The 72,089-nt window shown below is 38.9% G+C and overlaps 6 protein-coding genes across 6 annotated transcripts; 5 read left to right on the forward strand and 1 right to left on the reverse strand.

Annotated features, from left to right (window-relative positions):
• The first annotated feature begins 13,117 nt into the window (after nucleotides 1-13,117).
• Nucleotides 13,118-13,825, forward strand: LOC147510634 (uncharacterized). The gene has a single exon (XM_086598204.1). It carries the CDS (start codon nucleotides 13,118-13,120, stop codon nucleotides 13,823-13,825), a length of 708 nt encoding a protein of 235 aa, XP_086454330.1.
• Nucleotides 13,826-28,922: 15,097 nt separating this feature from the next.
• On the forward strand, nucleotides 28,923-30,159 carry LYSOPL2 (lysophospholipase 2). The gene has a single exon (XM_086602551.1). The coding sequence runs from the start codon at nucleotides 29,064-29,066 to the stop codon at nucleotides 30,006-30,008; it is 945 nt and encodes a 314-aa protein (XP_086458677.1). The 5' UTR covers nucleotides 28,923-29,063; the 3' UTR covers nucleotides 30,009-30,159.
• Nucleotides 30,160-30,184: 25 nt separating this feature from the next.
• LOC147510636 (FAD/NAD(P)-binding oxidoreductase family protein) lies at nucleotides 30,185-43,545 on the forward strand. Its single transcript, XM_086602550.1, has 4 exons — nucleotides 30,185-31,606; nucleotides 41,250-41,554; nucleotides 42,507-42,717; nucleotides 42,951-43,545. Exons 1-4 carry the CDS (start codon nucleotides 31,373-31,375, stop codon nucleotides 43,455-43,457), a joined length of 1,257 nt encoding a protein of 418 aa, XP_086458676.1. The 5' UTR covers nucleotides 30,185-31,372; the 3' UTR covers nucleotides 43,458-43,545.
• Nucleotides 43,546-44,465: 920 nt separating this feature from the next.
• GONST4 (golgi nucleotide sugar transporter 4) lies at nucleotides 44,466-45,998 on the forward strand. Its single transcript, XM_086602552.1, has one exon. The coding sequence runs from the start codon at nucleotides 44,749-44,751 to the stop codon at nucleotides 45,802-45,804; it is 1,056 nt and encodes a 351-aa protein (XP_086458678.1). The 5' UTR covers nucleotides 44,466-44,748; the 3' UTR covers nucleotides 45,805-45,998.
• A 10,307-nt stretch (nucleotides 45,999-56,305) lies between these two features.
• LOC147510638 (uncharacterized) lies at nucleotides 56,306-56,830 on the reverse strand. Its single transcript, XM_086598205.1, has one exon. The coding sequence runs from the start codon at nucleotides 56,828-56,830 to the stop codon at nucleotides 56,306-56,308; it is 525 nt and encodes a 174-aa protein (XP_086454331.1).
• A 7,282-nt stretch (nucleotides 56,831-64,112) lies between these two features.
• LOC147510639 (uncharacterized) lies at nucleotides 64,113-64,574 on the forward strand. The gene has a single exon (XM_086598206.1). The coding sequence runs from the start codon at nucleotides 64,113-64,115 to the stop codon at nucleotides 64,572-64,574; it is 462 nt and encodes a 153-aa protein (XP_086454332.1).
• The last annotated feature ends 7,515 nt before the right edge of the window (nucleotides 64,575-72,089 follow it).

The following is a 72,089-nucleotide window of genomic DNA, read 5'->3' on the forward strand; positions in this document are numbered from 1 at the left end:
ACTCAGGTACTTTATAACTTGATATAAGAGTCTTTTGTCTGAACTTCTTTGCTATTATTCCTTAGATGACTCTTCTCCCTGAAACCAATTAACTGCAACTGACGCTGCTACGGTGGAGTTTATCAAGAAGATCCCCAAAGAATAAAGAATGCCTTGGGTGATATTTTCTGATCCCACCCGTCTTTTTAAATACTTCAACATGTCTACTGAAGAATTGCTGCAACTTATTCCTAGCTTTTCCCCTTTTGAGATAAATACTGTGAATTCTGGGCGCACAATACTTTCCCCTCCTGTAGATCAGGATGTTGGACTTCTTCCTCCTCCAGTTCAGGATGATTCTTTCTTAGTTACTAGAAGAGGAGGAAACTGCAAGGAGAAGAGTTTTGTGGCCGCCTCTGGTGATACTGCGTCATCGGGCCCAATTCAGGAGCCTGCTGTCAGTGATGATTGTGTGATCACTGGTGGGAGAGGCCCTGAACTGCCTCATGAACTGCTGGCTGCTAGTAATTTTAAAAGGGAAGTGCGTGTGTCCAATCGTCATAAGCAGAAGAGAACTGATTCTACTTCTGATGTTGCCCCATCTGGTAAGAAAATGAGATTTCGTCCTCTTATTATGAATGAAGAAACACCTTTTAAGGTTCCTGCTACTATTCCCCCACCTATTAAGTCTTGTAAGAACATAGTTGTACTCCTTCTATTTCCGGATCCTCCTACAGGTTCTGGTCAAACTGGTGATACTGTCCCTATAACTGTTCACCCTTCCCTCACTAATAATCGCAAGAGGAAAGGTATTGCTGAAACAACTGCTGTGACTATCGCTCTCCCCCCTCCTCGATCTGGTGATAGGAGGAGGGAGAGTGATGACATCCCTTTCTCGCCTCGATCTCCAGATTCCCCTAAAAGGGAGATGATAATGAAGATGAGGCGTTGGGGATGAACTGATGAACAGCCTGTTACCAACAAACATTCTGTTAAAGATGTTGATATCGCGCTTGGAGTTTTGGAAGCTGCGCGACTTCCTGTTGACAAGGATGAAGCCATTATAGTTGGGACCTTGGACCTATCCTATTGCTGATCTGCTATTCACCTTGCCAAGGTAAGACTTTCTTCTCTATTTAATGTTCAGTTTCTCTCATTATGTTACTTACACATCCTATATTCTTTTCCAGTTAGTGAATAACTTTTTAACCATGAAAGAACCTATCTTTGCGGCCATCGCCGATACATCCACTGATGTCATGGCTACCAGTGAGTTGATTTGGGCAAAAGAAGTTGCTGAGAAGAAAGCTGCGAAGCTGCAGATCCAGATTGACCAGCTCTTGGCGAAAGAGAAGAAATCTGATACTGGCTTCAAGAATATGAGAGATACTATCTCCAACCTTTAGAGCTCTCTGGAGAAAGCCCAAAAAGGAGCTGCTGATACTGGCACTTGGAAAGTGAAGTTCTTGGAACTGCGCGCCCACTTCACTACCCTGCAAGCAAAACATGACCAGGTCCAAGGGGAGCTTCATTGTAGGAACACCAAGATGAAGACCCTTGGTCAAGCCATTGCCCATGCAAATGAGGTCATGTCAGGCTATGAGAGAGCTTTGAAAGAGAAACGTCTTCATTCTAATAAGAAGGTTGATGACCTCCTGGCTGAGACCTCCAAGTTTTATTTTGAGGTGGTGCAGGAGGTGAAGAAGAGATCAGCCAAGAATGCCATTCGTTTTGCTTTGAGGGTACTAGATGTTTCTCAGGAGTCCTTCAATGCGGCCAAACAAGTTAAGTTTGAGGAGGCAATTGAGGCTACTGGGTACGTTTCTTAGCTAGATGATCAAGGGTGGGTAACCCTATTCCCTGATATGGACACCAGGATCTCCGTTATTCAAACTGAACTTATGCCTGATGCCTCCTCATCTTCTAAAGAAGACACCGATGATGACCTGCCTCCAGTTCAACTTCCTTTTCTGCCAGTTCTAGCTTCAGGTGAATGTTCTGTTCAGCTAACCGTTCCAACTAATCCAACCACACAGTCTGATGGTGCAGCAACAAGCACTAATGGTGAACCAAAGTTTAATTCTATCCCCTACTTCATAAGCCTTTCAGTTGATAATTCACATAAACAATTATTTTTAAACAATTATTCAATAGGTCTGTAATATCGAGCTATGTGGCTCATATACAATTTACTTTACTGAGCTCTGTAGCTATTCTATTTTATGCATGCTATTTACTTACTGAGTTCTGCAACTCTTTTATTTTATGTATGCCTTCGAAGTATTTTATGTTATATTACATATATTACGATACATGCTCTACCCCTGTTGCCCCCAAAGTTTATTTGGAGCAATAATAGGTGACCCTAGTAGGCTAAACAGATTAAGATGAGGCATAACCAGAATCTGATCAGGATGTCATGGGAGCCATTTCAACTTAACTGTAACTGAGAGTTCGATCGCATAAAGGCATATACCTTTGTGAAAGCAACTTGGTTCCATGAGCGCAACATTATGTTTAATAACGATAGGCCTAATTTATTTTTAAAAAATAAAAAGGGTATTGCCTGAACAGTAATGGAGGAGCCTTCCTCAGCACCATCATGCCGATAAAGTTCCAGGCCAATGATGGTATGCTAGGATTTGGATCCCACACAGATCTTCCTAGCAACCCCAAGTCAAACCGCATATGATGTTTTGAGAACACCGAACCGTCATACCATTTCAACTTAATCAGAATCGAGCGATGCGATAAAGGCATATACCTTTTGCGAAAGCAACTTGGTTCCATGAGCTCACATTATGTTTAATAACGATAGGCCCAACAAGAACACTATCTTTTGCCCCCCAAGTCAACCCTTTTCGTGATTAAGATGAGGCTGTCATGGGACCATTCATTTCAACTTAAAGGCATAGAGTTCGGACTAAAGGCATATACCTTTGCGAAAGCAAATCGTTCCATGAGCGATAGGCCTATATATTCCCTAAAGGAACCCATCGAGGATATTTGCAGTTTAAAAGAATTGGCATACAATTCCAGCTTATGGGGCTGAGAAAGGAACTGACAGTTCGACTTTCCCTTACTCAGTATCATTGGTTCCAAAGCAAATTGGCATACAATATTCTTGAACAGATAGTGAGCAAATAATTTCATAAAGGCTTAGTCCATTGAGGATAATAAAGAACGTGCAAGGAATATATTCGATTGCAAGGTGAAGAACTTTATTGATGATAAAATATGCATAACAAAGCATGAAATAATAATTTACTGATAGTACTTGCGAAGGTGCTGCCCGTTCCATGGTTTGACAATAACGTCACCTTCAACAGTGCATAGGTAGTAAAAACCAGTTCGACCAACCTTGTCGATGATGTATGGTATTTCCCAGTTAGGTCCAAGTTTTCCATTGGGCTCTAGGATCTCATGGAGAACCAGATCGCCAATTTTGAAAGATCAAATCCGGACTCTCTTGTCGTATGATCTCTTCAAAGTCTGTTGGTTAGCAGCTAAGCGAAGTGCGGCACCTTCTCGCTTTTCATCTAGGAGATCCATTTCTCTACATAACAACTCCTTGTTGTCCAGAGTGTGCACAACATCTGACTTCTGAGTGGGAGCTACCAGTTCTGGAGGTATGATAGCTTCAGTTCCGTAGGTGAGTGAAAATGGAGACTCACCAGTTAATCGCCTGGGTGTAGTTCTGTACGCCCATAGGACCTTAGGTAATTCTTCGACCCATAAACTTTTCGCATCATCTAATTTACGCTTCATGTTATCCAAGATGACCCTGTTAGAGGCTTTAGCCTGACCATTGCCTTGTGGATACCTTAGAGTTGAGAACAGATGGGTGATGTGAAACTCCTCACAGAGTTTAGCAACCAGTCCTCCAGTGAACTGTTACCTATTATCTGAAATGATAACTTTAGGTATGCCAAACTTGTAGACAATATTGTTCCAAATGAACTTTCTGATGTCCTATTCTCAAATTAAGACAATGGAAACTACTTCTATCCACTTGGTGAAGTAATCTGTTGCGCCAACAAAAATCTGACATTGCCAGGAGTGGGTGATAGGGGTCCTACAATGTCAGTTCTCCACTGTGCGAATAGCCATGCAAAAACTTGTGCATCCTTTTGCATATAAGGCCAAAAGTATCCTTGCCTTAGGATCTTGAGAGCTAGAGATCTGCCCCCAGCATGGTTGCCACAAATTCCTTCATGAACTTCTCGCATAACCTGTTCAGCGAGATCTAGGGAGAGACATCTGAGATGAGGTCCCAGAAAGGACTTCTTGTACAGATCGTCTTCTACGAGGGTGAATCTTTGTATCTTTGCAAGCAGACGCCTTGCTATAGTCTTATCTTTAGGGAGTATCCCTTCTTTGAGGTAGGACGTATATGGATCCATCCAAGTTGGAGTAATGGATGGAACAACACAAACTGTTGTAACTGGGACCTGAATGCTAGATTTCTCCTGGAACTCAATAGGGATTGAACGAGACTCGCTGTTGCCCAACATTGAGGCAACATATGCCAAAGCATCTGCGTGTCTATTGGCTGACCGAGACAGCTGATAGAACTGAATGTTCTCAAACTTGCTTTGAAGGCCCCTTACCAGTTCTAGGTATTTTGCCATTCGTTCATCCCGGGCTACGTATCCACCATCAACTTGAAAATCAACCAGCTGTGAGTCACTAAAAACTATTAGGTGTGTCAGGCCCAGATCGGAAGCCATTATGAGGCCAGCAAGAGTGCCTTCATATTCTACCTCGTTATTGGAAGCATTATATTCCAACCTAACCGGATGGATTTCACCAATCGCATATTGTCAGGAGTGACTAACACAGCTCCAATTCCTGCGCCTTTATCATTCAAAGATCCATCCACAAACAACCGCCACCCAGAGCTTTGCTCCTAGGGATCTAGACGGTTTTCTGGAGATTCAGGCTGTATGCAATCATCCTAACCGGGGTAGTTGAGTCGCACCACTCGTAGGTCATTCATTAGAAATCTCCCAAGAATTCTGCTAATGCCTGACCCTTCTCTGAGATTCTAGGGACGTAAATAATATCATATTTTGACAGTTGCATGGACCATTTTGCTAGCCTCCCTGACCTGTTCGGTCTTTCTAGAACTGACCGCAATTGGTACTCTGTGATTACTTTGATAGTGTGGGACTGGAAGTATATATGGTCGCAACTTCTCTGCTGCAAAAACAAATGCTAGAGCGACTCTTTTGAGTTTTGGGTACCTTGTTTCTGCTAGAAGAAGCGTGCTGCTCAAGAAATAGATAGGCTTTTCAACCTTCTTTTCATCCACGCCGTAGATAGTACGTAACTGATACCGTGAGTCGTCATCGAACGAGATAAAGACCCAAGACTTCTCCCTCAACTGGGTTGGAAAGGATTGGTGGTGCCCCCAGGTATATTTTGAGTTGATTAAATGCTTTTTAGCATTCTTCCGTCCATGCAAATGAGGTATTCTTTCGCAGTAACTAAAAAAGAGGTTTGCACTTATCTGAACTCTTGGAGATGAACCTGTTTAGAGCTGTTAACCTGCCCGTAACTTTTTGAACCTTTTTCATATTTTTAGGTGAGGGCATATCTAGGAGTGCCCGTATTTGATCTGGGTTTGCCTCGATTCCTCTTTTAGTAACTAGATACCCCAAAAACTTCCCTGATGAGACAGCGAAAGCACACTTTGCAGGGTTGAGCTTCATGCGATACTCCCTGTGAATGTCGAATGCACGCTTCAGGTGGAAAAGATGATCTCCTCGTCTTAGGCTTTTGATCAAAAGATCGTCTACATACACCTCCACAATGTCACCTATCAATCCTTTGAACATCTTGTTTACCAATCGCTGGTATGTAGCCCCTGTATTTTTTAGTCTGAACGACATTACCTGATAGTAGTATAGGCCATCCTCGGTTGTGAAACTAGCATGCTTGTGGTCCTCTTCATGCAAGGTGATCTGGTTGTAACCATATGACCCATCTGTGAAAGAGAACAATTCATGTACAGCCATTGCATCCACCAATTTATCAATTCATGGCAGAGGGTAGCTGTCCTTTAGGACATGCACGGTTCAGATCCATGAAGTCAATACAAATTCTCCATGACCTATTCTTCTTTCTTACTGGGACAAGATTAGAAATCCAAGTGAGAATATTGATTTCTCTGACAAATTTAGCTGCCTTCAGCTTTTCAACTTTGACTTTTACAGCTTTGGATATGTCAGCACCTATTTTCCATGGTTTCTGCTTGACTACTACTGCATCACTACGGACTTAAGTCGGTGGCATGCCACATGGGGATCAATTCCTGGCATTTCTTCAAACGACCAAGCAAACACGTCCTTGTGCTATCGGAGGAACTATATCAGAGTCATGCGCTCTTCAGAACTCAACATGGTGCCGATGAAAGTGGTTTTTGGTGAGCTGCCTCCTCAATATCCACTTCCTCCAACGGCTCCAGTGAGGGGGGGATCCTCCCTCTCTCTTGGGACCAGGTCTGGGAGAAGGGGATCCAACTATAATTGCTATTTGGCGGGTTGCCCCACCTCCATTGGTTCAAAAGGGAGTGGGGACTGCTTCGTTGCCAAAGCATAGCACGTCTTGGCAGCCACCTGATCTCCTCTGATTGTCTCAATTTTCCCATAATGTGGGAATTTTAGACACTAGTGATAGGTGCTGGGAACGGCTCGAAGTCTGTGTAGCCAGGTCTTGCCTAAAATCATGTGATATGGTGTGTTAGCTTTACCACAACAAAGTTTATGATAAGAGTTACCAGACTATTGGCTATAGGTAACTAGATCTCCCCAATTGTGAGAGCTTTGTCCCCACTGAATCCATACAGGTTAGAGCTAGTGGCAACCATTTTCGCATATGGGATTTGCAACTTTTTGAATGCATCATAGTAGAGTACATCTGCTGAATTGCCTGGGTCCTCCAATATACAATGCAAATCATAATCTCCAAAAGGGAGTGTGAGAACCAGGCCATCCTCATGTAGACTTTGGATGTTAAGGCAGTCAGCTTTAGTGAAAAAAATGAGCGGATCTTTCTAGGGTACCGCGTTGACTTGAGCTCCTATAGTCAGCTCGTTGTTTATGATCCTATAGTCAGCTCTTGTCAGTGACCTGTCCACTTCATTTACTTGCTTTACTAGAAATCATATTTATCTGGAGTCAGCCGTTGAGCGGTCCAGTACCTGGGGGGTCTTGAACTGACGTGCTGATCTCCTCAGGTTGTACTGCATTTGCCTGTTTATGTGCCACAAATTGCTTTAAATACCCCCTTTCAATCAGATCCTGTAGTTCATTTTTCAGGGTTCTGTAGGCTCTGGTGCTGTGACCCTTACTCTTATGGAACTTGCAGTAAATTCTTTGGTCTCTGGTACCCAGGGAACCTAGCTTAAGCGGAGCTCGCCATTTGAGGTAACTCTGATTTTTAATCGAGTCCGGAACCTCATCTGGCATTTTGTTCAGAGGGGCGAAGTTTCTGTCCATTGAGGGAAGAGCTTCTTCAGCTCCTTCCACACGTGGCTTCTTCTGTTGCTTTCCATCTGCACTACTAGCTACATTTTGGTATTGCCCTTTGGGCATTCGTCCCTTTGATGGGGATTCGGCCCTTTGGCGACCCCAATTACAATCTCTCTTTGATTTTTTAGGGGAATAATTTCCATTCCTTTCTTGAGGAACTCCAAGAACTATCCGACTAGTTTTCTTCGCTTCTTTATGTCTGTTCAGGACATCTTCTTCCCACCCTTCATGACTTTCAACCCTGTTAAGGAGTTCCTCTAAATCACGGGGTGGTTTCCTAGAAAGAGATCCGAATAAGGTGTTGTTTTCATCCAACCCTTGTTTAAAAGCTATTATAGCAGTCTGTTCATCACAAGACTCTATTTGGATTGAAATTTCCATGAACCGTTGCATGTAGGATCTCAATGCCTCTCCACCCTTTTTCTTGATGTTGAACAGTGCATCGATCTATTTAGGTTGATGCTTGTTGCATGAGTACTGTCTATGAAGGTCCTAAATAGTTCTTTCGAGGACTGATCCGACGCCGTAACCTGTGGGTACCACCGAGCATAGATCCGCAAGGGGAGGCTTTGAATTCCTGACACATGACATGGTCATATCTCTTATATTGTCCCATAGTGGCATAATACCTGAATACGTGATCCACCGGATTTGACTTGCCACTAAAGACATTGAACTTCAGTTGTTTGTAACCACGAGGATATGGTTTCCTCATCACCCGTGATGCGAAAGGAGATCTACATGCCCCTATTATGGCAGATTGAACAAGGGAGTCTTGCATTTTTCTCCCCTTACCTGTCATCCGATGTATCTGACGGATTAGGTCATTCTTCTCAGTTCCCATGCAGCTTCTTTGGTAGAATGTTTCTTGGTCTGAGCTCTTTTTCTATGTCAAGGGTCGACATCACGATCCTGGTTGGTTGACTCTAGTTCGGATGCTGTATTCGAGTCCTCATCTGAGTTGCTGTATTCTGACTCAGATGTCTCGCATCGAGCTAGACCCCCATGCCTTGGGTTCTTTGCACAACCACATTCTAGAAGGTCGTTATCATCGAGATCGATGAGTGGCTCCTTTCCTGTGTCAGATTGATACAAATGCCTTAACAGCTGTACTTCTCGTTCAAGATTGCTCCTTTATTGTTCCAGAGCCTGTACTTCCTGGCTTGCCTGAACAGACTCTGGGTTAGTGATGACAGCATTCTCACCATCTTGACACTCTTCTTGAGCGTTATTCATAGGGCCTGCATCGGGAATTGTTAGTGTGTCAGTGCTGGTCATGGGTCTTTGGAGGGGGTTGTTCGCGTCGTGGTGACTAGTGTTGTCCCCCTTCAGTGTCTCATGCTCTTCTTCTTCTCTCCGCACAATGACACAAGTGTAGTAAAGACCACCCTTTGTTTTCTTTGCTCCTACCATCACAATATAGTAAGAGTTTTTAGGCTAAATCAATCGTCTGAAATGAATATTTACCTGTTTTGGTCCCCACAGACGGCGCCACTAGATGTAGGGGATTTTTCAAGCTTTTCTTGATCTTCCTCTATACTTTGTGATCTTGGAACCTTTAAATGAATGGAGAAAGGATGAAATGATTGTGAGTTCAGGGTTGAACCATCTGATGCCTGCCTACGTATCTCTTTGTTTATTATGGAGAATCAAACCCTATTTTGCGTAGTTCCTAAAAGTGAATCCCTATGGTTTATATAAGAAAGGTAATGAGAGTCTTAGGGTTTTGGGCTATACTCACCGCTTATGAGTTCCCTTCCATCTTTGGACTCTACCTTCCTATTAGGATTCCTCTTCTTATAGAAGTCTGAATCTAGACCATATCTTATGGGAGGAAAGTTTCCTTATTGATCATAATGTCCCATCGTGCATGGGAAGATTATATCTAAAAGATAACTCCTAAGATATGTCATCACGATTCCTTTCTTATCATTAAAGATCGTCATCTTGGTTTCATACGTTCGTGAGAACTCTATATCGCCTTCACGACGGTAAAATGCTATGTTTGAAAGCGGTCATCATGTGCCCGCACATGTCCACTAAACACTCGTGCTCAGCACGAGATCACTTATTCACAGAATTGATCCGATGGTCCTCGTCTCATTCTGGACATCTATAGTCTTATGTTATTTCCCATACACGTGTCATCTGTTCAATGACGGGAAATCCCCCTACACATACTGTTGATCATCCTGTCGAATATTAATTGATTTTGACTATGGTTTGGTTTATCTACTATCGATTATCCTGTTGAATATCATCCTGTCGAATTGTAAAAAAAATTGTTAACTGCTGAGAAATTGACTTGTTGAACTGTTGAAATGTTTGGATTACCATATGGGTTGTTGAATGATGTCGGTTGGTTGTTGTTTGAGCTTGGTATGTTGAGTTTTGTTTTGTTGAACTGTTAAAGCTTTGTAAAGGTTATTAATGGAGTCGAACTTGATTTTGGGTTAGTGATGGGAATTGAGTTTTGAGTATATCATAGTGTTGGGTTTTGTTGGTGATCAAAACCAAACTATTTCAGTGGTGTTTGGTGGTTTGTATGGGTTTTGTTGAAGCTCCAAAGGGTGTTAATGGTGTTGAAATCGATTTGTGAGGAGTGAGGGAATTAGGTTTTTGTTTATGTCAAAAGTTGGGGTTTTTAGTGAGGATTAAAACCGATGGGTTTAGAGTGGACAAAGGTTGGTGGTTGATGGTGGCTGATTGGTGGAGGTTTTGTGCTATTGGAAGAGATGACTAAGAGCATGATTCAGTGCTCCCGGTCTGGTTTTAAGTTTATTAGATCTGTTGGATAGTTGAGCTTGGGCTAAAATAATATCTTTTGTTTCTTTGGGCCGAATTTCATTTTAGTGGGTTGGTCTTTATGTTTCCAAGTAGGTCGAGTTGAGTAAATAGGTCTGTTTTAAACTTTTGGGCTTTGGCCTTTGGCCTTTGCTTTGGTTTTGTTTTGGTTAGTTGGCTTAGGACCATGGGTTGAACTATTTTAAGTATGGGTTTATGTTAGGACCTGTTTGGATGACTACCAGTTTAGGACTGTTGACTGTTGGGCTTGACCCGTTTACCGTTGACCTTTGACTTGTTGACCAAGTTTGACTTTTGACTATTGGCTAGTATTAGGTCTATTATGATATGTCTAGGGCTATTAGTGTGTTTGTCTTTAGGCTAAGACTATATTTTTACATAAGTGTGTACATGTATTAACTACTATGTGAAATTACATTCTTACTATAATTCTTTTATGATATACAACGCTATGACACTTAGACATTGTGATAATTAATAACGCGTGAACAATGAAATACGAACAAGATACTTCTCCTTACGCTGAAATAATATACGCAATACAATTCAATAATGTTTTCAACGGGTCGACCACAACCTTTAGAACTCTCCACGCCTTCCTATTTGGAAATGAGATATTATGACTGGTGATGTCATGTAATAGGTAGGCATTTATTGAATGTGTCATAAATAGCCCGTTAATGTTATAAAGGGGTATTCATTGACTGTGCCATGAATGACCCGGGTATTCATTGAATGTGCCATGAATGACCCGTTAGTGATATGATGGGTATTCCTTGAATGTGGCAGGAATGACCCAAGGTATTCATTAAATGTGTCATGAATGACCTGAGATTTTATTCCCAAAGAGGCTGTGAATTATAAGTACGGAAAGCCCAGAGATGGCTGTGATATAGTGGTACTCGGTGGGAGAGAGGCACACAGAAATGTGTGATTTGGCAAATGTGTGGAGTGTAAATCGTGAAGTAGGTACTAAAGGGTGGGTGTATAAAAATTTATCGGTGTAGTTAATAAGAGAAATTGATTTGGTTGTACGGGTGTGTGCTTGGACTTGTGTTTGGATACATATAGAGTAGCTAAATATGTATATTAAGAATTTCTAACTTTCATTTACAGGAGGGTCGTAGGACTTACTAATATTTTGTGCAGGGACGCTGTCCTACCCTTATACAGAAGCGGTTATCGGTAAGATTTAATTCAATTACTCAGTTATTATAATGAGTTATTAGAATGGAAATCTTGCTTGGGAAGAAACTATACTAGTTGAAAAGACGGAACTACATGTCTTCCAAGCTGAGAATGGCTAAGCTATGGGTACATATAAAGTGTTTGTTTTGATAATTAAAGTTTGGAAATGTCTTTATGTTGTTAGTCTACTCATACCAGAAAATTTCATTTTTGCTGACCCATGTTTGCTTTCGTTTTGGCAACGTGGGTGTGTTCTTGGGAACATAGGTGGAAGCCAGTGGAACCACGACGTTTGATTTGGATTCGTTTTTGGAGCAGTCTGTTAGTTTATTTTATTAGGTCCGATCCTTTTTGGAAGTATGTAATAATGTAGTTTTTATATTCATTATGACATGAGAATATGATGTTGAGGACTTGTTATTCTTAGAGTTTTGGTTTGATGATTTTTGGACGGAAGATAGCCTTTTAATAACGTGATGGTGGATATATATTTGGGATTATTTTTATTAAGTTGATTCTTTTATGATATGGGTTTTCGGTGTTTGTATGTGTTGTATCCACCCCGTCATAGCCTGAGTTTTTTTTTAGACAATTGAACATAGTGATGTTTGAGATATTTATATTTCAAATATTCACTTTGTAATTGTTTAGAAATTCGGGTTGTGACATATCGTGTATCCACTTCCTTCCCAAGATTGCATTGTGATATGAATGATGCCTGATGACTACGAACTTCGTCATCACATTTTGAGGCCCAGCTCGAATTGGCAATTTAATCTCCCCCACTGGCTTCGTGGAGCTTCCGTTAAATCCATATAGATTTAACTGTGAGGCTTTTAGATGTGTTTCGTCGAGACCAATGCTCGTAAAAGCTCTCCATAATGGAATGTTAACCGAGCTACCGCAATCCACCAAGACCTTATAAACGTCATATCCATATATTCGCATTGTGATTAACAAGGCATTATCATGTGGCAACATAACCTTTGACAAGTCGTCAAGTACAAGCAACCTTTATTAACAATGGGGGCCATCCTTGTGGAAAACGGTTGCAACATTACTTAATCTATTTCATGATCCTGTGTTCTCTCTTTTTCCCTAGAATAGGAAAAAAAAACTCTTAGTCAAGTTTTCTTATCCCTTACAATCGCATGTTTTTTTCCACTTTAGGTAAAATCCTCCATTGTTCACAGTGAGAGTTCTTTAGTGGAAAAAAAAATTAAACTTTGTTAGCAATATGAGTTCTCATGTTTAGAACCTCCAGAACTTCCCAACTCTTCAAACCACAAACACAAATGCTTAGTCACAAAACCTCAATCATAGGGTGGATAGAGTTTGCTCTCAAGGAGTAATGGCGATAATCCAAGAGGGCAACCACGTAACTGGAACGCACTATTTCAGGGAGATAAAGGAAGTACTTTAGAAACTGGTCTTAAACAGTTCAGTCTAAATATAGTCGAGGGTATTACACAAGTACCATAGGAGTTAATTTGTAAAGGTCGGAATATATGGAAAGACTATGTTGTGGGGTTTTTTTGGAACAAAAACTACCATATCCAGTGGTAAGAGAATTCCTAAGGAAAAAATGGAAAACAAAGGGGGATTATGAGATGGTTGCGGATACAAATCTCTTCTACTTCAAATTTACCAATGAAGAAGATAAGAGAAGGGTTCTAGAAATGGCTCAGATATACATGGCAGGAAAGTGTTTCATAGTTACCCAATGGAATCAAGATGTTGAAAAGAGAAAAAATATACTCAAAGCTATTCCAATTTGGGTAAACTTATACAATGTGCCAAAGGATTTATGGACTGGGGAAGGATTAGGGTTTCTGGCAAGCAGAATAGGGGAACCTCAGAGGATGGATGAAGCCACTGCTACAAGGAAAAGATTTGCTTTTGCTAGAGTTAGTGTGTTAGTAGAGATTAACTCAAAGTTACTTGACACCTTTGATATAGATATGGGTGGTGATGATATTAGAATGATATCGGTGGAATATGGCTGGATACCAAAGATGTGTGACTACTGTAGGAAGTTTGGGCACAAGACTGCAGGGTGTTTGAGGAAAGGCAACACTATAGAAACTGATAGACAGAAAGAGGTGATGGAGGATAACTCAGTCACTATTCCTGAGAGTCGCACTCTAAGGAATGAAGCAGGGGAAGAAATTACAAGCCTTGCTGAAGCCGCAGTAAGGCAGACCCCTGAGGATCGACCATCAGAAAGAGAGGAGTTGATAAACATCATCACCAATGAGGAAATGGTAACAAGGATCCCAGACAGAGTCATAGATACGGAACATTGTGCTGAGACGTAGCCAGAAATAGAGGAAGTGGTCAGTACAGAGGTCATTACATAGGTTAGTACAGTGGTCAGTACATAGGTCATTACAGAGGTCAGTATAGTGGTCAGTACAGTGGTAGCTGAAAATGGCGAAGCTGATAGAGGGACTGAGCACAGTGGTGATAGGAATAGTGAACACAGGGATGGGGATTGTGAGAGGGGTTAAGGGGTTCGGACAAGGTCAGCTAGAGAAAATGAACAAGCTACGGAGATACAAGAACCTGCAAGTGGTGCAGAAATGGAATAGGAGCAATCTAGGGTGGTGAACAATGAGAACAGGGTGAGTAATTCAGTGGTGGAAGTGGGAGAGTATGATAATGCTTTAGTGCCTTATGAGGAAATTACACAAGGCGTTGAGCAAGCTATAGGGTTCAATCCTTTGATGTACTACGATGAGGAACACGAAGAATACAATAACACCAGTGAAAGCACAAGACTTGGGGAGTTGACTGAAGAAGTTGTGTCTGATGAAGAAACTGTCTATTTCAAAGACAAAAATCTCCTTCCTTTGTCCAAAGAGCCTCAAACTCCCTTTAAAGGTGGAGTTGTGACTTGAAGTCAAGGTAAACAGAACCAAGCAGCTAGTGGAAAAAAAACAAGGTAGCAAAAACAAGGGGAGACCCAAGGGAGCAAAGAATAAAAAACATCATCACTAATGATAGGCCCTGTATGTATTTGGAATGTGAGAGGAGCTAATGACCTTTTGAAAGCAAAGGAAATAAATAAGGTGAGAATTGATAAGAAATTATGCTTGTATGGGATACTCAAAACAAAAGTGAAGAAGGAGAAGTATGATGGCATACGTAGTGTTTGTTGTCCTACATGGGAGCATGAAAATAACTATGAGAAAGCTTTGTCAGGCAAAATTTGGATATGTTGGGATCCTTTTGTTGTGAAGTTACAGAAACTTGATATGACCGAGCAATTCATTCATTGTAAAGTTGAATACCTTCCCAAGGCAAAAGAATTTTTTCTTACAATGGTGTATACGAGCAATTCTTTTCAAGAAAGGTTAGCATTGTGAAAAGATGTGATAAGGCTGCATGGTTCAATAAATAAATTGTGGTGTGTTGCGGGAGATTTTAACAACATCAGGACTGCGAATGAAAGAATAGGTGGTGATCCTATGCATCCCAGAGAAGCCCAGGACTTTATACTCTGTCTCCAGAATGTTGGGCTAACGGATATCAATTCTAGCAGATTCTTTTATAAATGGTGGAATAAATCTATTGGTGCTGCAAGCATTATGTCAAGAATAGATAGATGCCTTGTTAACAGTTTGTGGCTAAAAACATATCCAAACTCAGGGGCTGAATTCTTACCTCAGGGAGTTTCCGATCATTCCCCCATGCTCCTCACATGGAATGATTTTAGTCGGTCCCCAATTCCAGCCCCTATAGATTTTGTAACTTTTGGGTTTATCAACCGGAGTTCAAAATCATCCTAGAAGAAGTTTGGAATACAAAGATATATGTAAATCCTATGTATGTTCTTATCCAAAAACTCAAGATGCTTAAGGAGAGGATCAGACCTTGGGCCAGGAAAAACTTTTCCAACTTACATGAGAGAGTTATAGCAGCAAGGCAGCAGTTAAGAGACGCACAGATTCACCTCCAAAATAATTCTTCTGATGTGGGTTTGGGATTATGTGAAAAGCAGGCTATGAAGAAATATATTTATCTAGCAAGAGCTGAAGCAATAGATTTGGCCCAAAAGTCTGAGGCTCAATAGATGTCAGAAGGGGATAGGTGTTAGAGTTTTTTCTTCAACTCCTTGAAGGAAAAGGCAGCCAGGAGAGGAATATGGGCGATAGCGAATGATAGTGGTGGTACAGCTCATGGACAGGCAGAAGTAACACAGAGCATAGTGAAATATTTCACTCAGATGTTGGGTGTTTCAGCTCCACCAGTTAGTGATAGAGAATTTTTCATGGAGCTAAATGTCAGAAACACTGTTGATCCAGAAATGAGTGTGGCATTGGAAGCTGAGGTGACTGACACAAAAATCAGGGAAGCCTTATTTGAGATGGAAAACAATAATGTGCCAGGACCTGATGGTTATAATCCTTTCTTTTTCAAATTTTGCTGGGATATAGTAGGGGTGGATGTTGTGAACGCCATCAAAAATGTGTTTAGTACAAACAAAATGCCTCGAGGTACAAACGCAACATTTCTCTGTCTAATCCCAAAAGTGATTTCACCATCCAAAGTAGAAGATTTCAGACCTATTGCTTTGTGCAACATGATATACAAATGTGTTTCCAAAGTTATTACCAATAGGTTGAAGATGGTGTTGCCTGAACTAGTACATGATAATCAGCCAGCGTTCATCCCAAAGAGATCTATACAGGATAATATCTTTTTGTCCCATGAAGTTCTGAGAGGATATGATAGAAGACACGACACCCCCAGGTGCTCAGTGAAACTGGATATCAGGAAGGCCTATGATATGGTGAGTTAGCAGTCCATCTTTTACATGCTGGATAGATTCCAGTTCCCACCCAAGCTGAAAATGTGGATTTAGCTATGCATTAGCTCACCTTCTTATTCTGTCCTCATAAATGGCTCTCTTGAAGGTTTTTTCTCCGGAGGTAGAGGTTTAAGGTAGGGGGACCCCATGTCTCCATATTTGTTTGTGCTCATAATGGAAGTTCTTGGTTGTCTAATTAGAGAGAGTGGAAAATAAGCTCATCCAATTCCATTCTAAATGCAAGAGGAATCAACTCGCGCACCTGGCATTTGCAGACGATGTTTTATTTTTCTGTAAAGGAGAAGTGAATTCTATATATGCTCTCAGAGAATGTTTGGTGGAATTCAGCGTAGCTACTGGGCTACAAATAAATTCGCATAAGACCACTATTATGATTGATGCCATGGGACAACAAGATGGTTTGGCTTTGGCTCAGATTCTAGGTATTGAACTCGTAATTCCTCCAGTACGATACCTAGGACTTCCTCTCTTCTCTGCTAGGCTTGGAGTCAGAGAATGTCAACCTCTGATAGATAAGGTTACAAGCAGAATCAAGGACTAGAAAGCTAAACTACTCTCTCATGTAGGTAGACTGCAATTAATCTTATCAGTGCTGAGCTCACTACATATTTATTGGGCTAGAACATTCATCCTACCAAAAATTGTTCTAGAACATGTGGAAAAGATATGTGCGACTTTTCTATGGAATGGAACTGATATAAATAGATGTGTGCATCAAGTGAGTCTAAGAACCATCTGCAAGACAAAGGAAGAAGGTGGATTAGGGATCATGAACATGGATGTATAGAATAAAGGAGCTTATTATGGATTGGTATTCAAAATAGCTACTAAGGAAAGTAGTATTTGGGTTGATTGGGTATGGAAGAATCAACTGGATCACAAATACCTATGGACTATGACAATCCCGCAAGATTGTTCATGGTCATGGAGGAACATTCTACAGAGCAGAAAAGAAGCACGAGATCTAATTATGTACTCTATCTCTAATGGTATAGACACGCTTGTATGGCACGATCTCTGGTGTAATAGTAGCCTTCTCTTGTTCAATGCGCATGCAGTAGCTGAAATCCAGCTTCCAATCAATGCCACAGTGGATGAACTCTTATGAGAAGGTGATTGGAATGAAGTGGTACAAAATATCCAATGTAACAGGCTACAAGAGGACATCTTGAATACAAGAATCAATAAACATTTAGATCAGGATCGAGTGGTGTGGAAGCCTCACCAGAGTGGGAAGTTCACATCGAGCAGTGTATATGAAGCTTTGAGGACAAAAGGAGAAAAAGTAAGATGGCAAAGACTTGTTTGGGGCAGGTTGGTTATACCAAGACATTCTTTTATGACCTGGCAGCTGTTCTCTAATAGTTTATCAACACAAGATAGGTTGGTACACAAAAAAATCCTCTCTTCCTCTTCCTGTTACTTATGCAACCAAAGTAGAGAATTCTCTAATCATCTTTATTTTGGATTGCGCATATTCGCGAAAGGTTTTCAATGGCATAAAAAGTGCTCTGGGAATTATGACTGATGGTAGAAGTTCAAATAGGGAATGGTCCTCGTTGTTGAGATTATGCAGAGGATCCAGTTTAGTGGCAGAAATTTATAAGGTCTACATTTGTGCGGCAGTGGATGGGATATGGAAAGAAAGAAATGGGCGACGATTCAATAGCAATGTTAGACTAGCTGTAGTGGTCTTGAGGAAAATCATCAGAAAAACCAAGGCATATATTCAGACTCAAGCATCTGAAATCATAGATTCTCTAGAAGCTAGGAAGCTCTGTCAGTCACTGGGTATTTAGCTCAAGTTCAGAGCAATGAAGATGCGTCAGTGCAATTGGATCCCACCAGAGGAAGGAAAGGTAAAACTAAATGCCGGTGGAGCTTTGATGGAGGAGGGATCTGGTCATGGAGGTGCCATCAGAAATTGACATGGCGAGGTGTTGGCAGCTTATACGGGAAGTGGTGACATTCAATCTGTAATCTATCAGGAGTTGAAAGCTATTGCGATCAGGCTTGAGCTATGCTATGAGCTAGGATATCATAAGGTGGAAGTGGAATCTGATTCCCTTACAGCAGTGAAAATCATCACTAAGATTGCAAAACCTCCATGGACATGTTCAAATTGAGTCTCTGATCTCAAAACTAGCTGCGAAATTCAGCTTTTGTTCTTTCTCGCATGTTTTTAGGGAAGCTAATAAGCCGCAGACTTACTTGCAGGACTAAAGCCTTATTTCTGTAATGATTTGTTAGTGTTTATACCTCCTCCAGATAGAGAATTGCATAGACTCATAGAGGAGGATGCTCTAGGAACCACCTATGTAAGATTTTGTTAATTAATACAGGTGAGGGTCAGCCTAACCCTAGCTTATCTTAAAAAAAAATTGTCAGGTACAAACAATATGGCTCCTGGTATACTGGCCGATACCAGACTCTTATTAACGGGAATGGGCTAGACATTGACCTCGAGAACTTTTTTTACTGCCGATATCTTTCTTATTTTGTCTCGAATAATTGTCTTCTGAGGTATCTCCCCTTTATAGATCATATTAATTACACCAAGGGGTTTTTCATGTATGGTAGCAATCTCTGCTGGTTTGATATCAGCCTTAAACTCTCGCAACTTGCCCTCTTTCATCAATCTATCAATTTCTTTCAACAATTACAGACATCTGTTTGTCTCGTGATTCTCAACTTTATGAAAGTGGCAATAAGGTTTGCCCTTTATTTCCTTAAGAGTGTATTGTGGCCATATGACAAAATCTTCTTTCGCCACCCTCTTTAAAATATCTTCAGGTGTGGTATTAATGGCAATAAATTTTTTAAGATCTAGCTCCTCTTTTAGTGTTCTTTCATACCTCCTTCTTTGCTGCGGTTAATTATCCCGACTTGTATAATTCTCCTGAGGTCTTTTGTTGTCTAATCTCGATGAGTCCTGACTCTCATGTCGATCTCTATTATCCCTATCTTTCTATCCTGACTCCGATACTTACAATACAGTTTGCACCGTGGCTGCTTGTATCCTTTCTTCCACCCGAATATCTCTGTCAGCTTTGTCATACAGTTCCTGCAAACTTTTAACTTCCTTGCGCAAAAGATATTTGTGCATATCTGATCTTGGAATCAAACCCGTTTGGAAATCCATGATAGTCGTCATCTCCGACTCGTCAAGCCTCTCCACTAATTGAGTTCCGGCCTTAAATCGGGCCAAAAAATCTTTTAATAATTCCTTCTTTCCTTGTTTCAATTAGAATAAAACCGATACCTGCTTCGGTTTTACCCTTTGATGCCCATAATTCGTGAGGAATTTCTCCTCAATCTCACGAAAGCAAGAAATGGTCCTTTCAGGTATCGTACATAACCATTTCAGTGCTTTGCCTTTTAAGCTTGAAGAAAAAGATCGACATAGCACCGAATCCCAATACTCAATTCCATGATAAATCGAGAACTGGTGTCAGTAACTGAAAAGATGGTCCATTGGGTATGTAGTCCCATCATATTGAGTGAATTTAGGATTTTTGAATTTTGGGGGTAATGCCACTCTCTCTATCTCCTTTTTTAGAGGGTTTCGACCTACGTCATCAGCTAATTTACGAACCGAGGCTGATACTTTCTCCAGCAGCTGATCCCCGAATTGTCTCTGCATAATTTCTTGTACCATTTCTTTAGTGATTAGCTGGGGTGCTTGTTTTTTTTCTTCCTCTTGTACCACCTTTGGTGTTGTTTTTGCCACTGACTGTACCTCTTTGAGATGGATTTTTCTCACTTCCTCGAGATGGCTCTTCCTCGCTACTGGAGTACCCGAACTCGACTCAACCCCATCTTTCTCATATAAATCTTCCACTGCACGCCTCTCGTTCTCTTCCCTCACTTCTTTGTTTTCTGCTATCAGAGCCTTGTTTTGTTTTTCCAGCTCTTTAAACTTTTTTAACAAGATTCGCAAAGATATCTCTTCTTCCTGTATCTCTTCTACTTCCTCCAACAATCTACTCAGTGAACGTCTTGTTCTTCGTTCCTCATTTTTAGATGCCACTTGAGAAGTACTCTCTTCATTTGCTGTTACTGCCTTACTTGTTGTAGCACGCTTTGGAGGCATTGTGAAAAGAAGATGAACACTCCATTGATCTCACAAAACTTCCTTGAACACGAATGATTACTCTTTACCACTAATATCTGAAACGGATTCGATCTCAAAGAAAAAACTTTTCTTGTCTTTGATTCACGGACGGCGCCAATGTAATGTTCAAGAGAGTTTCTTTAAAGAACAATGATGCTTATGATGTGTTTGAAGGATTTGAGATGAAGTAATTCAAGTTTATTGTTTAACAATGGCGGTTTATAGATCGCTTAGAATTGCTCACTATCGCTCTGGTTTTTACAAGTTTTGTGGAAGAAAAATAGAACGAATCTTCTTTCTCCTGATTCTCACTTTATATAGTCCTCCAGCTTAAATCTTGTCCAATTGTGTCTTGATGCGTGTCCATTCCTCTTCTTCTTCTTCTTCTCCCCTCATTCTTTCTCCTTCTCTCCTGCCTTTCTCTGTAACAACTAAACTTAAAAGTAAGATATCAATAATCATGTCGATATCTCAAGTTAGTCATAAAATTATAGGTGTAAATGTTATATTTCGTCTAACCTTATAGGTGTAGGTAATTTGGAGGAGATGGAATGGATGATTTGGATTGACCGAGTTCGTATGGACGAATTGCCTACGTATCAAGTTCTCTCTCTGTGGGAAACTTGAATCAGGTCAGACGTAGTTCCTCATCCTCTTTATATAGGCAAGGGGTTGCGTCTCCTGCTCTCGTGCGTCAGGTCAGATCTAGGTTTTCAGGTCACTCCCGAGCCATGATGGCGAGTTATTATGAAGCATGCCTGAAGCTCCGGTCTTGATGGTAGTAATAAAGACATACATTACCGACCGTTGAGATGAGTGAGAGTCTGGGAGATCGCTACCATGAGAGGTCATTCGTGTGTAACGAGTTACTATGAAGTGAGTTTGTGAGACGAAGACTTCCGGGTCGGTTGACTACAGATTAGTCAGATCGATTGCCCTAGTTCAGTCGCTATGAAGCGAGCTATGAGGACGAGGATCGAGGTCGATCTGCATTCATATTTGTGCTGGACACGTGCTTGATATTCATTGGATGTGAATACTACCCCCTCACACAGCCCCATCTCAGTAGGTCATTTTGTTCATGTGAGCGATCTGCTGAGAGATTTAAGCTTGCACGTGGATGGCATATGGTACATTTTATTTGAAAGGTCACAACACAGACGCCTCGTTTTGCATGACTACGTTGCACGCTAGGGTTAGATAAAATAATTGTGTTTTATTTTTGAAAAACAAACCGATGGGTGGCTTATGATGTACGCCTGGCGAGTTGTGGGGTTCCTCTTTTGCTTCCCTTGAGAACAAGAGCTAAAGTTAGTTTCTGCCATTTTTGTTTCTTATACTTTACTTTCTGCTCGCTTTACCTTTACTCGATTTCTGGTTTTAGTCTTGGTTGAGTAGTTGTTGTGAGCTTGAAAAGAGGAAAAATAATGTCTGATTATGATGATACCTAGTCTGAGGAGGTTAGGGAGGTTAATTTGAGTAAGGAGATAGAGGATGTTGGTTCTGAATCTGCGATCGCAGTGGCGAGCATTTCTAGTGCCTCATCCTCTAGTGGTTTGCCTCCTAGGGTAGTAGATAAGCGAGCACTGAAAAGCTTTGGTGAATTGAGGCGCGCTTATGATATTCGTGTGAGCGATCTGGAGATTCACAAACTGGGTGAGGACGCTGCCGTTTTTAGCAGCGCGTTCGTCCCCCATGATTATGGTGTGGTTATCTACGAGGGGCAACTAAGAGCGGGGTTGAGATTACCGTTTTCTAGGTTAATATGTGAGTTTTTAAATTTTTGTGAGAAAGCGCCCTGCCAGTTCGTTGGGAACACATGGCGTTTGCTTAGGGTATTTTATCTTTTGAATGAAAGTGGAGAATACAACATTGGTGTTGTGGATATTGTTGAGCACTTTGTTGTAAAACGATCTAGCGTGAACAATTTTAGCTTACAGACTTTGACTGGAAAGTCTAGCGTTCTGGATGGGGTTAGTAACGAACCCTGGGAGAAGAGGCCTTTTTTTATAATTGGGAATTATTGCACCTCTGGTTATAGTGTGGAGACTAGGGTTTGTAATTTTACTGGTACGTACTAGGCTGTATGGTGAATCATGCCTCTGTTTTGTATGTTGACAAGTATGTGCTAATAACGAACTAACCTTTGGCTTTCTTATGTTTGTAGAGGTCGTTATTGCCAGAAAGAAAGGTCGTAGTGTGATAGAGAAGTTTGCTTGTCTGACTCGTGCTGAGAAGTGAGAGAAGTTGCCTGAAGTGGCCAGCTACTTTGTTGAAAGAGGAGGACGCGGGATCAGGGCAAAGAGGAGGCAGCAGAAGAAGAGGTCCAGAGGTACGGACGTCACCAAGTCATCTAGCAATTCAAGCATGGAGCGTGAAGACAGCAGGATAGTGAGTAAGGAGTAGAGGAGGAAAAATGGCGGTGGGTCAGTGCGACTTAGTGGGGGAGTCGGTGGTAGCGGGAAGCGACCTGGAGTGGATAGGTCTGCTACTAGTGGAAAGGGGGAAGGACAGGAGAGCTTCCCCATTGATACGGAGGACATCTCTTTCGTTCCTCGTGAGTGAAAGAGTTCCCTGAAGAGGAAGGCTAACGAGCCTGTTTCTAGGGCTGCGAAGGTCGCTAAAGCGGCTAAAGTCGTCCTCGATAGCAATTATGGTGCTACTAGTGGGGAGCGAACTGGTGGGAAGACAACTCGGTCTTCCAGATCTAGGCCCTCGTTAGACTTTAGCGTTCTGGGTCTCGAGGATGCTGGAACTGTCGCTGAGAGGGTGAAGGAGAAAGCTCCTAGTGCGAAAGTTGGGAAGGGTCATCTTAGTGCTGGTGGGGATGACATAGAACGTAACCTTGTTTATGTCAATGAGCGAACTAGCCGGGAGGTGACCGTGAAGAGGTCGGACTGTAGTTATAAGCCCGCACCTGTAGCGTCATGCTTGTTGGAAGGGATTACGTTGGATGGTGATCGGAAGGATCTGGACTCGAAGGATCTGGATAAGAACCTGTGAGCGTTGGACCGGGCTCATTGCTTGGTAAGTGCCAAACCGTGATCTGAAAATGAGGCTTTGTTTGTACGAGCTTTATTTGTGTTTCTAACCGTGTTCACTTGGCTGCAGATTATAGCTGGGTACCAGAAGATGAAAACTGCTGTTCAGTTTGCTAAAATTGAGAAAGGCGAGTTGGAGAAGCTGAGGGACGAGCTTGCCAGTGTTCGTGAGGTGCAACAGGCTGAATAGAAAGAGTTGAGCGACCTTAGGGGGCAAGTCGTTACCCTTTCCTTACAAAGCACGATCGCAGAGAACTGGGCAAGCGAGCTGGAAGGGAAGTTGGCCACAGTAAATGACTTTGCTGGTAAGTGTAAAAAGGTGGCAGTAGATGCTAAGGAGACGTATGATCGTATGGTCACCGAATTAGAAGTCAGGGCGTTCTCTTCTGATTCCCAGTTCAGGTCGTCAACTGGGAAATCTGCTGAGAAATCAACAACGACCTAACCTTTCTGGGAGGTTCTTGGAGTGAATTCAATGTGGTGTTCACCGAGTTCTTCTACCCATATTGCCATGCAAGTCGTCTTGTTGGCTTTGAGAAGTATCTTCTTTAGTGGCAGGTCGGTGAGCACTTTGATTGGGTGTGCTTGGAAATAAGGCCTGAACTTTCTTGCTGAATAAAGTAGTGCCAGTACTGCTTTTCAATATGTGAGTAGTTCTTCTCGGCTGTCAATAGTGTTTTGCTGGCGAAGTAAATCGGTTTCTCTACGTTTCGTTCCTCTTTGAAGAGAGATGAATTAATAGCGAAGTCGAAAAATTGGTACCGACCCGTTCAATCGATTTTGCCATCAATGGAGTTTTGCCATCTTTGAGGGTGGAGAATGCCCATGGCATTGTTAGTCCATGAGAACTGGTGGAGTAGGAAGGATCGGCATTTGTCTAACGCTCTCGATATGAATCCGTTTAGAGCTGCCACCATTCCTGATAGTTTCTGTATTTGCTTCTTTGTTTTTGGATCTGGAATATCCAAAAATGCTCGAATCTGGTATGGGTTCGCTTCTATCCCTCGCTGAGATACTTGATATCCCAGGAATTTCCCGGAAGAGACGCCGAAGAGGCATTTCTCTGGGTTGAGCTTCATCTGAGTTCGCCTGAGTCTGGAGAACACTTGTTCGAGATGATCTGAGTGATCTCCAGATTTCTTGATTTTTACAACCATGTCATCTATGTAGACTTTCATGGTGTTTCCTAACATGTCTTGGAACATTTCGGTGACCAATCATTGGTAGGTTGCTCCAGCGTTCTTTAAGCCGAACGGGAGAATATTGTAACAAGTAGATGCCCTATTCTGTTACAAACGATGTTTTTTATTGGTCTTCTTCGGCCAATGGGATCTGGTTGTAGCCACTGTAAGCGTCCATGAATGACATGAGTTTGTGGCCAGTTGTTTGGTCTATGAGTTGGTTGATTCTTAGTAAGGGGAAGCCCTTTAGGGGTTTCTTGGTTAACATTGGTGAAGTCGACACATAGGCGAACTGTGCTATTCTTTTTTTAGATTGTCGATCTCGTCATTTATTGCTTTTCTCTAATGAAGCCTACTTTTTTTAGATTGTCGATCTCGTCGTTTATTGCTTTTTTGAACCGAAAAGATAGTTTCCTAGGTCGTTGGCGAACTAGCTTAACATTAGGGTTAACATTTAACTTATGGCATGTAATATTGGGATCAATTCTAGGCACATCGATATACGACCAAGCAAAAACATCTTTATTTAATGAAAAAAACTTACAAGTTGTGCCTTGAGAGTGGGATCAGGGTTAGCTCATACATAAACGAACATGGGGTCGTCCTCAGTTCCTAGGTTGACTTTTTCCTTCATCTCAGTCTGAGTAGCCATTTCAGTAAGGCTGAGCGACCTCTGGGGTCTTGGTATCTTGCAGTGTCTCTTTCGCTTGAAGGGGTGGGGCGACCTCTGGGGTCTGGACTTCTGGAGGGACGTTTTTTACCGAGCCCCCAATGTTCTATTTAGTAAGCTCGCTGTGTGAGGTATTGGTTAAGGTCTTAACCTCAGAGATGAAGTCTTCTGCCAAATTGGTTTTAGCAATCTCGCCTTTGTTTTTTAGTGAAGCCCCAGCAGGCTTGCTAACTGAGTGGATCTGATTACAATTGTGAGCGTCGAGCTGGTTGCTGCGGAGCTCCATCATGCCTCTGGGGCTAGGGAAACGCAACACTTGATGAACTATTGATGGGACTGCTTGCATCTTGTGGATCCAACGGCGTCCTAGTATAGCAGTATAGGATGAGTTGACATCTAGAATGTTGAAGCATGTGTTGATGTTAACTTTGTCTTCATGTGATCCCACCGAGGCAGGTAGAATGATGTCACCTATTGGATCAGCTCGTGATCCGTTGAAGCTATATAGGGGGGCTATTGGATCGACCATAACTGATTTGGGCAAGTTCATCTCCTTCAAAGTGCAATAGAATAGGATATCACACGAATTGCCTGGATCGATCAGGGCGTATTTGACAGTCCAGTCGCTGATTTTGACGTGGAGTACCAAGGCATCATTATGTGGGAGGCACACCTTGTTGAGGTCGGCTTTAGTGAATGTGATGTCTCCTGAGCTGCGGCCATTTGTGCATGGGATGTAGGTTGTTTGTGAGGAGAACTGGTAGACTTCGTGGAGGGCGCCCACTCGTCTCCTTTTCTCTCTAGAGGACGTGACCGAGTTGACTTGGAAGGTGATCATGTTGATGGTTCTGTTGGTGTCTCTGTCAGAGGAGTGCTGGCGATGTGATCACTCGTGTGAACGTCCTCTAGCATGGGAGCGAGCTCTATTGCTTGGTTGTGGTGGAGTTCGGCTCCGCTCTCTGCGAGCCATGAGTTTGTGGTGCAGGTCGCCATCAGGTATATCAATGTAGTGTTTGAGATGCCCTGCCTCGATGAGGTCTTGAAGGTAGTACTTGAGCCCCCGACATTCGTTGGTCTCATAGCACTTTGCTTTATGGAAAGCGCAGTACGGCTTCCCTGGTGTGTCCTCTAGCCGTTTTACCTCAGGTTGGTAATAAGCCGTGTTTTTTATTTTCTCCAGTATATAACTTGGAGATCTTGTAAGCATAGCGAACTCTCTTTTCGTTTCATTTTGGTTGCTGGTCTACTGACCCTGTTGCCTGGGTCGCTTGTTGGAGGACGGGGCGTTATCTGAGATCGCAGCGAACTCACCTGCAACCTTCAGACTTTCTTTTTCAATGCCTTCAGTAAGCTCGATATATTTCTCCACGCGTGCGTACAGTTCGGCTAGTGTTTTGGGGTGCTCTTTCATGAGCGACCTAGACAGATTAGTGTTTTTCCTGTTCGCATTTGAGAAGGCCACTGTGGTGAACGACTCCTTAAGGCCGCTCTCCATGGACAGTAGCTCTGTCTTGAAACGTCCCAAGAAGGTGCGAATTGGTTCGTCACTCTTTTGAGACAATTGAAAGAGTGAATTGAGGTCGGTCGCCTTACGCCTCGCAGGGACGTCTTCGCTAGCTTAACCGGCCGCTGAGCTTTTCGGGTTGTGGATTGAGTTTTGTCCTAGCAAGTAAAACCAGTCGAGAGCTCCGTCTTTTAAGCTTGCTGGGAACAAGCGACATTGTAGGTGGTCGAACTCCTGCGCACTGTAGAGTGCAAGGCTCTGAATGTAGCGAGCCACGCGGTCGATTGGGCACGAGCCGCGTCTTTATCGAGAACCGAGGTTGAATGAATGAAATCTTGAGGGAAGGATTTATTGAGTACTTCGAGAGTGAAAGGTGATGCCTGGTACGTCTTCAGCATCTTGTGGACGACCTGAGTGGCGTCCTTCTTCCCAGTGCTCTGTTCGATCCGCTGGGAGAGGCTGTTGATCTGTTGGTTGACTTCATTGATCCCGTCCTCAGCGGTAACTCCGTTCAGACTCTGGGATTTGACCTAGGTTTTGAGAGCGGTGTTCTCCTGTCGGAGCTGGGCGATGCTACCGTTCATGGCTTCTATCTGGGTAGTCATAGCCTTTAGTTGATCGTGTAGGTTTTTCATGCTTCGTAGGTTTGAGATTTTGTTCGAAAGTTTTTGTTTGAATGTTTGTGAACTCAAGAAATCGAGCCACAGACGACACCAATATAAAGGTTATATTTCGTCTAACCTTACATGTGTAGATAATTCGGAGGAGATGGAATGGATGATTTGGATTGACCAAGTTCGTATAGACGAAGTGCCTACGTATCAAGTCCTCTCTTTGGGGAGAACTTGAATCAAGTCAGACGTAGTTCCTCAACCTCTTTATATAGGCAAGGGGTTGCGCCTCCTGCTCTCGCGCATAAGGTCAGATCTAGATCTTCAGATCACTCTCGAGCCATGATGGCGAGTTATTATAAAGCGTGCCTGAAGCTCCGATCTTGATACTAGTAATAAAGACATACGTTACCAACCGTTGAGATGAGTGAGAGTCTGGGAGATCACTACCATGAGAGGTCGTTCATGTGTAGCGAGTTACTATAAAACGAGCTCGTGAGACGAAGACTTCCGAGTCGGTTGACTACAAATTAGTCAGATCGATTGCCCTAGTTAAGTCGCTATAAAGCGAGCTATGAGGACGAGGATCGAGGTCGATCTGCATTCATGTTTGTGCTGGACACATGCTTGATATTCATTGGATTAGATGTGAATATTACTCCCTCACAATAGGCTGAAATGTCGGGTTGACAATATTTGACCACGACATATCCCAAGTTCTCGTTCTCTGAATTTCGTTATATAATCCTAAATACAATTTCAAAAGGAAAATTCAAGAAAGAAATAGAATGGTGAGAACAGTTTCAGGAATTATGAATGATGGAATTTAAATATTTAAGTTGAGTACTCTATTTAAGTTTGTGACGACACTGTAGAGATTAGAATAATGACAATATATTCTGGTGTCAAAAAATTATTACGAGTAATGGCAATGAACAATGTCATGTATACGAGTAATGGCAATTAACAATGTTATGTCACCTTCACGCTAGGAGGATAATCAGGATATCAGGCAAATTCCCATGTGAAAGCGCGCGGTAGACACAAACATCACAGACTCACAGTGAAGTAAATGACACCGAAAGTCTGAACCGCTAGAATTGTCAAACAAAGTGATTCACCATCTTTAGGGGTGGAATTTGAGGGAGTAGCTCGGGTTCGGTTCGTTTAAACTCTACTCAAACTGGTTGAACTAAACGAGCTAAGTTCCTATATTATAACTTGCTCAATAAACGTGCAGATGCTCAATAAACTCAAATACCATCATTACAGTGTAAAATAACCGAGCTGGTATAAATTCGGTTTGGATTCAATTTGTTTATAAATAAACGAGCCGAGCCGAATATAATAAAACTCGGCTCGATTAGCTCAAATTCCACCCCTCACCATCTCCCTCTCTTGGCCCCACCACAAAAGTCAGTCCACCAACTCCACCAGCCAAATACCAGTAAACATCTTTTGGTTGGTGAATACCACTTTATCCCCAACCAAAAACCACTCTCACTTCTCACCAAACCCACACTTTTTATAACAACTCCATCTCTAACTCCACCTCTCTTCCAAGAAAACACTCCTCCACAAAACTCTCAAACTTCATTCAAATGTCGTCCGAAACAAACTTCTGGGGCGATATGCCAGAAGAAGAGTACTACACATCACAAGGTGTACGTAACACCCAATCATATTTTGAGACCCCAAACGGCAAACTATTTACCCAGTCATTTCTACCCTTGGATCAACCCATAAAAGGATCCGTTTACATGACCCATGGGTACGGTTCAGATACAGGTTGGTTATTTCAAAAAATTTGCATCAACTATGCTACTTGGGGTTATGCTGTTTTCACCGCTGACCTTCTTGGTCACGGTAGATCTGATGGCATACGCTGTTATCTCGGTGATCTGGAGAAAGTCGCGGCAACGTCTTTGTCTTATTTCATTAGCGTCAGGAGTAGTGAATCATATTCCAATCTTCCGGCTTTCCTTTTTGGTGAGTCAATGGGAGGTGCAGCAACAATGTTGATGTACTACCAGTCAAAACCAAACACGTGGACAGGTTTGATTTTCTCGGCCCCTCTTTTTGTTATTCCTGAAAACATGAAACCATCGAAGATTCACTTATTTATGTACGGTTTGCTATTCGGGATTGCTGACACGTGGGCATCAATGCCTGATAATAAGATGGTGGGAAAAGCAATTAAGGATCCCGAGAAATTGAAAATCATAGCGAGTAATCCACGGAGGTATACTGGTAAACCTAGAGTCGGGACCATGAGAGAAATTGCTAGAGTATGTGAATACATACAGGATAATTTCTCTAAAGTTACGGTTCCATTTTTAACTTCGCATGGAACATCTGATGGGGTTACGGATCCAAAGTCTTCGGAATGGTTGTATGAGAAAGCGTTGAGTGAAGATAAGACGTTGAAGATGTATGAGGGGATGTATCATTCTTTGGTACAAGGTGAACCAGATGAGAATGCTGAAAAGGTTTTGCTGGATATGAGAGAGTGGATTGATGAACGGGTGACGAGGTATGGGTCCTAGTTCTTTTCAATGTAATTCTGGTTATAAAAGATGGAAAGGATTGTTCACTCACTTCATTTCATTGTACTCTTATGTTAATGGCTAAATTCAACGAGTCCCACTTGCGGTTGTTGAAACTTGAAACATACTAAATTACTTCATTTTGGTTTAACTTGCTGTTTATGATCAATTTCTCAGTTGTTGGAGACGTGAAACTTTTATTCTATCAACTTGTCATGATCAACTGATGATCCAAAATTTTGAGCAGGGGCGGAGCCAGGAATTTGTATCACCCCCGCTGAGATCAAACCAAAATGTAATAGCCAAAAATAATTTCCCCAATAATCGCCAACAAATTTACTTGGGGCTACATACATGCCTACATGATATCTTTTTTTCCTAAAAACTACCACCTTTGATTTTTTTTGAGTCCTACCTGACTTTCTCTTTTCCTACGACCTACCAACTGGCACTCGTCTTTTATAAACTTACTGGTCCTAACTTGGTGTACGATGTACACTGGTTCTTATTATAAAGTTGAAATGGATTAATTGTGCATTGAACTCTTACGTGAATGGCAAAATTCAATTGAGTACCACACTCCCACTTGGGGTTGTTGACAACTACTGAATTACTTAAATTTGACCATTAACTTGTTGTTTATGATCAATTTGTCAGTTGTTGGGGTTGAAAATGAGACTTGAACTTTATTATTCCATCAACTTGTTAACTGATCGATGATCCAAAATTTTGAGAGTCCTTTCCTACTACCTACTAGTCCTATTCTAAACTCTTTTTTGTTACTTCATAAAATTCGCCTTTCTGGTAAAGAAATGATATAATATATTTCCGGTACTGCTCAGATTGGTCACCCAGTGATCGGGATTACACTCTCAATTCATCAACTCTCCGTCCCTATTTCTCAAAAAACAGAATATTATCAGGATAGAGAGTATGTTTTGGTGTGCAAAATATTATGCAAAAGATTCCATTTCAAATAAATGGCGTCAAATGACACAAAAGACAAAAGTGTCAAATGACTCCAATTCAAATCCCCCAAATGAAATTCTTTTTACATTTCTACGCCACTTCAACTAGCATAATTTGGATTTTTTCATTTTACGTCATTTCAACTCGCGTGCAAATCACACCACTTTTGTGGGGATGGGGGAGCCATTAATAAGTCTCTAACCAAAAGTATTTCCTCATACTTCTCGACGAATTTATGAGGACAAGCATTCATTCACAAGTTCTTATTTGTAAAGGCCCAACACGCCCATGTAAAAGCCCAACTAATCACCACCACGTGTATGACATGCTTGTCGTATTGTTTCTGCTCACCACATCAACAGTAGAGAGAGAGAGAGAGCGATAGGTTGGTGAAGATGAAGGGGAGAGCAGTGGTGGTAGGGGGAAGTATAGGAGGGATATCATGTGCACACGCACTGATCAAAGCTGGATGGGATGTGGTCGTAATTGAAAAAACATGCACACCACCAACTGGTAGTCCCACTGGAGCTGGATTAGCACTTGATCCTCAGTCTCAAAAGTGCATTGTATCATGGCTTCCTCAACCTGACTTACTCTACGACTCCACTTTACCACTCACTATTGATCTGGTACGCACCTATACGCTCTTTACTTTACTTTTTCTTACCATAATTCATATCTTGCTATAATTTTCTTTACTATTATCTCTTACTACATCTAACTTATTCTGTTTAACTTGGTCACGTCTTTGATTATAGTTGTTTTTTTTCTAAATACATGAAAACATTAATGCAAAAAAGTGAACAAATCATGATGGGTAGAGTGCAAATTAAACTGTCACGAATTACCAATCCAAGTAGCTAGCTTATGGTGTGTAGATTTAAGAAGTATGTTGGGGATTGCGGAAGGGAGAGTATGAAATACGATTTCTGTGACAGAATTATTTGCAATATTAATAGTCGATATGGATTCCCCTATTATGATTCGAGGTTATTGAGTACTATGCCAGAGGAAATATATGAGCTGCCCTCCCATCTTAAAGGAGACAATTCCTGACACACAAATGCTCCATTGGGCTGTTTTCCTGCGATTAAAAGAAAAATCAAATTTAGTTAGCTTTTCCATGGTGAAACTATTTCGTATTGGAATGTTAAAACCACGCACTTAAGGAACAATACCAAGACTTAGGGACCATTTTATTTTTATTTTATATCAAAGGTCTGATTTGTTAGAAAACTAGACTTGAATTAGGATGGGATTGTGGAAATCCTCTTTTGTCTGCATATCTCTTTATTAACACCTGATTCTCAAGCTAACTACATTCAATTCGAAAAAGAGGCTGATCCCCAATCAGGGGTTGATAGCAACTTTTCTCCTTCGCTCAACTGTCCTTCTTCTTCTTCTTCTTCTTTTTCAACTATACTTTCATGGTATCAGCTGTCAGATCCTAGTGAAAAACAAACAACTCTTACATGCCTTGCAATTTTTTTTACTATACGGGGATGGGAATCGTTAGTATGGAATGGATGTCATCTTGCGGATGAGGCTTTAGAATTGCCATGCATTGTACTAGATCTAATGGCTATTATCTAGAGGGTGAGTTCAGGCTATATGCAGAGAGATTGGGTTTGGAGCAAAAACAATGAGATCACGAGAAAATCCTATTTTTGGCAAAGTGGCATGCCATGGGATCCTAGAGCATAAAATCATCTATGATTTCCCCTGCAAGAGTGGTGCAAGTCTGATCGACATAAACTTTCCTTTTTTACATTGTAAAAAAGCTTCACACTATTGACTACTTGAATAAGCGAGGCATTACTGTTTCTTATCTTTTCACTAGCTCCTTGTAAAATTTTGTGAAGAAGATGGTGATCTTCTTGTTACTTGTCCGCTTCCAATTGTGATCTAGGAGATACTCTTGTCTCTTTCAGCATGCCTTGAACTATTGAACATAATATCTCAGAAGCCTCAAATTCCTCTAGTTGAAGAGAAGTGGCTGATGGATAACAAGTCAAAGCCTGTCTTTTGGTTGTGGAATGGAACGAACATTGTAAATCATCTAATAATCTATACAGACTCTATACTGGGGCTTCTTTAAGGGACTTCCTAAGTGGATACATGCAAGTGTGTATTTGAATCCGAAGCCACTGTGTATGATGATTTTTCCTAATCTAGAAACACAAATATTTTGTTGATGATTAAAAAACAATGAGAAGTGTTGGATCAAGAAGAAGAAGAAGAGATCTAGAAGATGATGAGTTGAACCACATTCTTTAATGGCTGTCTACGTATCTTGTGAAGAGGAATCAAACTCAAAACGTAGTTCAACTATTCTATTTATAAGAATAGATTAGGTTTCCATCATTATTTGTGAGTTAAGTAATTAGAGTTTAACTAAGAAACAATCTCTTGTCAAGTCTTATCCAGACTCTTCTAGAAGCTCATATTTTCCAAGTCAATAACTCTTCTTTATTGACTTGAACAACAATGAAACATGTTGAGGTTCGGATTGAGAGTTGGAGTTCCGGATTTGGAGTTTCTAATCAGGAGTTAGTTCTCCGAACCTACTACTTCAACCAATTCCGAACCTTTTCTTATTTCACTCTCGAACGACTTAAAGTGTGTTTTGGTATTTCCTATCCACACTAAGACCATACCTGAGTGTTAAGAAGATATTGTCACGTGTCACATATTTATTTGCTAAAATATGTACACACACTGTATCTAGTTAAGAGTTGCTTAAAGAAGTTCGTTGATAAGAAATTGGAGTCGCATCATGTACTGTAAGATATCAACCTTCATATTAATGTAGTGCAACACTAATACCAGATAACCAGACCCTCCTCGTTCAATTATTCATAACCAATTATTTCATATTTCAATTTGTAATAATCACCCGCTAGTTATATACTGACCATGCTTATTTTTCACCAATAAATGATCAAATTAAAATTTAGTAACTCGTAACAAAAGACTAAAAGCCTGACAACCTGACAGTTGCCACACCAATATCCATAAGTATCCCTAATCATAAGTTAAGAAAATCTCTTCTTTTCTAGACTATCCCTACATCCTAGGGTCCTTACACATTTTTCTTTCTTTCTTTCTTCTTTCTTCTTTTCACTAATATAGAGCTTTCTACCCAAGCAATTGTTTTTTTTTTGTTTTTTGATAGACAAGCGGGGTTATTTAGAGGTCCCCTACCCCTTTTCGTTAATAAAAAGAGCTTAGTGTATTCATTGATAGACTGTTCCTATAGAGTCCTCATATACAATCTTTTTAACATCCTCTGCAAAGGAGCTAGGAACAATATGTACAAACCTATGACTAGGTACATTTTTTGCAAGTGCATCTGCAAGTCTGTTTGTTTCTCTATATACATGAATAATAGAGAAGAACTCTAGTCTATCAATCACTCTTCTAATGTCTTCAATGATCTTGTTAGCCTGCCATGGATGATGCCCTTCATTCCTTAAGAAAGAAATGACATTGCTCGAATCTGTTTGTGCTTGTATCCTCTTCACATTGTACCTTTCTACTAGCTTGAGTCCTTGTTGCACTCCTTGAAATTCAATCATTACAATTGATGTGAAGCTTGACTTTCCTTTAGCTACTGCTACCACTACTCCTTCACTATCTCTTATGGTTGCTACCCAACTTCCCACTAAACCTTGTATTGTGCCATCTGTGTTAAGTGTGTTATTCCTTTGATCTGATTTAACATAGTTGCATTGAATACTTCTACTTGAACTCACCCCAACTTGAACTAACCATCTTTCTATGAAGCTTTGCCTTGCTGGTCCTTCCATCTTGATGTCAAGTGAGTTCATCCTGATCTTCACATCATGAATGATCTGATTTGCAACCTACCTTTCCGTTTTGTATTGGTTCTTAAATATTCTTGCATTTCTTTGCTGCCACACATGATAAATGAATGCACTAGTCACCAACCGGATTGCATCTTGCCTTCCACATTTGCCTTTGGACTTGTTAATAACCCAATGGAATTCATCTTCCCATGTAGCTGCTCTCCCCTTGTTAAAGCCTGCAAATAGTAAAATAGTATTCCAAATGTATTGGGAATACACATAAGAAAAGAACAAATGTTTCTCTATTTCCACATCCCTCCAATATAACACACATAAATCAGATTGTATCACCTTCCATTCCTTAACTTTCTTCAGAGTTTTCAATCCTTCATTAAGAACCATCCACCCTATAAAAAAGTGTCTAGGGATTCTATTAGTGAACCAACAAATCCCATGCCAATCCCTAATTTGCCTTTTCTTCCTCAAGCTTTGGTATGTATCTTTAAGTTGAAACTCCCTATGTAAAGAATCAGCCCATACAATCAAGTCTTCACCTCTCCCAATCTGAACTTCCTCTTCAATCTCAATGGCAATGTCAGGGAAGTGATTCCTAGTGTGTTGAGGAATACTCCACATTACATCTGAGATAAGCTGCCTCACCTTTACATTGATGTTAGCTGCAAAGTCATAAAACAAAGCAATTGTTGACATATATAAGTCTCTAATATATTAATAGAATTGACAATTCACATAAATTCGAGCTTCTGAAGAAATTGCTAATTTAACAGCAACTAAGTGTTAGACAAAAATGACATGTCATTGCCACCTAAGTAGTTTCATCACCTCCACATCGCATAAGAACCACTTCTATGAAGATTTTTTTGTCTCTGGTCCATGTAAGCTGCGAGGTCATCGTCTAAGTGATGACCACTTGAATATTCATATCCCATTCTAAAGAAACTAACCGCGGGCAGTCATTGTCAGCCCGGTAAGGTTTATGTAATTACATGAGTTAAAACTCCATGTGTGATGCTAGTAACTGCCACCTCCCTCATGTTGGAAGGGGTGCACAAATTCCGAGCTAATTTCTCACGTGAAAAATCATGGTTTAAATGTTTATTTCTTTACACTACTATATCAAATTTTAGGATTCCTATATGTTTCGGCAATAATTTGCTTCAACACAATGAGAGCAATATCATGAAATATGCACTAAGAAATAGATAAGAATTTATGGTTAGGAGAGATGAAACTAAACCAAGATATGACTGCCTACATATCCAAGATATGTTCTCTAGGGATCAAGTTTCAACGTAGTTCACATTATGAGAAAAAGTGGTTTTTATATGAATGAAAAGATCGAGTCCTAAAAGGACTGTGTTTGTTTGTATCACAAGAATTGTGATCTCTTAGAACTTCTATTCTTATCTTCTACAATAATGAACCTAGACATATTCATACCTAGACCAGTTATTGGGTATTGTAGGATTAAGCCTTTGGGCTTAATTGATTTGGGTTGGATCTATTGCTGGCTTGACCTAGCATTGGGCCACAAAGTGGGGGGTCTATGCATCGCCCCATCTTTGGCGGATGAGCAAAGTTCATTCAACAAAGAAAGTATTGTAGAGAAAGGATGGAAGAAATATAGGGGATAGAACGAATATAAAAATTGTTGGGACCAATTATAAATCCAACTCCATATGTAATAAGATTTGGTACGTAAGTGACCGCTCCATGTAAGCGGTTTATTGAAAGAAATAAAGGTGGTTGTGTACTTGTGTAACAACCAAAAATGGAGAGCATGATAATAGTAGGGCAAGGTTAATAAATTTAATTAGAAAGAAGACAAAACCTGTAAAAGGCTTGGAGAAATAAAAAAAAGTTGTCTTTTTGTACGATAAGTGTGCAAATGAAAAAGTGGTAGAACCGGCTTTAGGATAGATAGACTAATATAATGACTTATTAAATTGAGTGGGACCAACTAATAGGCTAAATGAAGAGATATGTAAAAGTAATTGCATGTGTTGGCAACTTGTTTGGCTAGAAGAAATAAAACATCAAAGATGGAAAGGAATGGTTGGGCCGGCTTATAAGTCAAATTGGAAAAGTCATTGTGTAACTAAAGAATTGGTTGGATTTTTAAGTTTGCAAGTACTAAAGTGGTAGGGCTGGCCTTGAATTTTCACTAAAGTTTTATATATCATCATGAGTATGACTGGCTTAAAGTAGTAGGAAGTGTGCTGGAAGTTGGTTTGTATATATATTTGGGTAAAAGGGTATACTAAAAAGAATGCAAAGGGGCTTATTTGTAAATGGTAGGGCCGGCCTACTAGTTGTTGATGTCCTTATTTGAGAAGAAGTGGGAAACCAATCATAATTTTCACCAAGCATAAACTAAAGAAAGAATCTTGTAGGACCGGCCAGAGAATGTAAAATGGATGCATTTTGGTTTAACTAAATTAGAAAACTGGTTTGACCGGCTGAGAAAAGTGGATTGGTAGTGGGACCGACTAATTGATGAGAGTATATTAGAAGTATAAATTGTTTTGGGATTTGGCTCTTGGGCCGGTCATATACATGAAGAATTAATAAGATGGCTTAAGTTAAAAGAATTAAAATATTGTCCATGTGAAAGTGTAGGACCGGTTTTACCAGGCGAATTTCTTGACTCAATTTGAAGTAGAATTTGGTAAAGCTTTGGTGTTAGCAGTAATTAGAATAGTACTAGGTTCAACCAATAAATATTGGAGTGACGTAGTAAGACCAGCTTCACATTATAATTATGTAGGGTCAAAATATTTAGAGTGGCAATAAAAACGAGGGAGTTAATGTATGAGAGGCGGTTTTCATGGGCAAGAGTCCTAATGCAGAAGGGAATTGTACTTAGAATCCTTGTTTAATTAAAATACCAGAAGCCACTATAAATACAACGCGCCGGATGGGGTAGGAGAAACAAATTAAATAGAAAGAAAGAGAATAAAAGTTGAGAACGAAACTTGTGAGAAGGATTATTATTATTATTATTTTGTTTTTGTGTTGATTTTGCAAATTAGAAGCGAAAATTTGTATCAAGAATGGCGAGAATTCAACTTTAACGAAGATGGACCAAGACAAAAGGTAATCTATACATACAAAGTCAACCCAGAAAAACTCCAATAACAGAGATGAAGAAACGTTTTGCATTACAAGAATTCAACGTAGACAGTGTTAAAAGTGTTTTACAAAAAGCCAAAGAAGATGAAGCAGGAGCAACATGGCACCAATTATCTTATGGGTTGAAATTTCCCTTGGACAATACCATTGTAAGGATCTTAGAATGGTGGCATGTTACACCTGCACAAATGTCAGCTCCGTTTTGGTTAATAGTCTCAAGGATGTGAAGATTACAATTACAGTACAAACGAAGATTTGGGTGTCAAGAGCTTTACTCAATTGCAAGGCCTCGTGTCACTCCGAAAGACAATTTCATAATGTTCGGCGTGCGCTTTAAAAATAGAAGAGAGAGGTTTAGTGGTCTTTCTGATAGCTACAAGCATTGGGAAGATTATCTGTATCGCATACGAGGGAAGTGGAACACGACGAGAAGGGATGTTCCAAACAATTTTATTGGTAAGGAACTATATTGTGTTTACGCATAGGTCGATATAATAATGCTCGTGTTAGGAAAGAAAGATTTTGTAATAACCTACTAATTGTGTTTTTGCTGTTGGTTGTATCTGTAAATGAAATTTCGCCGATTGATATGGTAGACAAAACGCAGGATAACTTAAAATTTTACTTCCATGGGAAAATACCATCTGAAGTATTTGACCTAAGTTTCCCAGATGATATTGTTAACTTCCTATGTGAGGTGGAGGAAGAGGTAGAGAAAGAGGACGAGAGTGAGGGGCAAGAGAGTGATGAGGGAAAAGAAGAGGGAAGTGTTGAAGTTGAGGATGAAGATGAGAGTTATAAAGTTGTAGGAAGGGAAAACTAGTAACACCAAAGCTTTACCGAATTCTACTTCAAATTGAGTCAAGAAATTTGCCTGGTAAAGCCGGCCCTACACTTTCGCATGGGCAATCTTTTAATTATTTTAACTTAATCCATCTTATTAATTCTTCATATATATATATATATATATGACCGGCCCATAAGCCAACTCCCAAAACAATTTCTACTTCTAATATATTTTCATTAATTAGCCGGTCCTACTATCAATCCACTTTCCTCAGCCGGTCAAACCAGTTTTCTAATTTAGTTAAACCAAAATGCATTCACTTTACATTATCTGGCCGGTCCTACAAGATTCTTTCTTTTGTTTATGTTTGGTGAAAATTACTACTGGTTTCCCACTTCTTCTCAAATAAAGACATCAGCAACTAGTAGGCCGGCTCTACTATTTACAAATAAGCGCCTTTGCATTCTTTTTACTATACCCCTTTGCCCAAATACAAGTGCAAACCAACTTCCAACACACTTCTTACTACTTTAAGCCGGTCATACTCATGATAATATATTGAACTTTAATGAGAATTCAAGGTTGGCCCTACCACTTTAGTACCTGCAAACTTCAAAATCCAACCAATTCTTTGGTTACACAATGACTTCCAATTTGATTTATAGGCCGGCCCAACCATTCCTTTCCATCTTTAATGTTTTAATTCTTCTAGCCAAACAAGTTGCCAACACAAGCAATTACTTTTACAGATCTCTTCATTTAGCCTTTTAGCCGATCCTACTCAATTCAATAAGTTATTATATTAGTCTATCTATCCTAAACCAGTTCTACCACTTTTTAATTTGCACACTTATTGTACAAAAAGACAACTTTTTTTATTTCTTCAAGCCTTTTACCGTTTTGTCTTCTTTCTAATTAAATTTATTAACCTTGCCCTACTATTATCATGCTCTCCATTTTTGGTTGTTACACAAGTACACAACCACCTCTATTTTCTTTCAATAAACTGTTTATATGGGGGCGGTCACTTACGTACCAAATCTTCTTACATATGGAGTTGGATTTATAATTGGTCCCAATAATTTTTATATTTATTCTATCCCCTATATTTCTTCCATCCTTTCTCTACAATACTTTCTTTGCTGAATGAATTTCGCTCATCCGCCAAAGATAGAGCGATGTATAGACCCCCCACTTTGTGGCCCAATGCTAGGCCAAGCCAACAATGGATCCAACCCAAATCAATTAAGCCCAAAGGCTTAATCCTACTATACCCAGTAACTAGTCTATTTTTGAATATGTCTAGGTTCATTATTGTAGAAAATAAGAATAGAAGTTCAAAGAGATCACAATTCTTGTGATACAAACAAACACAGTCCTCTTAAGACTCAATCTCTTCATTCATATAAAAACCACTTTTTCTCATCATTCATATAAAAACCACTTTTTCTCATAAGGGGACGACTATCACACATGGCCCTAGACAATACTATATGTTCTCTCTCCTCTTTCAATTCTCTTTACAAGTTTTTTTCATTATTCATTCCCCTCTCCAAAGTCCAAAAACACAGGATGAACTGAAAGCCAAAATACATTTGCTTGCTCTCACTATCTCTCTCTCCTCATGAATGGAGTAATTTTTGTTTTCTTCCTTTTCCATTTGCATGTGAAGTAATTAAAATTAACTAAGCAAATATGTTAGGTTGTGGAATGAAGTTCCTTCCCCTAATATATTTTTAACAACAGCTATTATAAATTCCAACTTCGAAGAGTGAATCAGCAAATTGGTATCTCAAACTTAGGTTTATTGTTTTATCATGAATTTAAGTCCAATATCATCAGTAATTTGTTCTAAGTAATCAACTAGTGAAATAGAAGATTTAAGAAATTCAATAATAAACACAACTACTGTTTTTTTTTAAAAAAAAAATCAATCCAGCTTAGTTATTCATAATATCATAACTCAAATAAAATTAGCAATGGGGGCAAGAGAGAAATGAACAATGAGGAAGAAGGTGACCTGTAACCTTTTAAAAGGGGGTGAACAAAATTTAAAAAGGAGAGAGAAATAGAGAGAGAAGTATTGTTTTTTACTTTTATTTCTCTCATGCCATGTCCTCCCAATCAACCAATGAAAACTGTCTTCGTTGTTTTTGGCTGTCCGGGGCCATGTGTGATAGTCGGTTCCTTCTCATAATGTGAACTACGTTGAAACTTGATCTCTAGAGAACATATCTTGGGCACAACCATATCTTGGTTCAGTTTCATCTCTCCCAACCATCAATTCCAATCTATTTCTTAGTGCATATTTCATCATATTGCTCTCGTTGTGTTGAAGTAGATTATTGCCGAAACACTATAGACAAATTTTACAGTGTATCCTTAGAAGTACTCCTTGCGTACGTATCTCTAAACATAGTTAACAATTTTTACTCTATGGTAGTGTTTGTAACCATGTCAGGTAAGTCATCAGATCTATTATATCTTACACTTTGGTTTTGCACCACAAATTTTGTTAAACAGAACCAAGCAACAGATAGCAAGAAGAATATCTGCTCGACATTAGCAAGAGACGAAAATTTCACTTTCAGAGCAGCATATTGGGCTGAACTTCATGGTCTATTATACAGAGCTTTACTACCCAACACCGTCCTCTGGGGTCATCTCTTCCTTTCTTTCTCTGTTTCAGATGACAGGACTTCCGTCCGAGTTATGGCCAAAGTTATCCAAACTGATGAGATCACTGAGATAGTTGGTGATTTGCTTATTGGCGCAGACGGTTGCCTATCAGCTATACGAAAATATTTCTTACCTGATCTCAAATTGAGGTACATTATTGTTCTTGTTAGTTACTTGTTTGTTGATATTAGTGTTTTTTACTGTTACTTTGTATCCGTGCTTTTATTTTAATTACAAAATTAACAAATTTCTGGTCTAATATTTGATGAGCATATTTTTTTCGGATTAAACCGGAAATATAAAGTAAACATGATCAATGTGGAGCTGAATAGTTGACACTATAGCTTAACATTGTTGGACATGTAAAAGCAAAATGTTGTCAAGTATGAGGCTTTTAATAATACACTTTTTGTGTCCAAAGACTTCAAAGTAAAACATGAAATGGAGGGATGTGTATGAGAAATGTAGAAAGATCCATGCCTTGTATTTTATTTTATTTCCCAAATCAGTAGCAGAAACATGCCTTGGTCAAGAGACAGCCAAAGTTGAGGTTATAGGGTGAAAATTCGGTTCCTCTTTTTGACATCAAAAATGTGATAACACATATTTCCTGTGATAATATAATGGTGTAATATACCCTTGCATTTTCTTTACACTGTTGATAGATAAAGTTGGTAGGAGTCAATCTAATGTAGTTCTGACTGGCAGAAGCTTCACTTTAATAGAATCTACACTTTAATTGAAACACAATTTAAAGAAGACCTAAAATCACTCTTTTATTGAATCTCTCAATCACATAAACTTCAACACTGAGGAACCATAATTACAAGCCCTTATTTAAACTAAACTTAGAAAGCATAAACCAATAGTAACACGACATGTGTCACAACTAACTAATGGACTCGAACCATGGGCTTGGACTCAACTAAGGAGCACATGCCCATAAAATGTAGAGGGAACATAGGCGCACGCCTATGACACTGATAGACTCTACTAATGTTCTACATCACAATCAGTACATTGTTCACCATTAGTTGGTATTAGTCAATTTTAATGTACGTAGTCAAACTGATGCTAATTTTATCTTCTTGTTTTATTTAGGTATTCAGGTTACTGTGCTTGGAGGGGAGTTATGGATTTCTCTGGAAATGAAACCTCTGACATTGTTATGGGCCTCCGTAATGCTTATCCAGAACTTGGGAAATGCATATACTTTGATCTGGCACCAGGAACTCATGCAGTCCTCTACGAGCTCAGGAAGAATAGAATCAATTGGATGTGGTACGTCAATAATCCAGAACCAGAATTAAAGGTACAAGTCGTCCTTGTCTTACGTTCTATTATATATTGCAGTTTTGAGAAGGGTTTGCAATTGCAACGTATACTTGTTAGTTCATTTCAGAGTTTTAATCATGTATAAATGTTTTTTTGTTAAATAAAGAACCTCGCTATTATCATGTTTTTGTTCTGAGTTTCACTAGGAAGCTATGAAAATAATGGTTGCTTCAGCTGAGCAATATGAGTTGATTGAACTTATTGTATCAGGGAAATGCTGTGACCATGAAAGTAAGCAGCGACATGATCGAGAAAATGCACAAAGAGGCTGGGAAAATCTGGGTTCCAGAGTTGGCAAGATTAATGAAAGAAACAGAGGAACCTTTTGTGAATGTGATATATGATAGGAATCCGTTAGAGCGACTCTTTTGGGATAATGTGGTGATAATTGGAGATGCAGCTCATCCTACCACTCCTCATGGCCTGAGAAGCACGAACATGTCCATATTAGATGCTGCTGTATTAGGGAAATGCCTGGAGAAATGGGGTTCAGGAAATGTAAATTCAGCTCTGGAAGAATTCCAGTCAATCCGCCTACCAGTTGTTTCAAAGCAAGTCTTGCACTCAAGAAAAATGGGTCGTATAAAACAAGGTTTAGCTCTTCCTGATCGTAAGACTTTTGATCCGAAGAGTGCCTCTCCAGAGGAATGCGAAGAGCTTCAACAAAAAAAAATGCCATTCTTTACTAATGCACCCGTGCCAGTTATTTCGACTTAATTATTGTCATGATTCTTTGTATGTATGTAATCTTAAAACAAAGTATGAAGAGAGAATAGTGAAATGCATCGAAAAGGTAAGTGTCAAATCTTTATCTAGCCATACCCCAAAATCCCAAGTATAGTTCTTTTGTTGTGGAGCCCCTTAATTGCGAATGAAATCATGATACGCAAGCATAACAACGGTATTACTTCACCCAATACCTGGACTTTTAGAGAAGCTTATTTATCCTGTTTTCCTGCTACCTAATCAATGAGCAGAATCATTTATAATTTATAGAAATAAATTATTATCTAAGAGCAAGTAATGGGATCCTTAAAGATCAGTTATGAGAGAAAATAAGTATCTAGTGACTACTGTTAACAATGAAGTTTGCAAAGGAAAAGTGGAAAACAATATAGCTCGTATTTCCAGCAATGTCGAAAAACTAGTAACAAGGTCTTTCAAGATAAGAATAAGACGGAGCTTTGGGGGCCGAGGTTTGGCTATGGGTCGAGCCCCTAACACTATTCGATCTACGACAATGTTTTGAACTGTGCAAAAGTGTAGGGAACATTGAAGACTAGTGCAAGGAACGTTTAAAGATGTGCTGAGCCATTTTAGAATGTTAAGAGCTACTTTGGTTTTTTCGCTGCTAATAATGGGACTAGGGATTATCACGGTTTGTAGGCACTTTGATAGTTTGGTACCTCGATAGTATTATTACCAAGAGGACCGTAGCATTGTACCATTCAAGAATGAAGGGCTAAATAAAAAAAATATAATGATCTTTTTTGGGAGATGCTGAAGGTATTTTCAGGAGAACTACAGCATGGATGGAAAATACTGTTATATCCCGAATCTTGCAATCTTTACAAGTGCATTAGTATTGCAGCCCAAGGTGCAAACACGATAATAAGAGTAGCCAGGTTGTCCCAAATTCATTCAGCTCAACCCAAGCCTGTTTGAACTTTGAAAAGTAGTATACAATCTGCAAGGAAAATTCTAGTGTCAAACAAATCAGGTCCTTGCCAAGGATGATCATGATGGTACGCAAATCATCATTCAAAAAATTAGTTCGTTTTGAAGTTGCTGACCTTGATTTTATGTACATTGGATCCCACGACGAAATATTTGTCCCTCTTGGCCCCACCTATAATACACTGAGAACCGTTAGATGGTATCCAGAGGTTGATGCTTTGCATTTAATAAATGATTCATTCATTCATTCATTCATAATAAAGCCTCTCTCTGTTCACTTCACTCTCAAATCTCAATTCTACAAAGGGGAATTTTCTAGGGTTCCCTCACAATGCCTTCTTCAATCCGAATAGACGCGTCAAAACAATACTACGCAACAAGTAGTCTAGTCCTCGGCTATGCCCTCTGCTCAAGCCTACTATCCGTAATCAACAAATACGCCATCACAAAATTCAATTTCCCAGGCCTATTAACTGCCCTCCAATACCTAACATCAGCATTAGGTGTCTACATTCTAGGCAAGCTAGGCTTCTTATATCACGACCCATTCACTTTCGAAACTGCCAAGAAATTCCTACCTGCTGCCACTGTTTTCTACCTCGCTATATTCACTAACACTAATCTACTCCGTCACGCCAATGTCGATACATTTATTGTCTTCAGATCATTGACACCACTTTTAGTTGCTATTGCTGATACTGCCTTTCGAAAACAGCCCTGTCCTTCTAACTTGACGTTTGCTAGTTTGGTTATTATTTTGGGTGCTGCTATTGGTTATGTTGTTACTGATTATGGGTTTACCTTGACGGCGTATTCTTGGGCTGTTGCGTATTTGGTTACTATTACTACTGAGATGGTTTATATTAAACATATGGTGACTAATCTTGGTTTGAATACTTGGGGTTTTGTGTTGTATAATAATTTGTTGAGTTTAATGATGGCCCCGTTGTTTTGGTTTGTTACTGGGGAGTATGTGGATGTGTTTTCGGCTTTAAGGGCTCGTTCGGATGATTGGTTTCAGATGGGGACTTTTGTTGCGGTTTCCTTGTCTTGTTTGTTTGGTTTGCTTATTAGTTTCTTTGGGTTTGCAGCTAGGAAAGCCATTTCAGCTACTGCATTTACTGTGACTGGTGTGGTTAATAAGTTTCTTACTGTGGCTATTAATGTGTTGATTTGGGATAAGCATGCTAGTCCGTTCGGGTTGGTTTGCTTGCTTTTTACTATTATTGGTGGGGTTCTTTATCAGCAGTCGGTTACTGGAGGTGGGAGTGTTCCGGTTCAACATGATTCCTCTGTTTCTAAGCTGATAGATGGTGGAGCTGATGGAAGTAATTCTGGAGATGACGATGAAGAGAAAGGAAAATCTGGTAAATATTCTGGTGTATGACTGTTTTAACTATTGTTACTTGTTGATTTTGTTTCAACAGGCTAGTATGTAGGTTACTATCATTTAAGACTTTGAGAATATGTTGTTGTATAAGAGTATCGTTAGGGTTGCCCTTATGAGGCTTTCAAGTTAACATGAATTCTACTCTTGGGTAATTTCATAATTATAGTTAATGGTGTTCTTGTTTATGGTTATTGCATCTTTTGCATATGCTGTTTTAAATTACTTATGAGATTTAGCAATTGTGGAAGTTTTTGTGTGATTAGCAGATTAGTGTATATAAGCTTTTAATCTCGTTAACAAGATATTTCAATGACTTCTCCTTTTTGGAGGCAATAGTCTTAGTCTAGGCTGGGATAAGCAACGCTGCATGTTATGACTTACTTCTTTATGTTGTTGAGGTTATCTCTTTCTATGGCGTTTTTAAGGACATATACAGAGACCTAAAGAAGTTGCATTTATTGTAAAAGGGGTTGCCTGGTTGTAACAATTCTATTCTTCCTTACGTCTTATATACATTTTTATCACTCCTCAGTACCTTTTTGTGCAAGCGCCCGCTTGTTGAAGTAGCAGTCATTGGGTGCTTAGCAAAAGTAGTAGTTCTATTAGCTATGATTGGGATCTTCACAAGTGAGGTAATCCTATAGGAGGGTATGATTGTGAACAGCCATGACTTCTGATGGCCGATTCATAAGACACATAAAAACTGTAGATAGCCAAGGATTTACAGAGGTGGCTGGAGATGATCTTGGTTGAAGCCTTTAGGATCATCTTTTCATGAGCAGGGAATCCAGGGATGACTAAACTGAAGAGTCTTGAGTATGAGGGAAAATGGTTTTGGAGACTGTAGACATTAGCGGTAGGCTTGAACTGTTTATTCCATCCAAGTACTGGGTCAGGCGACCACGTGCATACTGGGTCAGACTACTTTTGAGAGGAATGCCTGTGACCGTCGTCCAATGGCCATCTTCTGACATATGTAACCTCCTGTGTGCAGTGTATGTGCCCAGTGGCCATAAGCAATTACCGAGTGAGTTGAGTTAGGTTCTTTTTCACCCTTACTTGTAATGTGACCTCCAGGCATTAGTCTTATTCAACCCTTACTTGTAGAGTAATGTGGTACTTTTGCTGACGATAGGATGGCCAGTCAACACTTGCTTATGTCATTGATCACTCCCAACTGTTACACAGCCATTCTTCGGCCCAGGTGAAAACCTCCTTTATGTCTGATCGTGTCTGTTCATTCATTTTGCACTGAAGTTTGTTTTGCATTTTCCCAATACGTTTATCTTCTAACAGAATGTCTGCAACACAATAACTGTTTCGATTAATTTATTCTATCAAGTTTGATAAGGTAACTGTTTTGATTGCTAATCCAAGTCCTTTTTGTGGGATCATATATGATTCATATTTACTGTAAAAGGAAGCTGTTTAATGCAGTGTCTGATTTGTGTAAAATAATCATAACTTATTTAAAGTTATTTTAAATGTTCTTAGTGACAGTTTTGCTTCAAAATTTACCCATCTAAAAACATAAAATTTGCTGCAAATTTTATGTGTATTAAATAGCTATGTTCTGTAGTGGATGTCTGTTCTGCGAACTGAATAAGCTTAATCAAACTCTGGTCTGGATTTTTATCTGGTCTTACTTACTTTGCAATATGAGGACCTTGATCAAGTTCTTACCAAACGAATAAAACAGAAAACCCGTGCACGCACGGAGATTTGTTGTACAGTAGTTCATTTACTGATGTGTATTGTGTTGATGATTCAAAAGAAATAATTTAGAACACACCCTGAGACTGAACAATGGCATATAAGAATTACTGGTACACCACAAAGAAACTAGATGCAGTTTGTAATGTTTGTAGTTGGCCAGAGACTTAAGTGGATATCAGATGAACCATTTGTGTGCTGTGTTTACTGGATAGACATGGTTTCTAGCAGGAAACCCAAACTTTTTCCACAGGAAATCAATCTTTATTCTTATTATTTTTGACCTAATCAATCGTGGTAGTGACATATAGAATGAAACCAGGAAACAGAGACTATGACAGCTTTGAAGGTTGTTTTTTTCTTTCTTTTTGGTGAAGGTTGTCAGAAGTAAATCTGCAAACACTACAACTGTATTGTATCTGGGGGGGGACTTTACACCTTGTTTACCAAGGAAATCAATCTTTCTTCTTATTATTTTTTACCTAATCAATCATGGTAGTGACATATAGAATGAAAACCAGGAAACAGAGACTATTACAGCTTTGAAGGTTATTTTTTCTTTCTTTTTGGTGAAGGTTGTCAGAAGTAAATCTGCAAACACTACAACTGGGGGGGGGACTTTACACCTTGTTACCAAGGACTTCATGGTCGGAGAAAGAATCAGTACACAGCTTTGTTATTTAAGCATGGATCTCTCTTTTCACCATAATGAGTTACCTTATATGTTTAATTGCCATTTCAGTACAGGGATTGGTGATATCAGCTTCAGTCAGACTTTTGATATGACTGGTTGCTGTTTTTACGATTAAAATGAGCAACAAAACTGGTTTGATCTCGAATTATTCCAATCGCCATCTAAAGGGTGTTAAACTTGTCAACGGATTGGATGCCACAAGAATTGGTGGAACGTCCAGCCGTCTGTTCATATCACATATTACATAACTGGTCCTCAACTTGTCTTCTGCTCAGTATTGCAGTAACTATGTATAACAATGTCTTCAAGAAAGGTACAAACGTCTAAACCGATCACTAATCCACTCCATCAAGTACTTCTTGGGTGCAGATCACTCTCTTGCATGGCTGCATCCATTTTTTCTGTGATTACTTGGCATACCATGGATTCTTCCTTTCATCTTGAGAGCTTGTAGCATACAAAACTGAGCTGAATTCATACTAGAAGCCTGTGATATAGTTGTCTTTCTACACATGGGAACGAGTAGGTTGAGTCGTTCTCCAAATGTGCCTTGAGGTCTCTTTCAGACGTTCTTAACAGTTCACGAACTCCATGTCACTTGGTTCTCCACTCAACCTTGGCATCTGCATGTGTGCGTTATGTTGCCAGGTTCAAATGTTTCCGTGAGCCATAACTGGACGATCTGACTTTCAGTTGCTCTTTCAACCAAAATTGTATTGTTGGTAAATGGTAGTTAGCTAGTAGAGAATTGCTGGACTTACGGATCGTGTCGATTGTCAGTGGGTTTTGGGCAATTTCAATGACAAGAAACAGAGTTATATTTGCAATTTCAAGATGTAGAATCTAATACTCCTAGTAGGTCTCACCAACAACAACCCACATCATTATCCACTCATCCCAATATTTTATCTCATTTTTAATAGGGAAATCAAGAGTATTATGGAGAACGAAGAAAGTTAATTCCTCAAAGCAAGACTGGTCTTTTAGACTCCAAGGTGCCTTGTGGGCATACTGTCATTCAAGACGCTAATCGGAATGTTACCCTATTAGTTAGTATATAGAAAGACGTGTCATTTACCTATCGAGTTGGAAAACATCGTGCATTTTGGGCTGTTAAACCTTAAAACTATGAACTTTAACCTATATAAGAGGAAACTTCAGATAAGTGAACTAGAGGAACTTCATCTACATTTTTTGTTGCTTTTTACTTTTTATAGGTTTCTAACCTCTAAATACCCTTTCTAAATCATTTAGATTCGTTTTTGTTTGGTAAAAAAAAAAGGGGATGTATTTCTAAAACAATTTTGGAAACTCTTAAAAGGCCATGAGTTTGGACGTACGAACCGTCGGTCTATAAATTTGGGACCTCATTCTTCTCAATCCAATTCATCTTATATTGTGTGAGCAGGAGATCAACCTAAGTTTGTCAACATCTATCAAGCAAATCCAATCTAATGGATGTATGTAAGTCTTCTTTTCGTGAAATCATTTCTAAACAATCATTCCCGGAGTTTTTCACGAGGGAATTTGAGAAAAGGAGATGTCAAAGACTTCTAGTTTATTTCTACTTTTGTGAGTAACTTCTATGATTGTTTTGAGAAACATGAAATCAACTTGAGGACAAAACCATCACCATGAAGACACAATGTGCGGTATTAGCCCTTACTCCTAGTGTTATAAGAGGTATTCTAGCTTTACGAGGTGTCCAAGATAGAAGGAGAAAGGAGAACAAGACTGTGTTTGAGTATGTGGTTTTCCTTGGGAAAGATTTGAAGCTAGGATATGATAGAGGTTATATGTAGTGGTGACTGGTGAGAAGCATGCAAAAGAATCAAGTTGCAATTATTGCATGGTTAGCTAATAATATCTTTCTTTGTTCCTATACCTTGACTATTAACTCATGAGAATTTTGTGAGAAACTTTTAAAACATCAACATGGAAAGGCTAGGATGTTACGTCTCTTGGTAGAGTCCGTTGTAATCAAACACCTATATAAGGTGTAGTGAATATGGAATAAGACATGACTTATCACATATCTTAATTGTTCAACTCTTGAGTTGTACTGAGGTAAAAGGTTCCTCTATAAGCCTTCTATCAATTTTCTACCATCCGGCCTATCTCTTAATTCATCATAGGTTCTAGCAAACAAAAGAGGAACACTCCTCAGTATATACCAGCTTGGTATCAGGGCCTTGGAATGGAGACAAGAGTGGAGAGCATGGAAACGCAAATGAAGTCTATCACTGATTTGTTAGAGAAACTCCACACTCAAGTACAACAAATAGCACTAGCTCACTCCAACACCGATGATGCTGAAACTTCCGCTAACAAAATTCAAAATGGTGGAGATAAAATGTTGGAACGTGGTTCACAGCACACCACTTCAAGCAGTTCCATTGTGCCAAAACAAGTGAAGATTGATTTTCCTCGCTTCAATGGAGAAGGAGATCCAACAGTTTGGTTGTGCAGGGTGGGAAAATTCTTTGAACTTCATCATACGCCACTTGTTGATCGAGTTCCCTTAGCCTCATTCCATCTTGAGGGTGATGCCCAAGTATGGTACCAGTTGTTGCAAGAAGAGATGGGTAATGTCTCTTGGGAAGACTTTAAGGAAGGAATCGATTCTCGATATTCTCCGAACAAGTTTATGGATTTCTTTGGACAACTTACCAAGTTGCAGCAAATAGGAACTGTACAAGAGTATCAAGCAAGTTTTGAGAGACTACTAGCCAAGGTAGGCTCTTTACCACAAGAACGACAGGTGAGTTGCTTTGTTAGTGGTTTACGGGATTCTATTCGAACTGATGTACAAGCCAACAGACCCTCCACTCTCTCTATAGCTATTGGGTTGGCTCGCCTTTATGAAGCCAGAGATATCTCTCACCAAAAGCCGCCTCCAGCAACTTCAAAAGTCAGCTCTGATGTTCGCAGTGCTCTCACCACTAATTCATCCGCAACACCAATTAAAAGGTTGACTGTTGAGGAAATGAATGATAGGAGAAGAAAGGGGCTTTGCTTTCCAGTAACGAAAATTTGTTCCCCGGTCATCGCCGCAAGAAATTGTTCTCAATTCAGTCAGCCAAGACGATAGCGATGATAATGTGGAAATGGAAATGGATGGGGTACCGATGATCCACCTCCGAAAATCATTACATGCGATTCGCGGGAACTCGTGCACCTGATACAATGCGAGTTAGGGGAAGGTTGGGACACAAACCAGTCACGGTTCTCATCGATTCAGGAAGTACACACAATTTTGTGTGTGCACGAATGGCAAAGAAAGCGGCATTGCAACCAACTTCATCTACCAAACTCGAAGTGATGGTAGCTTTAGGTGAAAGGTTGAGTAGTTCGGGTAAGTGTGCTCACACTCAACTGAATCTACAGGGTGTTCTGATATTTGTTGATTTTTATGTGATTCCACTGGAAGGTTATGATGTTGTCTTAGGTACTCAGTGGTTAAGTACTCTAGGACCTATTGAATGGGATTTCTTTAAACTTAGAATGAAGTTTAAGGTAGAAGGTAAGGAAGTGGCACTACAGGGCTTATCCGTTCCAGAAAAACAAAGTTGTTGGTAACCTTCAATTTATACAAGCCGTGAGGAAGAGCGGGGAGGCATGCTACACTTGTATTCCTTAAGGGTGTCTCAAACAAATGCTATTAATTCTTGTGTACCCTCACACAAGTGGTGAAGCTTCTACATCGATATAAAGGGGTGTTGGTAGCACCTACTAGCCTTCCTCCTCGACGTCTGCGCAGGATCACAAAATTCCATTGTTGCCCACCAAGGACCAGTCTCGGTGAAGCCATATCGCTATCCTCATTTTCAAAAACTGAAATCGAAAAGATGGTGGCGAACTGTTATCTTCGGTGTGATTCGACCAAGCAATAGTCCTTATTCTTCTCCTTTTTCTTAGTGAAGAAACATGACGGTTCATGGCGACCGTGTTTGATTACCGAGCTTTGAATAGTATTACAATCAAGGACAAGTTTCCAATTCCAGTGATCGATGAGCTGTTGAACTAACCAATGGCGAAAAATTCTTTACAAAGTTAGATCTTCGTTCGGTTATTATCAAATTCGTGTCCATCCTCACGACATAGAGAAAACGGCTTTCCGAACACATCATGGTCACTATGAATTCTTGGTCATGCCTTTCGGTCTCACCAATGCACCTTCATCTTTTCAGGCGCTTATGAACGAGTTTGGCCAAAACAAGGTGCAATACCTTGGCCATGTAATTTCGCACAGTGTTCTGTTGATCCCGACAAAATTGAAGTGATGATAAGCTGGGCCAAACTGAAAACACTGAAAGCATTGAGAGGTTTCTTGGGGTTGACAGGCTATTACCGAAAGTTTATCTAAAGCTTCGGCAAGATAGCTGCTCCACTAAAATGTTGAAGAAGGATTCATTTGTTTGGACACATGAAGTCGAAAGATCATTTGAGCAGGTTGAAAGAAGCTATGACGAAAGCTTCCGTATTAACTTTACCCGATCTCAAAGCAATTTCTTGTTGAATGTGATGCTAGTGGCTCGGTGTAGAGCCGTCCTAATGCAAGAAAAGCTTATCGCTTTTACAGTCATGCATTACGGGGAAAGGAACTTGTTGTCTACTTATGAAAAGGAGATGCTAGCCTTAGTGTTGGCCGTGCAAAATGGCGTCCGTACTTACTAGGGGCGGCAATTCTTGGTCTTGACCGATCATCACAGTTTGAAGTACTTGTGGAATCAAAAATTACTACTACAAACACAACAAAGGTGGCTCTATAAGTTGATGGGATTTGACTTTGTTATTGAGTACAAAAATGTAAGGAGAACATTGTCGCCGACGTTCTTTCAAGGAAAGAATCCATCCACTGTTGAACATGAAAAAGGGGGAGCTTGCAATCATTAGCCACCGATTCCTGATTGGGTGGAGGCTATCAAGGAAGAGGTGCAACACAATCCAGACTTGCAACGTGTGATTCAGCGTATAAATGATGGTGAAGCAGTAGGACCATGGCAGTTCAAGGACGGAGTAATTTTTTTCAAGGAAAGAATTTATCTAGCAGAAGGTTCTTCTCTAATCAAAGCTATTATGGGCCAATTTCACAATAGCACTCATGAAGGCTATCGAAAAACTCTTCAAAGAATCGAGAAAAACTTCTATTGGACATGAATGCTAAGACGCAATTCGCTAATTTGTTGCTTGCTGATGATGTGTCAAAGGCATAAATCAACATCCGGCCGGGTTTGTTACAGCCACTTCCAATTCCTAACATGGTATGGGAAGATATTTCTATGGACTTTATTGATGGTCTTCCTATATCCAAGGGCAAAACTACAATTTTTGTGATTGTCGATAGGCTCTCTAAATATGCACATTTCATTCCATTATCACACCCTTACAAAGCCGTTGGGGTAGCGAAAGTCTTCTTTGATAATATCTTCCGATTGCATGGCATGCCAAGGACAATTGTCTGTGATCGAGATCCGACTTTTACAAGCATTTTTTGGTCAGAGTTATTCAAAGTGAACGGTACCAACTTCAACTACAGCTCAGCTTACCATCCTCAAACCGACGGTCAAAGTGAAGTTGTAAATCGCACTGTGGAGATGTATTTGCGTTGTTTCACCAGTTCGCAGCCTAAGGACTGGTTTAAATGGTTAGCATGGGCTGAATATTACTACAACACCAGTTGGCATTCATCTATTAAAACAACTCCTTTTCAAGTTGTTTATGGTCGGCCATCTCCTATCTTGTTGTCCTATATTACGGGTTTAGCTAAAGTTGAAGCTGTGGAAAAAGAATTGATGGACCGTGATCAGATTCTTAAAGACTTAACGACCAATATTAAGGAAGCTCAATCAAGAATGAAGAAGATATATGATCGCCACCATACAGACAGAGAATTCACAGAAGGAAATTGGGTTTATTTGAGGCTTCAACCTTATCGTCAAACATCTCTTTCGATGAGAAAAAACTTTAAGTTATCTCCTAAGTTTTATGGGCCATTTCAAGTTCTTAAGAAAATAGGTGTCGTAGCCTATAAACTGGATTTGTCAAAGGGTTCTCGCATTCATCCAGTATTTTATGTCTCTTTGTTGAAGAAACAGGTTGGTGACAAGATTCAAATTCAAACTGAGTTGCCCATTACAAGAGATGACGATGAATCGCTGTATCCTAGGCCTCAAGCCATTCTTAATCGTCAACTACGAAAAAGGAAAGAGCAAGTTCTTATTCATTGGCAAGGGTTATCACCAGCAGAAGCAACATGGGAGGATCTGGAATTGGTGAAGGTCCAATTTCCAGAACATGGCCTTGGGGACAAGGCCCTTTTTTAAGGGGGGAGGAATTGTTACGTGCTAATTGAATAAGTCTGGGTTTAGTTGCTAATAAGTAGGAAAGAACTAGTCTTCTCCTAGATAGTAGGAGATAGTAGCAAGTAGGTTGAGTAAGTAGTTGTAACTCTTTCCTATTCTCTTGGTAGAGTCCGTTGTAATCAAACACCTATATAAGGTGTAGTGAATATGGAATAAGACATGACTTATCACATATCTTAATTGTTCAACTCTTAAGTTGTACTGAGGTAAAATGGTTCCTCTATAAGCCTTCTATCAATTTTCTACCATCCTATCTCTTAATTCATCATAGGTTCTAGCAAACAAAAGAGGAACACTCCTCAGTATATACCATAGTAGGACATTGACATAGGAACTTTTATATGGGAAAACATCGCTTCATTGAAGTTGAGGGAAGAGGGCAGCCACCTTTACCTTTATTAGTGAGTTTGATTAGTAGAAGGTTGTTTGTAGTGGAAGCATATGTTACGAACAACTTCAATTCCTTATTTGGCAGAAGGACATGCTAAAAGGTACTTGTTTGCATGCAAGATGTAAAACAATCATTATTTGGTGGCATCACATTAACGGGTATTGTATCAACTCCTTCCGCTACAAACAACTTCAATTATTCCTACTAATCACACTCACTAATAAAGGTAAAGGGTGACGTAGGATACCCTCTTCCCCCAACTTCGATGAAGCAAAGATTTCCCATAGAAGAGTTCCTATGTCAATGTCCTCATCTCCACGTTGAAGTTTAAGAAGTATCTCACAAAAATTCTCATGAATAGTCAAGGGCATAGGAACGAAGAAGATGCTATTAGCTAACCGTGCAATAATTGCAACTTGATTCTTTTGCATGCTTCTCACCAATATACCTCCGTCATATCCTAGATTCAAATCTTTCCCAAGCAAAACCACATACTCAAACATATTCCTCTTCTCCTTCCTCCTTCTATCTTGGGTATCTTGCAAACTTAGAATACATCTTTTTTTTTTGTGAGCAAAAGAGAGTTAGCCCCTAAAAAGGGAGAATACCTCTTATAACACTAGGAGTGAGGACACCGCACATTGTGTCTTCGCAGTGATGGCCTTTGTTCTCAAGTTTATATCATGCTTCTCAAAACAATCATAGAATTTACTCACAAAAGCGGGAATAAACTATTCTCCAACATACAAAAGCCTTTATTTGTTATCTCCTTTTCTAAAATTCACCTATGAAGAACTCCACGAATGATAGTTTAGAAAAGATTTCATGAAAAGAAGACTCACATTCATTAGATTGGACTTGATACTTGTTGACAAACTTGGGTTGATCTCCCTCTCGCACAATATGAATTGAATTGTGATGAATGAGTGCCCATATTTATAGACATGTGTTCCAGTGCCTGGACGCATGGCCCGTGCGCCCAGATCGACTCATGGCTTAGCAGTTTCCAAAATTGTTTAGAAAGACACCTAATTTTGTGGTTTTTGGACTTTTTGACCCAACAAAATAGAAATCTACTATCTATATACTAAAGTAGAGACCTCTAGGTGAGATTTTTCTCTCTCCTAGGTGGCACTCTAATATCAAAGCTTTTAAGTCTGCTACGCCACGTGGCACTCTAATATCAAAGCCACGTGGATCTCTAATTGAAACCCTTCCTACTCTAATTGAAACACTTCTTACGTGAAACCCTTCCCTTCCTACTCTTAATTGAAACACTTCCTACGTGTAATTAAGGAATAATACTACTCTAATTGAAACACTTCCCACGTGTACTTAAAAGTTTACAATCAAACAATAACCGTGTATGAATGCAACAACTATGTTATGATTTATGCTTTTTTTAATTGAGTTTTGGTCTTGCAAGTTTGATGTGCTAGATGATTTCCTGACTCCATCAAATAAACTGGTCACTATAGAGTCTCCAAGTCCCACTGGGACTGCATCAGCATCTGCTGCAAGGGCAATTCGACTGCTGGACTTAGGCATCAGGGCTAGACCTTTCCTTTTTATAGATGAAAACACACTGCCCCCGCCATTGTCCTCCATCAATGGCATATTGAGGGTGTGAGAGCCAATGTCGGTTTCAGCCTTTTGACGCCTACGGACAGACTTCTTCAATTTCTCAGATTCACCATCCCTTACTTCAACAACTGGCACATCCTCATCTAATCCACCTTCTTCTGACAAAATGTCATTGAGCAGTCTTCTAGACTTTCTATGTCGATTTGGAGGTGGCTCAGAAAACGAAAATGGTCCATCTTCTAAGTAGTGAGCTTTGACTGTGCTATAAACTGCCATCTCTGTTTCCTTTTCTGTGTGTTTGTTATTCTATGGTTTAAGACGGTAATAGCCCTATAAACTGCTCATGGCTGGAGAAACCTTACGTTGGGGTGACTCAAACTTGAGGGACTGTAATGATTCCAATATATCAGAGCATGCACTTCGGGATTGGGTCTGCTCGGCACTTCTTTTCCTGTAATAAGTTCCAACAAAGTATTATGAAAAGCTTGCCTATTTTTTAGGAACTACATAAAAGTCCTGCTAAAAAATAGGTATAGATTGTTACCGAAATTTTTTCCATCCTGACAACACAGAGTCAAGCAATTAAGTGATAATTACAACTACTAGAGTTACAATAATTCCTCCCAACCCTACCCTAGATACAAGGAAACCAATAACTGAGAGAAGATAATGAATTTGCTTACTACAACAGCAGGGGAGTGTATGCCAAAAAATGGGACAATGTCCACCTGCAACCAGTTCTCAACTGCCGATCCCACCACAGCACCCACAACCAGTCCCCCAATAGTTATCACAGTTGATTTTCCTGCAAGATGCACAACAATGCACTTCTTATATACTCTCACAAACTGAAAAACTAAATGTCTAGGTGCATTTGGAAACATATTCATATTAAGATAACAATCAGCATAATAATCTTAACAATTTGACCTCAAGACGTACCCCGACCTAATTCCTGAAACAGATGGCCCCCATTTGGAAGGAAACTACTCACGTAATATAAGCTTACTACAGAGTACAGATACTCCGACAAAGGTCATTTGAAACTTCAAAAATTGCTGCAACAGTGTCCTCTTGCAAAACACCTGGAGATTGTTAGAGGAAGGCACCTAGAAGAGTTCATTTACTCTTTTATGACATGGATGAAGTACCCAAACACTAAACAAAGTATTAAACAACCAAAAAAGCAATAAGAAAAGCAAACAGTCTCTCCCCAGATCATGGCGATAGTCTAGAACAACGAGTTTTAGTTTTTAAATGCATCAATCAGTTGTGTATGTACAAGCGCGAAACTAAGTTTCCAGGCCACACCCATTATTCAGAAATTGCAAAATGTGCACTGTAACGTACTAATGTGAGCGGGCGTGAAGTGCAGTTAAAACTTCAAAAATGTCATACTAAAGCGCGAATCAAACAATGTCACACAAAATAGAGTCCAACAATGTCAGACTAAAATCATGTCAAAAAATGGATATGAAACGTAGACTTCCAACACTTCTACCCAATCAAAACCACAATAGCGTCTTAAGAGGATGATTATGTAATCACAACACAAGCCTTAACTTCAATTTCAGAGACAAACTTAATGAATAAAATCAAGTATTGATATACCATTAAGCAAGGAATAATAGATGAGACACCTATCGTGCTTGGTACAATATGGAGGTACTTTACAACTATGCCTGTTTGCGGATTTTCCTTGCAATGCATGTTTTCCAGGAATTACACCTATATATATCTAGTTTGCTACTAGAACTAGGTATGTTGGTACTTTACAAATAAAAAAGGCATGGGTGCGCATACAACTACAAAAATTCAGTAGAGATGAAAGACTCAACACTTGCAGTTCAGATAGTGAGGGGAGCTGAGGGGTGAATCCACCTTGGTACATCCTAAACACAGTGTTCTCCATTAGGAACAAGGTGCTCATGCTAGAGCAATGATTTTTTTTTCCAAGTATTTAGAGGTTTAGGTTGACCTCAACCTACAGTACTACGTACCACACAACAAAAAGCACTTGAAATTGACCAAACTCTATGGGGGAGATACAAAATGTAAAAACGGACAAAAATATAACAAACTCATGGAGTTTGACAATGTAGGTAACATACTTGGATATCAAGACTTAATGAGTTTGGCAAAATTGTACCAACCCTGTTAGTGTATACTCATAGTTCACCTAGATCTAGACAGATATGCAAAAAGTTGGTATCATAGTCAAACAATCAAACTCTTTCAACCATATATAAAAAGCCCGAGAGTTTGATTGTATTTCTATTTCCGCAAGAAAGTCTAATTTGTATGATCTATAGAACTGACCTGCTAAAATATATAACATATTCTTTAGGGAATTATCCAACAAATAGTGAGTAACTGATCTACTGCTTCTACGTATATATAACTTTGTAGCATCAAGTAAAGGAAGCATTTGAAAGTTTGAAATCTTGCCATAGGCATACAGTACTACGTACCACACAACACATAACACTTGAAATTGACCAAACTCTATGGGGGAGATACAAAATGTAAAAACAGACAAAAATATAATAAACTCATGGAGTTTGGTAGTGTAAGTAAAAGACTTGGATATCAAGACTTACAGAGTTTGGAAAAATTGTACCAACCCTGTTAGTGTATACTCACAGTTCACCTAGATCTAGACAGATATACAAAGAGGTTGTAACTATTCCAGAAATAAAATTAACGCTTCTGTAACCGAAGTGAGCCAAACTACCAATATAGTTTAGGCTCAAATCTTCAATGGTATTGTAAATCCACTAACACAATAAATCTAATTGATGATAAACTTAGTATTGATTATTATTCTTTTCAAAGTTCTTATAGAAATGTGAGTTTTTTTTCATGTATAGTTCTCAACGGCTTTGGTGAGGTAAGCCATGATTAGTTATTTTTTTTATCCATATATATTTTTATTAGGTGATGTTTGACATGGTTTTCGGATTGATCTGATAGAAAGCAATAAAACTCAAATGACAATCCCTATTTCTGACGTAATTATTACATGCTCTATTTTTCCTTATACATGAATATTGTTTTTTAAACAGGTAGCCATTTGGACTGCACAATGATTTTAATGGACTATTTTCTTCCAACATAATATATGCCGGAGAAGTTTCTTCAATGATTCGAGTGTTCAATGATCAAATGATCATAATCTTGGAAGTTTTGCTCCATCGACTATAGGGGTTTCCTTAATCGTACAAGATAACGCGCTTCAGCTCAAAACTTAAATGGATGTCGCACCCTCTATTCTACCTTTAATGTATTCCCTTGGAATTGATTGTCATTTTCCATCAAGTTATATTCAAGTATTCAAGAATCTAAATGGTGTTGACCTATGAGTCTATGACCAGAGTGATCCTAAAGGCTGCTTCATCAAGTGGATGCCAAATTCAAGGCGACTATAGGAGTTTCGTCAAACAAGATAACGCTCTTCAGCTCAAAAGTTAAATGGAAGGCAAATCTTTAGTATCTAACGTTCTAAGTGAGTGGGTACCTAGATGATAGGGAGGGTGTTAATAAGACGAATATAAGAACTATATGTAATTTTGTTTTCTTTATTTTTGTTTTCTGATAAATAACAGAAGAACTGTATAGACATTAGAGGGTTACTTTCAAAATCTTTTTGTTAGTAATTGTAAAGTAACTTTTGTATCCATTTAAAGTATACTTGCATATTTTCTAAAATAGATTTGCTCAGCAACCTTGATTCTCGATTTAACAGTCCAAGAGATGTAGATCTTACCAACTGTTCATTTGTTATTGTAATTCCAAGATATTAGCACACCGTGGAATTTGTAAAAGTAATATATATCCATTACGGTGTAGCACTTGAGTTCTCTATAAAAGCTTTGTAGAAGGTAATTTTCTATTAGGAATCAAACACTTTTAGTGTTCCAATTCTTATATATATTTGATCAAATAAAAAAATATTGCTAAAAAATAGGTGATTTGTAGAAGCTAATTCCCTATTACAAATCATACACTTTTAGTGTCTATGATAAAGCACCGACTTATTTCTACATATTCTTCAGTTAATAATTTATTATAGGGTGTAAAATCAGCTTCCGACAGTTCCCCACATTCTTTAAGGATTATGTGAGATATACCGAATTAGAACACTCAAAATGTTATTCGCATAACCCTTTCATATACCTAGAATTTGCATTTGTTGTTGGTTATTAACTTCTTAAGAAGTAGACCAATATACTTCCCGAGTAAGTGCCCGAATACCCATCACGCACTCTCACATTTTTAACATATGCACTTTTCTTCCTTTTTATTTTTCTTTCTTGGATCTCATTCTGATTTTCAAATACATGTAGACTACAATATGATAATACATATTAAAAGTCTAAACCTATAAAAAGAACACCGGCTTATTATGAAAGGGTGCTTTTATTTGCACATTTGATTTATGTTTCTTTGTATGGTATTGTTTCTTTAGACAATCTAATGATATATCTAATAATCATCCAAACACAACCTCTAATATACATACACTCGATTATGAAAATGTCAAAATTAACACGAGATCAAATACCAAGGTGCAAACTTTCCCAAGTTCTTTCTCATTAATGTAGAGAACTGTGTTTCTATCAATTTAAGAACACTATGAAAGAATCGAATGATCACCGATAGTCATATTTGGAAGACAGGTAAATGTAATGTATGGTTATGCATGTGATGTTGTTTTTCTATTCAATGTATATTGAGCAATAGAGTACGTTTACATGTGAATCCATAGAGCTTTTTCCATCACAATAAGAGCTAACTGTAAAAATCTAGATTTTGTATTCGGATATCATCAGGAAACACAAATGAACTCAAAAACAAAATTATATTTGGCACTTGGGACAGTTTCTTTTATATTTGGCACTTGTACATATACTTAAGTAAAACCTTAAGTATATGTACTTAACTAATTTCATTTATAAACAATATATTGGCTTTCTTTGAACTAAATATATGCAACCTTCTTACATTTCATTTCAGCTCCTGGAACAAAAATTGGAACTGACTCTTATAACAAATACAAGATACGATGAGTGAAATCACTTCATTCAGGAGCGAGGATTAAATTAACTGATCGAGGCGGATGCCTTTGGTTTCCTAAGTTTTGTTATTTTTTTTCCCAAGTACAGAAAAATGGGATAGTGCTAAAAATAAATATTCCAAATTTGTGCTCATTCTGAGTGCAAAAAAAATGTGATAGTGCTAAAAGATATGGGTCATGATGTTTATAGAATGTCCATATCTTGGAGTAGGATCCTACCAAGTATGTTTCACCCCTCTAACTTTATAAATGCGTGTGGATGCTTATAGAATGTCCATATCATCATGGAGTAGGATCTTGCCAAGTTGTATAATAATATGAAAGCTATTATTGATTTTGCATTGTGATGAGCATTTCAAAGCGATGGAACTACAGTTAAACTTGCAATAGCTCAACAACCTTTATTCGATACGCAACAAACTTCGGTTGCAAAGAGAGCCACCTAAACATTTTTTCGTTGTAGGAATTTTAATAATTTTGGAGTAAAATATATCAAAGCTTGAAAATTCTTACAATTGTTCTACTGATAATTGATGGATGATAATTCTTTGGTCCAAAAGAGTGAAGAGTGTTTGTGTGAATTATTGTTATACTTATTTTTGTGACACTTTATTGATATTATCAAATTTAACTCTTTCAACATTAGTGCAATATTGGAAGAACTTTGTGGTACTATTTCTTCATCCGAACTTTGTTTTGCAATGTGCTTGCAGAAACATTGAGAATCGATAAATCTACTATAAGAAATAAGGAAAAATGTGGAATAAGATGGAATATTTGAGCATTTTATTGTAAGTTCAAGGTGTGTGTTAGAAGCTTCAAATTTGGAAAGGGAATGTTATTTGAAAGGCACACTCTTTTTCCATTCATTTGATTATTAGATTTTTCAAATTTGAAAATTAATGGTCATTATTCATTTAACCCACCCAATTTTACGTTAACACTTTGACATGTTCACATTGACGAAAGACATAGAACGACATGATATTCTCTGTTATTCATGTTGGAATTGAATAAGAATATTTTGTATGTATACAAACAATCACCTAGAAAAATAGAAAATACTTGGGGGAGTATTCTAAGTAGGTGAACACATTTTTTTGAAATATAATTTTTTTTGTATTCATCAATTCATCGTAGAACACGTTCATGTGATAAATTTTTTCAAGTGAGAGTAGTATATTCTTTGAGGATATGGAAACAATCAATCTATTTTAGTGATTTGATAGATATTTTAGTGATTTGTACACATTAGTACGTAAGCTAAGCGGTGATGATTTACCGCTAAATCACCATAAATCTAATAAAACTATTATACAGGCTAAATTGAGTTTAAGATAATTCCATTTGAAAATTACGGATTAATATCATAAACCACAAAGTGAAGAGGCTATCTCAATTTGATCATTTAGTTTCTAAGTACGTATGCACCATAATCGTTGCTCATTAAAGTATTTCTGTTTATTTTCAATAAAAATATATTCTAATTTGAAAATTTATGTAAGACATTTTGTAAAGTTTTTTCAGCACACAAAATATTTAATAGATCTCGGGCATATGCCCGGGGTCCAAAATCTAGTGTACTCCTAAAAACGTATTTTAAGGATCTAAAAAAGGGTTTTAGAGTTTAGAAACCTATAAAAAAATATAGATCATATTACTGAAGAATGGAACAGATTCTAAGAAACCTTTGCTTATGGCTATTAAAGGACAGATCTATGATGTTACTCAAAGCATAATGTTTTATGGACCTGGTGGGCTATATGCTTTGTTCGCTTGTAAGGACGCTAGTAGATCCCTTGCCAAGATGGTCGTTTGAAGAGAAGGATCTAACTAGAGACATCGCAGGTCTTGGCGCATTTAACCTTGATGCTTTATGTAGAAAGCTGTATTCTGCTTTCTGTGTATAGGGCGTGACCTGCGCCCAAATATAGTGTGGATAGAGCGCGACCCGCGCTCCGACGTTCAGGATGTCCAGTGAATTGAGCGCAACCCGCGCCCTTTTCTAGCCTAAACAGGGCGTAACCCACGCCCCGTGTTTCTCAAGCCACTGAATTTTGTTGTTTCCTATTTTGTAAACTCTATATAAACGATTGTAATCTCTTTAGAATTCAATCAAGTAAATATACACTGAATTGAATTGAATCATCTGGTTCTACATGCAGGGGCGGATGCAGGATTCAACAATAGGGGGGGCTACTAACACTAATTCTCACTACTTTTTTTCTTTTTTTTTTGGAGTGAATAGTTACCACTGTACTTTTGGGTTTTGAGCAAAGTTAGGGGGGGCTACAGCCCTGGTCAGCCAACTCATAGATCCGCCCTTGTCTACATGGTATCAAAGCCAAACCATTGAAATCCGCTGCATTGAATCCTTGAATCTTAAACCCATTATTGAATTCTTGAATCTTAAACCCCTCTCACAAAGTTTTTATTTTTTATTTTCTTCAAAAACCTAAATTGTTTGTTTTTTTTCCTGCAATGGCTGACTCTGACAACAATTCTTCAAGCATCATTCATCACCACTACACCCCACAAGACAACTCAGCGTTCCCAAAAACTATTCCATTAGATGAGTCCAACTATACCATCTGGGCTCCTCTCATGCGGATGCGGATTGGAGCAAGGGGAAAGCTTGGTTATTTGACTGGCGCAAAGGTTGAACCGCTTATGAATTCGTCCGAATATGAAGTTTGGGCAATAGGTAATGAAAAGGTAAAAAGCTGGCTTATTGATTCTATGGAAATTTCTCTTATGAACCGTTATATTCGTCTTCCTACTGCAAAAGATATTTGGGAGGCTGTGGAGAAGACCTTCTATGATGACTCTGATGAAACTCGAATTTTTGAATTGAATACGAAGTGTTTTGAAGCGAAGCAGAATGGGAAACTTATTCCTTCCTATTACAACGAATTGGTGGCTATGTTCCAGGAAATTGATTAGAGGGTGACCTCCCAGAATAACAGTGTTGAAGTTGTTGTCCATGAAACGTCCACGATATCTAGAATGCGTGTTCATATGTTTTTACGTGGCCTAGATCAGGTGCGTGGAGAGATCCTTCGGAAAGAACCTAAATTTTCCTTGGAACAAAGCTATGCTTACATTCGTAAGGTACTATCTAAGAAACAGGTTATGGGGCGCTCTGTATCAACTGAATCCTCTGTCTTGGCTGTTCATAGAAAGACAACTCCTTCAGTTTTTTCTGGTCCTCCACGCCATCCTAAAGGTAAATCAAATCCTTGGGCAGATAAAAAATGCGGTGTTTGTGGAGACTTGGGTCATAACATGGAGAGATGTTATGAAGTGATTGGTTATCCTAATTGGTGGGACTTCTCGAAGAGGCCACGAAAGAATTTAAGCAAGGCCGCCATTGTTAATGTTGTGAATGGAGAGAATGCTTCGGCTAGTGTTGCGCAATCAGGTATGAATGGTAATGTTATTTCGAATAATACATGGATAATTGATTCAGGTGCATCTAACCATATGACAAATGACCCTAACCTTGTGAAAAGTCTTAGACCTTCACCTCAGATCGTTGTTTCTACTGCTGATGGTACTCCAACTCCGGTTAGCGGAGAAGGGTCTATTGAGTTATCTAACACCCTCACTCTTGAATCTGTCTTAGTTGTTCCATCCCTTGCTTATAACTTATTGTCTGTTTGTCAAATTATCCTCGCACTTACATGTACTGTGACATTCTATCCATCTTTCTGTGTTTTTCAGGACATTCTGACTCGACAGATTCTTGGTTATGGTGTTAGAAAGGGGAAACTGTACTGCATGGACTTGACAGAAACTGGCGAGAAACAAAAGAATTTTCTGGGGCAAGCTAATCAGGTTAATAGGGTCGAGAATGCAAAAGAAGTTGTGTGGTTATGGCATCGTAGGTTAGGTCATCTATCTTTTAGTTATTTGAAAAGGTTTGCAATCTCAGTTATTTTCAGTTGTTAGTGAGTCTGAGTTTCATTGTGACATTTGTGAACTGGCCAAGAGCCACCGTATTCCATATTCACCAAGTATTAATAGATGTCCTGTTCCTTTTATGAAAATTCATTCTGATGTTTGGGGTCCTGCCAAAGTTTCTTCATTTTCTGGAGCTAGATATTATGTGACTTTTATTGATGATTGCACTAGCATGACGTGGGTGTCGTTACTGAAAAACAAAAGTGATGTATATGGGATGTTTACTGATTTTTACAAAATGGTGGTAACGTAGTATCAACAATCTATCAGGGTCTTTCAGTCTGATAATGGTGGAGAATTTGTGAATGGCCTCATGTCTGAATTTTGCAAAAGAATTGGAATTTGTCATCAAACCTCCAATTCTGGTACCCCCCAACAAAATGGTTTAGCCGAACGGAAGAACAGGCAGTTGTTGGAGGTCGTGCTTCCTTGTTTGGCATGAATGTACCTCGATCCTATTGGGGTGAAGCAGTGAAATCAACAGCCTATGTTATCAACCATACTCCCTCACGGGTAATTGAGTTCCAGAATCCTTATCGAAACTCCATACAGTTTTGTCCATCCCATCTATGCCTAACTTGGAGCCTCGGGTGTTTAGATGTACAACTTATGTTCATATCCCACAACCAGAATGAAGTAAACTTGATCCTCGTGCGAAGAAGTGTATTTTTGTGGGTTATGCTGAGTTTCAGAAGGGGTATAGGTGTTATGATCCAATTAATGCCAAGATGTATATATCTCTTGATGTCTCATTCCATGAATCAGACTTGTATTACTCAGGGGGAGTTTCCCAGTCTCCCCTTCAGGGGGAGAGTGGCGGTGAAGGGAATCCTGATGTCTTTGAAGAACTGGAATACTTGGAGGAACGGTTTGAAGTTCCCCGGTAGAAAAATTGATCCCCAGAATTAAGAGAGACGAAGCACATGATCAGGATGTATCTGAAACTATAGTACACGACATTTCCCCTTCTACATCAATAACTGAAGATCTCGATCAGAATGCTCCGCCTCAGGTACCTCCTATAACCTTTAGTGAGTCTGTTGGGGTAGAAAGTCTTGAACCTAGACAGTCACAAAGAGCTAGTAAGGGAGTTCCTAAGAAACAATATGAACCAGACATCAAAGCCAATGCTAAATACCCTATATCTAACTCTATGTCTAACCATAGCCTTTCTGAAACCCATGCACTTGTCATAAATCAATTGTCTACTGTATCTATTCCTAGTAACGTGCAGGATGCTTTGAAAGATTCAAAATGGAAAAAAGCAATGAATGAAGAATTGGAAGCCCTTAAAAAGAATGTAACATGGGAGGTAGTTGATATGCCTGTCGGAATGAAGACTGTTGGATGTCGTTGGGTGTTTACTGTGAAGCTTAATGCAGATGGAACTATTGATAGATATAAGGCAAGATTGGTTGCCAAGGGATACACACAGCGTTATGGAATTGATTACGAGGAGACTTTCGCACCTGTAGCGAAAATCAATACAGTCAGGATTTTAATTTCACTTGCAGCAAATAGAGATTGACCCTTGCACCAGCTTGATGTGAAGAATGCATTCCTGAATGGGAACTTGGAGGAGGAAGTATACATGGATATGCCTCCAGGTGTGAAGAACCATCCCAAAGATGTTAGGAAGGTGTGTAAACTGAAGAAGGCTTTGTATGGCCTGAAACAGTCTCCAAGAGCTTGGTTTGGAAGACTTACACAGTCAATGAAAGTTTTTGGGTACAAACAGAGCAATTCTAACCATACCTTGTTTATCAAACACAAGGATGGTAAGATTACAGCTCTAATTGTGTATGTTGATGATATGATCATTACAGGAGATTATCCGAAGGAAATAAATGAATTGCAGAAGTATTTGTCGAAGGAATTTGAAATGAAGGATCTAGGACAACTGAAGTATTTTCTGGGTATTGAAGTTGCAAGGTCTAAAAAGGGGATTTCACTCTCACAGAGGAAGTATGTCCTTGATTTGCTTGCTGAAACTGGGATGTTGGATTGCAAACCGATAGAGACACCCATTGAGATGAATCACGGACTCGCCATTCATTCTGACCAAGTTCCTACTGATAAAAGCAGGTATCAGCGTCTTGTAGGAAGGTTAATCTATCTATCTGATACTAGACCTGATATTGCTTATGTTGTGAGTGTGGTTAGTCAATTTATGCATTGTCCTAGTGAAGAACATATGGATGCGCGATCTTTAGATTATCTTGAAGTATTTGAAAAAAGCACACGGCAAAGGTTTACTATTTGGAAAGTATGATGCATTGGATATTGTTGGATACACAGATACAGATTGGGCTGGTGATAAAACTGATAGACGATCTACATCAGGATATTTCACTTTTGTTGGTGGAAATCTTGTCACTTGGCGTAGTAAGAAGCAAAAAGTTGTTGCCAGATCGAGTGCAGAAGCTGAATTTCGAGGTATGGAACAGGGAGTATGTGAATTGTTATGGATTCGTACTGTCTTGATGGAATTGGGCTTCGAACTTCAAAAGCCTATGGATTTATATTGTGATAATAAAGCCACCATTCAAATTGCACATAATCCAGTTCAGCATGATAGGACAAAGTATGTGGAGGTTGATCGTCATTTTATTAAAGAAAATCTTGACAGGAAAGTTATTCGTTTTCCGTTTGTAACCTCTGAGGAGCAATTAGCTGATGTTCTTACCAAAGGTGTATCCCACAAGGTGTTTGACAGCTCAGTTGACAAGTTGGGCATGATTAACATCTATGCACCAACTTGAGGGGGAGTGTAAAAAGCTGTATTCTGCTTTCTGTGTATAGGGCGCGACCTGCTCCCAGATATAGTGTGGATAGAGCGCGACCCGCGCTCCAATGTTCGGGATATCTAGTGAATTGAGCGTGACCAGCGCCCTTCTCTAGCCTAAACAGGGCGCGACCCACGCCCCTGTTTCTCAAGTCACCGAATTTTGTTGTTTCCTATTTTGTAAACTCTATATAAACAATTGTAATCTCTTTAGAATTCAATCAAATAAATATACACTGAATTGAATTGAATCCTCTGGTTCTACACCTTACACTTTACAGGACTGGGAATACAAGTTCATGACCAATGCAAGTATATCAAAGTAGGAACAATTAAGAAAACCATACCAGTAGAGGATGCACCACTTGTCGCTGCTAATACTGTAGAAGGCAAAGAAAAATCACAAACGCAACAGTAGAAAGTGTAGAGAAGCCAAAAGAAGTTACAATTGATGGAAATGTCAAGGATTACATGATTCATGTTTTATCATATGCACCAGACAATGTGTCAGTGAGTGTTTACTTAAATCTATGTGCTAAAGATAATGGACGTACATAGAACTAACCATGCCTTCTCATATGCTTAACATGGTGATTGGTGAATTCACTCTTTACAATCATCTCAAATCTCTCTCTTTGTTATCTATTCCTACCATTAACATGCACTTGCACTGATCAATTAATGCTGATGCCATCTCTTTTCTACAATGCGTCTCTTTTCTTCATTATTCTCCCTTCTTAATCAGACATCAAGCACAAACACATATATACTAGCTTGTAGGCCCGTGCATACGCACCGGCTCTTTTGAAAACATTTAGATTTTTTTTTAGAAAATTGGGACTACCGTTTTAGTCGCTAATCCATTTTAATTTTCTAACAAATTGTTTTTAATTAAGTTTTAATTAAGTTTTAAAAACCCATTTTTTCAATTGGGAGAGAGATTATATTTTAATAGGAGAAGGATTCCCATTTTAATTATAAGTGCTAGAATTTGTTTTAATAGGAGAATAATTCCCGTTATAATAGGAGATAGGAGAGGAATTCCCGTTGTAAAAAAGGATTTCCGTTTTTCAAATAGGAGATAAATTTATGTTTTAATAGGGATGACGTGGAATTTTAATAAAGCTCGAAAAATACCCCTTGTGAGAGCTTTAATATTAACTAGCTTGTAGGCCCGTGCATACGCACCGGCTCTTTTGAAAACATTTAGATTTTTTTAGAAAATTGGGACTACCGTTTTAGTCGCTAACCCATTTTAATTTTCTAACAAATTGTTTTTAATGAAGTTTTAATTAAGTTTTAAAAATCTGTTTTTTCAATTGGGAGAGAGATTATGTTTTAATAGGAGAAAGATTCTCGTTTTAATTAGAAGTGCTAGAATTTGTTTTAATAGAAGAATAATTCCCGTTATAATAGGAGAGGAATTCTCGTTGTAAAAAAAGATTTCCGTTTTTCAAATAGGAGAAAAATTTATGTTTTAATAGGAGATGACGTGGAATTTTAATAGAGCTCGAAAAATACCCCTTGTGGGAGCTTTAATATTAATACTATAAAGTAGACTCGTGCATATGCACCGGCTCTTTTAAAAATTTGCTCAACAATCATAACAAATCGTGATTCCTATTTTCATCGCTAACCTATTTTAATTTACCAACAAATTATTTTAATCAAGTCTTAAAAATCCGTTTTAATTTCTTAACAAATTGTTTTAATTATATTTTAAAAACCCATGTTTTTTAATTGGAGGAGGGATACCATTTTAATTTGGAAATAAAGAGTTTTTATACTACTATTTGAGTTTTGGTTTTAAAAGGAAAGGAGATTCCCATTTGAAGTTGGATTCTAAAAGGATAAGAGCTTCCCGTTTTAAATTAACTACTAAGTTGATGATGTGAAATTTTAATAGAGCTCGAAAAATACCCATTGTGGGAGCTTTAATATTAAGATATAGATATAGATATAGATATAGATATATAGACTAGATTTTGGACCCGGCCATACGCCCAGGATCTATTAAATATTTTGTGTGCTGAAAAAACTTTACAAAATGTCTCACACAAATTTTCGAATCAGAATATACTTTTATTGAAAATCAACCGAAATATGTTAATGAACAGCGATTATGGTGTATAAGTACTTAGGAACTAAGAGATCAAATTGAGATAGCCTATTCACTTTGTAGTTTATGATATTAATCCATAATTTTTAAATAGAATTATCTTAAACTCGATCTAGCTTGTATAATAGTTTTCTTATATTTATGGTGATTTAGCGGCAAATTTTCGAATCAAAATATATTTTTATTGAAAATAAACCGAAATACGTTAATGAGCAACGATTATAGTGCATAAGTACTTGGAAACTAAGGGATCAAATTGAGATAGCCTCTTCACTTTGTGGTTTAGGATATTAATCCTTAATTTTCAAATGGAATTATCTATCTTAAACTCGATCTAGTTTGTATAATAGTTTTATTAGATTTATGGTGATTTAACGGTAAATCATCACTGTTTGGTTTACGTACTAATGTGTACAAATCACTAAAACAGATTGATTGTTTCCATATCCTCAAAGAATACACTACTCCCACTTGAAAAGATTTATCACATGAACGTGTCCTACGAACGGGTGCCGATATATTAAATTATTCTAAAAAATATTAGCAACTATGCAAAGCTATGAGATATGAAAATTATATTAATTACTCATTTAAATTTCTTGCACCACTCTCTATAAAAAAGAAGCATCAAACCTTGATAAAACTCATCGACTTCTTTTTATTGTTAGGTTTAACAGTAGAAGTTTGATTGAAGTTTTGTGAGAATGCATAATGTGGCGAAGATAATATTGAAGCTACTTGAATAGTAAGGCATTCTCAATCACAATAAAAGAATTATGATAAACACTACTTAAAATGCAAAACTATATTTGTCGAGACATTTATTCCTCTTACATATAATACAAATATGTTTTAGGGTTATTAGTTCAATGCATTTGCATCAAGTTTCTGATTTTTCATTAATTATTCTTTAAGATTAGTTTAATGTAGTACGTTACATCCAGTTTCCAATTTTTCATTAATTATTATTTGAGGTTAGTTCAATGCAGTTGTATCAAGTTTCCAATTTCCCGTTAATTATTATTTGAGGTTAGTTCAATGCAATTGCATCCACTTTATGATTTCACATTAGTTATTCATTAAGGTTAATTCAGTACAATTGCATCCAGTTTTTGATGTTTCGTTAATTAGTATTTGAGATTATTTCATTGCATTTGTATCCAGGTTCCAATCTCCCGTTAATTACTCGTTGAGGTTAGTTCAATACATCTGCATCTAGTTTCTGATTTCCCGTTAATTATTTTTCTAGGTTAGTTTGATAGTTTACAATTTCTATACAGTTTGCATACATGTAAGAGTCTATTTTTATAAACTCACTTTTATTTTGGGTTCCTAATTACTCGTAATTACTCATGTGAGAAGGCTAAAAAAGCGGACATTTATGCTTTGAGGTCAGTGTGATGCAGTTATATCTGACTTCCGATTTCCAATTAACTATTTTTTTAGGTTATTTCAATGTATTTGCACCCAATTTCTGATTTTCCATTAGTTAATCTCTTATTTTAGTTTAATGCAGTTGCATCCAATTTTTAGTTTTCCGTTAATTATTCTTTGAGGTTAGTTCAATGCAGTTGCATCCAATTTTCGATTT

Source organism: Coptis chinensis, chromosome 3 (assembly GCF_015680905.1).
Source record: "Coptis chinensis isolate HL-2020 chromosome 3, ASM1568090v1, whole genome shotgun sequence".
Taxonomy (NCBI): Eukaryota; Viridiplantae; Streptophyta; class Magnoliopsida; order Ranunculales; family Ranunculaceae; genus Coptis; species Coptis chinensis.

Bases quoted from the DNA above. Each gene is read 5' to 3' on its own strand.
- LOC147510634 (XM_086598204.1), top strand. From the start codon at position 13,118: ATGGTTGCGGATACAAATCTCTTCTACTTCAAATTTACCAATGAAGAA.
- LYSOPL2 (XM_086602551.1), top strand. From the start codon at position 29,064: ATGTCGTCCGAAACAAACTTCTGGGGCGATATGCCAGAAGAAGAGTAC.
- LOC147510636 (XM_086602550.1), top strand. From the start codon at position 31,373: ATGAAGGGGAGAGCAGTGGTGGTAGGGGGAAGTATAGGAGGGATATCA. The intron at 31,607-41,249 runs GTACGCACCTAT...TTTGTTAAACAG, and splicing joins TACCACTCACTATTGATCTG to AACCAAGCAACAGATAGCAA. The intron at 41,555-42,506 runs GTACATTATTGT...TGTTTTATTTAG, and splicing joins TTACCTGATCTCAAATTGAG to GTATTCAGGTTACTGTGCTT.
- GONST4 (XM_086602552.1), top strand. From the start codon at position 44,749: ATGCCTTCTTCAATCCGAATAGACGCGTCAAAACAATACTACGCAACA.
- LOC147510638 (XM_086598205.1), bottom strand. From the start codon at position 56,830: ATGGCAGTTTATAGCACAGTCAAAGCTCACTACTTAGAAGATGGACCA.
- LOC147510639 (XM_086598206.1), top strand. From the start codon at position 64,113: ATGGCTGACTCTGACAACAATTCTTCAAGCATCATTCATCACCACTAC.